General features: G+C 44.6%; 2 protein-coding genes, 2 long non-coding RNA genes and 2 pseudogenes across 5 annotated transcripts; 3 read left to right on the top strand and 3 right to left on the bottom strand.

Moving 5' to 3' along the window:
• Positions 1-20,068: 20,068 nt before the first annotated feature.
• On the bottom strand, positions 20,069-23,803 carry LOC127293087 (uncharacterized). Its single transcript, XM_051322639.2, has 3 exons — positions 23,670-23,803; positions 20,589-20,784; positions 20,069-20,429 (listed from the first exon to the last, which is right to left on the bottom strand). Exons 2-3 carry the CDS (start codon positions 20,775-20,777, stop codon positions 20,325-20,327), a joined length of 294 nt encoding a protein of 97 aa, XP_051178599.1. The 5' UTR covers positions 20,778-20,784; positions 23,670-23,803; the 3' UTR covers positions 20,069-20,324.
• Positions 23,804-27,157: 3,354 nt separating this feature from the next.
• On the top strand, positions 27,158-29,257 carry LOC127293086 (hydroquinone glucosyltransferase-like; annotated as a pseudogene).
• A 657-nt stretch (positions 29,258-29,914) lies between these two features.
• On the bottom strand, positions 29,915-55,345 carry LOC127346941 (chaperone protein ClpB1-like; annotated as a pseudogene).
• A 6,056-nt stretch (positions 55,346-61,401) lies between these two features.
• Positions 61,402-63,508, bottom strand: LOC127293085 (uncharacterized). Its single transcript, XM_051322636.2, has 2 exons — positions 63,119-63,508; positions 61,402-61,786 (listed from the first exon to the last, which is right to left on the bottom strand). Exons 1-2 carry the CDS (start codon positions 63,404-63,406, stop codon positions 61,664-61,666), a joined length of 411 nt encoding a protein of 136 aa, XP_051178596.1. The 5' UTR covers positions 63,407-63,508; the 3' UTR covers positions 61,402-61,663.
• A 2,567-nt stretch (positions 63,509-66,075) lies between these two features.
• Positions 66,076-67,395, top strand: LOC127293083 (uncharacterized). Of its 2 annotated transcripts, XR_007845599.2 has the most exons (4): positions 66,076-66,245; positions 66,623-66,673; positions 66,771-66,837; positions 67,283-67,395. It is a non-coding gene; the product is annotated as an uncharacterized lncRNA (long non-coding RNA). The 2 variants fall into 2 exon arrangements; XR_011744368.1 differs by lacking the exon at positions 66,076-66,245 and having other exon boundaries at positions 66,330-66,673.
• Positions 67,396-68,126: 731 nt separating this feature from the next.
• Positions 68,127-69,372, top strand: LOC127293084 (uncharacterized). Its single transcript, XR_011744367.1, has 3 exons — positions 68,127-68,431; positions 68,527-68,674; positions 68,846-69,372. It is a non-coding gene; the product is annotated as an uncharacterized lncRNA (long non-coding RNA).
• The last annotated feature ends 2,717 nt before the right edge of the window (positions 69,373-72,089 follow it).

Genomic DNA, 72,089 nt, shown 5'->3' with positions numbered 1-72,089 from the left:
CTCTTTATTTTGTTTTTGTCTTGCTTTATTTTTATTTACTACTTTGTTTGCTGCACTAAAACAAAACACAAAAAATTAGTTGCTAGCTTTACTTTATTTACTGTCTTGTTTGCCATATTAAAAACACACAAAAAAATTAGTTACTTGCATTTACTTTATTTAGTTTGCTTTATTTACTATTGCTAAAATGGGTACTCCTGAAAATATTAAGTTGTGTGACTTCACAAACACAAATAATAATGATTTCTTATGCACACCTATTGCTCCACCTGCTACTACAGCAGAATTCTTTGAAATTAAACCTGCTTTACTGAATCTTGTTATGAGAGAGCAATTTTCTGGTGTTAGTTCTGATGATGTTGCTGCCCATCTTAATAATTTTGTTGAACTATGTCCATCACTCTAGGCGCCGCAACAAAGCTTCTTGATAATATGATGATTAATTACTCTGAATGGCACACGGAAAGAGCTCCACAAGGTAAGAAGGTAAATTATATTGAAGAAACCTCTTCCTTGAGTGATAAGATTGATGCTATTATGTCTATGCTTGTGAATGGTAGGACTAATGTTGATCCTAATAATGTTCCGTTAGCTTCATTGGTTGCCCAAGAAGAACATGTTGATGCGAACTTCATTAAAAATAATAATTTCAACAACAATGCTAATAGGAATAATTTGGGTAACAACTATAGGCCATATCCTAATAGTAATGATTATGGTAATTCTTATGGTAGATATGAGGAAAAGATGCTAGAAATTGAAAGATCCACTAAGAGCTTTATGCAATCACAATATGAGAAAAATCAATTGTTTACTAAAACTATGAATGAACAATCTACCTTGTTGAAAAATATAGGAAATCAACTTGAAAATTTGAATATGGAGATTTCGGGTTTGCAAACTAAGATTTCAAATGCTGAAAACCGAATCTCATACATGTCTGTGTCACAATCCTCCTTAATTAATAAAATGGCTGCTAAACCTGAGGATATTGATAATAAAATTGTTACTACAGCAAATGCCATCCAAGTTAGAATTAATGAGAATATAAGATTGATGGCCGAATTGCGTGCTAGGTGGGAAAAAGAAGAAAATGCTAAAGATAACAATGTAGCCAAAGTTTGGACTATTACCACCACTAGCAATGCAAATGCTTCACATGTTGCTACACCTCCTACTATCAATGGTAAAATAATTGGTGTTGGCAATGTTTCTACTCCTAATGCAAAGCTTACAAAACTGCCTAAAATTGCTAAAACTGCTGAAACTGCTTGTGATAAAACTGCTGAAATTTTTTCCAACATTGGGGACAATGATCCCATTGCTTTAGATCATAATGGCTTAGATTTTGATGATTGTCACATCTCTGAAGTTATAAAGTTCTTACAAAAACTTGCTAAAATTCCTAATGCTAGTGCTATAAATTTGGCCTTTACAAAACATATTACAAATGCTCTCATAAATGCTAGAGAAGAGAAATTAAATCGTGAAGCTTCTATTCCTAGGAAGTTAGAGGATGGTTGGGAACCCATCATTAAGATGAAGGTCAATAATTTTGATTGTAATGCTTTATGTGATCTTGGTGCAAATATTTCCGTTAGGCCTAGGAAAATCTATAATATGCTTGACTTGCCACCATTGAAAAATTGTTATTTGGATGTTAATCTTGCTGATAATTCTACAAAGAAACCTTTAAGGAGAGTTGATAATGTTCGCATTACGGTTAACAATAACCTTGTCCCCGTTGATTTTGTTGTCTTGGATATTGAATGCAATGCATCTTGTCCCATTATATTGGGAAGACCTTTTTCTTCGAACTGTTGGTGTTATTATTGATATGAAGGAAGGCAATATTAAATATCAATTTCCTCTCAAGAAAGGTATGGAACACTTCCCTAGAAAGAGAATGAAGTTAACTTTTGATTCTATTATTAGAACAAATTATGAAGTTGATGCTTCATCTCTTGATAATACTTGATACACACTTTCTGCGCCTAGCTGAAAGGCGTTAAAGAAAAGCGCTTATGGGAGACAACCCATGATTTTACTACAGCACTTTTGTTTTATATTTGAGTCTTGGAAGTTGTTACTACTGTAGCAACCTCTCCTTATCTTTATTTTATTGCATTGTTGTGCCAAGTAAAGTCTTTGATAGTAAGGTTCATACTAGATTTGGATTACTGCGCAGAAACAGATTTCTTGCTGTCACGAATTTGAGCATTAGTCTCTGTACGTAACTCAGAAAATTCTACCAATTTACGTGAGTGCTCCTCAGATATGTACGCAACTTTCATTCAATTTGAGCATTTTCATTTGAGCAAGTCTGGTGCACCTAAAAAATTCGTCTTTACGGACTGTTCTATTTTGACAGATTCTGCCTTTTATTTTGCATTGCCTGTTTTGCTATGCTTGATGGATTTCTTTATTACATTAACTTTCAGTAGCTTTGTGCAATGTCCAGAAGTGTTAAGAATGATTATGTCACCTCTGAACATGTGAATTTTGATTATGCACTAACCCTCTAATGAGTTGTTTTGAGTTTGGTGTGGAGGAAGTTTTCAAGGATCAAGAGAGGAGGATGATACAATATGATCAAGGAGAGTGAAAGCTCTAAGCTTGGGGATGCCCCGGTGGTTCATCCCTACATATTTCAAGAAGACTCAAGCATCTAAGCTTGGGGATGCCCAAGGCATCCCCTTCTTCATCGACAACATTATCAGGTTCCTCTAGTGAAACTATATTTTTATTCCATCACATCTTATGTGCTTTGCTTGGAGCGTCTGTATGTTTTTGTTTTTGTTTTGTTTGAATAAAGTTGGATCCTAGCATTCATTGTGTGGGAGAGGGACACGCTCCGCTATTACATATGGACAAATATGTCCTTAGGCTTTACTCATTATGTTCATGGCGAAGGTTGAAACTGCTTCGTTAAATTGTTATATGGTTGGAAACGGGAAATGCTACATGTGGTAAATGGTATAATGTCTTGAATAATTTGATACTTGGCAATTGTTGTGCTCATAAGGATCATGTTTAAGCTCTTTCATCATATACTTTGCACCTATTAGTGAAGAAATACAAAGAGCTTGCTAAAATTTGGTTTGCATGATTGGTCTCTCTAAGGTCTAGATATTTTCTAGTAAGGGTCGAACAACAAGGAAGACGTTGTAGAGTCTTATAATGCTTGCAATATGTCTTTTACGTGAGTTATGCTGTACCGGTTCATACTTGTGTTTGTTTCAAATAACCTTGCTAGCCTAAGCCTTGTATTGAGAGGAAATACTTCTCATGCATCCAAAATCCTTGAGCCAAACACTATGCCACTTGTGTCCACCATACCTACCTACTACATGGTATTTCTCCGCCATTCCAAAGTAAATTGCTTGAGTGCTACCTTTAAATTTCTATCCTTTATCTTTGCAATATATAGCTCATGGGAAAAATAGCCTAAAAACTATTATGGTATTGAATATGTATTTATGTATCTTATTTCTTATTAAGTTGCTTGTTGAGCGATAACCATGTTCCTGGGGACGCCATCAACTACCCTTTGTTGAATATCATGTGAGTTGCTATGCATGTTCGTCTTGTCTGAAGTAAGGGTGATTTATCATGAGTTGAATGGTTTGAGTATGCATATTGTTAGAGAAGAACACTGGGCCGCTAACTAAAGCCATGATCCATGGTGGAAGTTTCAGTTTTGGACAACTATCCTCAATCTCTTATGAGAATATTATTTGTTGTTGAATGCTTATGCATTAAAGAGGAGTCCATTATCTGTTGTCTATGTTGTCCCGGTATGGATGTCTAAGTTGAGAATAATCAAAAGCGAGAAATCCAATGCGAGCTTTCTCCTTAGACCTTTGTACAGGCGGCATAGAGGTACCCCTTTGTGACACTTGGTTAAAACATATGTATTGCGATGATAATCCATGTAAATCCGAGCTAATTAGGACAAGGTGCAGGCACTATTGGTAATCTATGCATGAGGCTTGCAACTTGTAGGATATAATTTACATAATGCATATGCTTTATTACTACCGTTGACAAAATTGTTTCTTGTTTTCAAAATAAAAGCTCTAGCACAAATATAGCAATCGATGCTTCCCTCTGCGAAGGGCCATTCTTTTACTTTTATGTTGAGTCAGTTTACCTACTTCTCTCCATCTTAAGAAGCAAACACTTGTGTTAACTGTGCATTGATTCTTACATACTTGCTTATTGCACTTATTATATTACTTTATGTTGACAATATCCATGAGATATAAATGTTACAAAGTTGAAAGCAACCGCTAAAACTTAATCTTCCTTCCTGTTGCTTTAATGCCTTTACTTTGAATTTATTGCGTTATGAGTTAACTCTTATGCAAGACTTATCGATGCTTGTCTTGAAAATACTATTCATGAAAAGTCTTTGCTATATGATTCAATTGTTTACTCATTGTCTTTACCATTGCTTCGGATCGCTGCATTCATTACATGTGCTTACAATAGTATTGATCAAGATTATGATAGCATGTCACTTCAGAAATTATCTTTGTTATCGTTTACCTACTCGGGACGAGTAGGAACTAAGCTTGGGGATGCTTGATACGTCTCAAACGTATCTATAATTTCTTATGTTCCATGCTACTTTATTGATGATACTCACATGTTTTATACATACTTTATGTCATATTTATGCATTTTCCGGCACTAACCTATTAACAAGATGCCGAAGAGCCAGTTGCTGTTTTCTGCTGTTTTTGGTTTCAGAAATCCTAGTAAGGAAATATTCTCGGAATTGGATGAAATCAACGCCCAGGGGCTTATTTTTCCACGAAGCTTCCAGAAGACCGAAAGGGAACCGAAGTGGGGCGACGAGGCGCCGCCACACTAGGGCAGCGCGGCCCAAGGGGGGCCCGCGCGGCCCTAGCGTGTGCCCCCCTCATCAGCCCTCCGACTCCGCCCTTCCGCCTACTTAAAGTCTTCGTCGCGAATACCCCAGTACCGAGAGCCACGATACGGAAAACCTTCCAGAGATGCCGCCGCCGCCAATCCCATCTCGGGGGATTCAGGAGATCGCCTCCGGCACCCTGCCGGAGAGGGGAATCATCTCCCGGAGGACTCTTCACCGCCATGGTCGCCTCCGGAGTGATGTGTGAGTAGTTCACCCCTGGACTATGGGTCCATAGCAGTAGCTAGATGGTCGTCTTCTCCTAATTGTGCTATCATTGTTGGATCTTGTGAGCTGCCTAACATGATCAAGATCATCTATTTGTAATGCTACATGTTGCGTTTGTTGGGATCCGATGAATAATGAATGCTATGTTATGTTCATTATCAATCTATCATCTATGTGTTGATTATGATCTTGCATTCTCTCCGTTATTAGTAGAGGCTCTGGCCAAGTTGTTACTTGTAACTCCAAGAGGGAGTATTTATGCTCGATAGTGGGTTCATGCCTCCATTAAATCTGGGACAGTGACAGAAAGTTCTAAGGTTGTCGATGTGCTGTTGCCACTAGGGATAAAACATCAATGGTATGTCTAAGGATGTATTTGTTGATTACATTACGCACCATACTTAATGCAATTGTCTGTTGTTTGCAACTTAATACTGGAAGGGGTTCGGATGATAACCTGAAGGTGGACTTTTTAGGCATAGATGCATGCTGGATAGCGGTCTATGTACTTTGCCGTAATGCCCAATTGAATTTCACACTACTCATCATAACATGTATGTGCATTGTCATGCTATCTTTATTTGTCAATTGCCCAACTGTAATTTCTTCACCCAACATGCTATTTATCTTATGGGAGAGACACCACTAGTGAACTGTGGACCCCGGTCCATTCTTTTACATCGAATACAATCTACTGCAATACTCGTTCTACTGTTTTCTGCAAACATCATCATCCACACTATACATCTAATCCTTTGTTACAGCAAGCCGGTGAGATTGACAACCTCACTGTTAAGTTGGGGCAAAGTACTTTGGTTGTGTTGTGCAGGTTCCACGTTGGCGCCGGAATCCCTGGTGTTGCGCCGCACTACACTCCGCCGCCATCAACCTTCAACGTGCTTCTTGGCTCCTACTGGTTCGATAACCTTGGTTTCTTCCTGAGGAAAAAACTTGCCGATGTACGCATCATACCTTCCTCTTGGGGTTCCCAACGGACGTGTGCTTTACCGTCACAAGCAGCAAAGCTTTTTCTGGTGCCGTTGCCGGGGAGATCAAGAGACGCTGCAAGGGGAGTCTCCACTTCCAATCTCTTTATTTTGTTTTTGTCTTGCTTTATTTTTATTTACTACTTTGTTTGCTGCACTAAAACAAAACACAAAAAATTAGTTGCTAGCTTTACTTTATTTACTGTCTTGTTTGCCATATTAAAAACACACAAAAAAATTAGTTACTTGCATTTACTTTATTTAGTTTGCTTTATTTACTATTGCTAAAATGGGTACTCCTGAAAATACTAAGTTGTGTGACTTCACAAACACAAATAATAATGATTTCTTATGCACACCTATTGCTCCACCTGCTACTACAGCAGAATTCTTTGAAATTAAACCTGCTTTACTGAATCTTGTTATGACAGAGCAATTTTCTGGTGTTAGTTCTGATGATGTTGCTGCCCATCTTAATAATTTTGTTGAACTATGTGAAATGCAAAAGTATAAGGATGTAGATGGTGACATTATAAAATTAAAATTGTTTCCTTTCTCATTAAGAGGAAGAGCTAAAGATTGGTTGCTATCTTTGCCTAAGAATAGTATTGATTCATGGACTAAATGTAAGGATGCTTTCATTGGTAGATATTATCCCCCTGCTAAAATTATATCTTTGAGAAGTAGCATAATGAATTTAAGCAATTGGATAATGAGCATGTTGCTCAAGCATGGGAAAGAATGAAATCTTTGGTTAAAAATTGCCCAACCAATGGACTGACTACTTGGATGATCATCCAAACCTTTTATGCAGGACTGAATTTTTCTTCACGAGACTTATTGGATTCAGCTGCTGGAGGTACCTTTATGTCCATCACTCTAGGCGCCGCAACAAAGCTTCTTGATAATATGATGATTAATTACTCTGAATGGCACACGGAAAGAGCTCCACAAGGTAAGAAGGTAAATTCTGTTGAAGAAACCTCCTCCTTGAGTGATAAGATTGATGCTATTATGTCTATGCTTGTGAATGGTAGGACTAATGTTGATCCTAATAATGTTCCGTTAGCTTCATTGGTTGCCCAAGAAGAACATGTTGATGTGAACTTCATTAAAAATAATAATTTCAACAACAATGCTAATAGGAATAATTTGGGTAACAACTATAGGCCATATCCTAATAGTAATGATTATGGTAATTCTTATGGTAGATATGAGGAAAAGATGCTAGAAATTGAAAGATGCACTAAGAGCTTTATGCAATCACAATATGAGCAAAATCAATTGTTTACTAAAACTATGAATGAACAATCTACCTTGTTGAAAAATATAGGAAATCAACTTGAAAATTTGAATATGGAGATTTCGGGTTTGCAAACTAAGCAAATGCTGAAAACCGAATCTCATACATGTCTGCGTCACAATCCTCCTTAATTAATAAAATGGCTGCTAAACCTGAGGATATTGATAATAAAATTGTTACTACAGCAAATGCCATCCAAGTTAGAATTAATGAGAATATAAGATTGATGGCCGAATTGCGTGCTAGGTGGGAAAAAGAAGAAAATGCTAAAGATAACAATGTAGCCAAAGTTTGAACTATTACCACCACTAGCAATGCAAATGCTTCACATGTTGCTACACCTCCTACTATTAATGGTAAAATAATTGGTGTTGGCAATGTTTCTACTCCTAATGCAAAGCTTACAAAACTGCTAAAACTGCTGAAACTGCTTGTGATAAAACTGCTGAAATTTTTTCCAACATTGGGGACAATGATCCCATTGCTTTAGATCATAATGGCTTAGATTTTGATGATTGTCACATCTCTGAAGTTATAAAGTTCTTACAAAAACTTGCTAAAAGTCCTAATGCTAGTGCTATAAATTTGGCCTTTACAAAACATATTACAAATGCTCTCATAAATGCTAGAGAAGAGAAATTAAATCGTCAAGCTTATATTCCTAGGAAGTTAGAGGATGGTTGGGAACCCATCATTAAGATTAAGGTCAATAATTTTGATTGTAATGCTTTATGTGATCTTGGTGCAAGTATTTCCGTTATGCCTAGGAAAATCTATAATATGCTTGACTTGCCACCATTGAAAAATTGTTATTTGGATGTTAATCTTGCTGATAATTCTACAAAGAAACCTTTGGGGAGAGTTGATAATGTTTGCATTACGGTTAACAATAACCTTGTCCCCGTTGATTTTTTTTTTTGGATATTGAATGCAATGCATCTTGTCCCATTATATTGGGAAGACCTTTTCTTCAAACTGTTGGTGCTATTATTGATATGAAGGAAGGCAATATTAAATATCAATTTCCTCTCAAGAAAGGTATGGAACACTTCCCTAGAAAGATAATGAAGTTAACTTTTGATTCTATTATTAGAACAAATTATGATGTTGATGCTTCATCTCTTGATAATACTTGATACACACTTTCTGCGCCTAGCTGAAAGGCGTTAAAGAAAAGCGCTTATGGGAGACAACCCATGATTTTACTACAGCACTTTTGTTTTATATTTGAGTCTTGGAAGTTGTTACTACTGTAGCAACCTCTCCTTATCTTTATTTTATTGCATTGTTGTGCCAAGTAAAGTCTTTGATAGTAAGGTTCATACTAGATTTGGATTACTGCGCAGAAACAGATTTCTTGCTGTCACGAATTTGAGCATTAGTCTCTGTAGGTAACTCAGAAAATTCTGCCAATTTACGTGAGTGCTCCTCAGATATGTACGCAACTTTCATTCAATTTGAGCATTTTCATTTGAGCAAGTCTGGTGCACCTAAAAAATTCGTCTTTACGGACTGTTCTATTTTGACAGATTCTGCCTTTTATTTCGCATTGCCTGTTTTGCTATGCTTGATGGATTTCTTTATTACATTAAATTTCAGTAGCTTTGTGCAATGTCCAGAAGTGTTAAGAATGATTATGTCACCTCTGAACATGTGAATTTTTATTATGCACTAACCCTCTAATGAGTTGTTTTGAGTTTGGTGTGGAGGAAGTTTTCAAGGATCAAGAGAGGAGGATGATACAATATGATCAAGGAGAGTGAAAGCTCTAAGCTTGGGGATGCCCTGGTGGTTCATCCCTGCATATTTCAAGAAGACTCAAGCATCTAAGCTTGGGGATGCCCAAGGCATCCCCTTCTTCATCGACAACATTATCAGGTTCCTCTAGTGAAACTATATTTTTATTCCATCACATCTTATGTGCTTTGCTTGGAGCGTCTGTATGTTTTTGTTTTTGTTTTGTTTGAATAAAGTTGGATCCTAGCATTCATTGTGTGGGAGAGGGACACGCTCCGCTGTTGCATATGGACAAATATGTCCTTAGGCTTTACTCATAATGTTCATGGCGAAGGTTGAAACTGCTTCGTTAAATTGTTATATGGTTGGAAACGGGAAATGATACATGTGGTAAATGGTATAATGTCTTGAATAATTTGATACTTGGCAATTGTTGTGCTCATAAGGATCATGTTTAAGCTCCTTCATCATATACTTTGCACCTATTAGTGAAGAAATACAAAGAGCTTGCTAAAATTTGGTTTGCATGATTGGTCTCTCTAAGGTCTAGATATTTTCTAGTAAGGGTCGAACAACAAGGAAGACGTTGTAGAGTCTTATAATGCTTGCAATATGTCTTTTATGTGAGTTTTGCTGTACCGGTTCATACTTGTGTTTGTTTCAAATAACCTTGCTAGCCTAAGCCTTGTATTGAGAGGAAATACTTCTCATGCATCCAAAATCCTTGAGCCAAACACTATGCCACTTGTGTCCACCATACCTACCTACTACATGGTATTTCTCCGCCATTCCAAAGTAAATTGCTTGAGTGCTAGCTTTAAATTTCTATCCTTTATCTTTGCAATATATAGCTCATGGGAAAAATAGCCTAAAAACTATTATGGTATTGAATATGTATTTATGTATATTATTTCTTATTAAGTTGCTTGTTGAGCGATAACCATGTTCCTGGGGACGCCATCAACTACCCTTTGTTGAATATCATGTGAGTTGCTATGCATGTTCGTCTTGTCTGAAGTAAGGGTGATTTATCATGAGTTGAATGGTTTGAGTATGCATATTGTTAGAGAAGAACATTGGGCCACTAACTAAAGCCATGATCCATGGTGGAAGTTTCAGTTTTGGACAACTATCCTCAATCTCTTATGAGAATATTATTTGTTGTTGAATGCTTATGCATTAAAGAGGAGTCCATTATCTGTTGTCTATGTTGTCCCGGTATGGATGTCTAAGTTGAGAATAATCAAAAGCGAGAAATCCAATGCGAGCTTTCTCCTTAGACCTTTGTACAGGCGGCATAGAGGTAACCCTTTGTGACACTTGGTTAAAACATATGTATTGCGATGATAATCCATGTAAATCCGAGCTAATTAGGACAAGGTGCGGGCACTATTGGTAATCTATGCATGAGGCTTGCAACTTGTAGGATATAATTTACATAATGCATATGCTTTATTACTACCGTTGACAAAATTGTTTCTTGTTTTCAAAATAAAAGCTCTAGCACAAATATAGCAATCGATGCTTCCCTCTGCGAAGGGCCATTCTTTTACTTTTATGTTGAGTCAGTTTACCTACTTCTCTCCATCTTAAGAAGCAAACACTTGTGTTAACTGTGCATTGATTCTTACATACTTGCTTATTGCACTTATTATATTACTTTATGTTGACAATATCCATGAGATATAAATGTTACAAAGTTGAAAGCAACCGCTAAAACTTAATCTTCCTTCCTGTTGCTTTAATGCCTTTACTTTGAATTTATTGCGTTATGAGTTAACTCTTATGCAAGACTTATCGATGCTTGTCTTGAAAATACTATTCATGAAAAGTCTTTGCTATATGATTCAATTGTTTACTCATTGTCTTTACCATTGCATCGGATCGCTGCATTCATTACATGTGCTTACAATAGTATTGATCAACATTATGATAGCATGTCACTTCAGAAATTATCTTTGTTATCGTTTACCTACTCGGGACGAGTAGGAACTAAGCTTGGGGATGCTTGATACGTCTCAAACGTATCTGTAATTTCTTATGTTCCATGCTACTTTATTGATGATACTCACATGTTTTATACATACTTTATGTCATATTTATGCATTTTTCGGCACTAACCTATTAACAAGATGCCGAAGAGCCAGTTGCTGTTTTCTGCTGTTTTTGGTTTCAGAAATCCTAGTAAGGAAATATTCTCGGAATTGGACGAAATCAACGCCCAGGGGCTTATTTTTCCATGAAGCTTCTAGAAGACCGAAAGGGAACCGAAGTGGGGCGACGAGGCGCCGCCACACTAGGGCGGCGCGGCCCAAGGGGGGCCCGCGCGGTCCTAGCGTGTGCCCCCCTCATCAGCCCACCGACTCTGCCCTTCCGCCTACTTAAAGTCTTCGTCGTGAATACCCCAGTACCGAGAGCCACGATACGGAAAACCTTCCAGAGACGCCGCCGCCGCCAATCCCATCTCGGGGGATTCAGGAGATCGGCTCCGGCACCCTGCCGGAGAGGGGAATCATCTCCCGGAGGACTCTTCACCGCCATGGTCGCCTCCGGAGTGATGTGTGAGTAGTTCACCCCTGGACTATGGGTCCATAGCAGTAGCTAGATGGTCGTCTTCTCCTAATTGTGCTATCATTGTTGGATCTTGTGAGCTGCCTAACATGATCAAGATCATCTATTTGTAATGCTACATGTTGCGTTTGTTGGGATCCGATGAATAATGAATGCTATGTTATGTTGATTATCAATCTATCATCTATGTGTTGTTTATGATCTTGCATGCTCTCCGTTATTAGTAGAGGCTCTGGCCAAGTCGTTACTTGTAACTCCAAGAGGGAGTATTTATGCTCGATAGTGGGTTCATGCCTCCATTAAATCTGGGACAGTGACAGAAAGTTCTAAGGTTGTCGATGTGCTGTTGCCACTAGGGATAAAACATCAATGCTATGTCTAAGGATGTATTTGTTGATTACATTACGCACCATACTTAATGCAATTGTCTGTTGTTTGCAACTTAATACTGGAAGGGGTTCGGATGATAACCTGAAGGTGGACTTTTTAGGCATAGATGCATGCTGGATAGCGGTCTATGTACTTTATCGTAATGCCCAATTGAATTTCACACTACTCATCATAACATGTATGTGCATTATCATGCTATCTTTATTTGTCAATTGCCCAACTGTAATTTGTTCACCCAACATGCTATTTATCTTATGGGAGAGACACCACTAGTGAACTGTGGACCCCGGTCCATTCTTTTACATCGAATACAATCTACTGCAATACTCGTTCTACTGTTTTCTGCAAACATCATCATCCACACTATACATCTAATCCTTTGTTAAAGCAAGCCGGTGAGATTGACAACCTCACTGTTAAGTTGGGGCAAAGTACTTTGGTTGTGTTGTGCAGGTTCCACGTTGGCGCCGGAATCCCTGGTGTTGCGCCGCACTACACTCCGCCGCCATCAATCTTCAACGTGCATTTTGGCTCCTACTGGTTCGATAACCTTGGTTTCTTACTGAGGGAAAAACTTGCTGCTGTACGCATCATACCTTCCTCTTGGGGTTCCCAACGGACGTGTGCTTTACCGTCACAAGCAGCAATGCTGCACCTTAAACCTGGAGGCAGAGGCAAACATAATAGTGATGGTTTTCCATGCATCGGCGGTGGAGTTGACATCAAGAACATGAGAGAGTATGTCGGGGGACAACGAATTCAGCAGGAACCGAAGCACCTGCTGATCTCGTGCGAGCCATGCACCATAGACCGGGTTTGGCACCTTAACCTTGTTCTTGTCAGCATCTTCGGAGTCGAGGGTCTTGGGCGGCGCGCAGTCAGTGCCATCGAGCAGCCCCAGCACATTAGCTCCGCGGAAGGCGGGAAACACCAAAGCCTTCCATGGGAGGTAGTTGTTGCGGGTGCGAGGTTGGGCCAGGGGGTGCCGAGGGCAGCGGTCATGGCGACGGCGGTGAAATTGGATGAACTCATGGTGATCTAGGGTTTTGTAGAGGGTGTGAGGATGGCGGCGGCTGAGCAGCAGCGGCGGCGATCTTGTTCGTGGGCGGCGGCAGCGGCTAGAGAAGCGGTGGCAGCGGATATTTTAGGGTTTAGGTCGTGGAGGTTTTTGGGCGGCGGCAGCGGCTTGGGAAAGCGGCGGCGGCGGATGATTTAGAGTTTAGGTCGTGGAGGTTTTTGGGCGGCAACAACGGCTTGGGAAAGCGGCGGCGGCGGTGGATATTTAGGGTTTAGGTCGTGGAGGTTTTTGGGCGGCGGCAGTGGCTTGGGAAGCGGCGGCGGCAGATCTTGTCATGGGTCATGGGCGGCGGCTGTAAAGGCAGCGGCGGCGATGTTTGTCTTGGTCGTAGGCGGTGGCGGATGAGGAGCGGCGGCGGCGGGTCGTGCGGCAGCTAGGTCATGAAGGGAGGTGGCTCTGATACCATGTTAATGTTTAGACTGGAACGATACCCTCGTCCGGTATCGGTTACGTGTTTATATAGCACAGGAAAAGCCCCTGGCGTGGCATGTACAATATGTAGTGGATCGGTGTACTACACCGTATACCAATACATTACAAACTCTAACAGTCCTCGCAGCTTGCTGCGGCGCTCGGAGGGTATCTCTCGAGGACGGCCTCGCTGATTTGGGTCCATGTGGTGAGCGGCCAGCGGGGGAAGCCATGGTTTTGGATGTGTGGTCCCCGATTCACTGACATGCTGATTTATAGCACGACGACCTAGGTGGAAAACTTGATTGCACGGATGTAAAGGATGCGGCGAAACACGGCGACCGAGGAAAAGTGGTGATGTGGGTGGGAAGGACGCGGCGAGAAACGGATGGGCACGGCTGTTTCCCGCGCGTGCCGCCTACCCATTCAAGGCCAATTCAAGTTGCCAACCAGCCTCGGCAGTAGGGAGTTGCACAGTACTTGTACTGGTTAGTACTAACAAGTCAAACATATAATAATTCTTTATTAAGTATGATGTAAATTGTCAAAATTAGTTAGCTATTTAACATCAAAAGCGGAAATGGGGACGTGATCAAGATTGCTACACACCGGCCTCTTGACCTGGTCCATGTTTGTGTAATAGTATCTTGTATCTCCGTTTTGCAGTAATGGCTAGATTTTGTAAGCTGATCCATTCAAGGCCAATCCAAGTTGCCAACCGACCTTGGTACTAGGGAGTTGCACATGAGTACTGGTTAGTACTCCCTATGTTTTTATTTACTTCACGTTCTGAATTTTGTCAAGTTTGAATAAAATATAAAAAAATAATATATATAATAAAATGCATGAGGTATAAAAATTTACTTCTATAATAGATTTTATATTGTAGAAATTTTCTTTAAAATATTTAGTCAAACCTATCAAAGTTTGACTTTGATAAAACCTAGAACGCGAAGCAATTGTGAATGGGGGAATATCAACAAGTCAAAAATATAATACTCACTATGATTGTAGATACTTGCTGTAGATTTAGACAAAATATAGGCTAAAATTGATCTAAAGTTATTAAACCCGAGATAAGTATTTATTACCGGATGGAATATTACTCTATTAAACACTACCACCGTTTCATAATGTAATCCGTTTTGACAAACTAAACGGCTTAGGTCATGGAAGAGAGTGATATAATGCAAATTGTAAAAATTAGTTGGCTATTTAATTAGAGAAGTAGAGATGCGGACGTCATAGAGATTGCTATGGGCCCAGCAGTACATGCATTTTTGTTCTTTAGTACTCTCTCCGATTCATATTACTTATTGATAATATAGATACCTAGACATATTTTAGTTTTAGATACATCTACATTAGCAGCACGTAATATGAATTGGAGGAAGTATTACTTTTTCGATTTTAGATATTTATCGCAGATTTAGGTAAAATCTAGCCTAAAATACGTTTATTAAAGCCTGTGACAATCATGTTTGAAACGGAGGGAGCAATATTTTTTTGTTAATTTGAGTTGAGTTGGTTGAGGTGACGAAGACAGGTTTTCAGTTTGAACTTTACAAACCGTAGTAGTAGTAGTTTATGATCAGCAGCACCACTTGCTTGTTCAATACTATGCACTCTTCTTCTCGTTAGAACATTTCTCCGCACAGCGCATCGGTTGTGGAGCACTCCAAAAGGTCTACGGATGACATGCATCTCAACACACGCATGATCCACGTAAAACTGCCCTCATCAACCGGTGAGCGAGTACTGCTTGACCCAGCCATGTGTTGGCTAAAGCGGGATCTAACTCCTTTGGATAACAAATTAGTTCCGTCACCATCACACATTACTACTAGTAGGCTTTACAAATCATCAGTTGCTCGCAGAGGTCAGGTCGCCTTCAGGGCACCGGGAGCCATGGCCGGTAGAGCTCGATCGCCGCAACTTGACGCCGACGTCTCTTCCTGTTCAAACTTCAAACACCCACCGCGAGCGCGCGCGAGGGAGAGGAAGGAAGGAAATCAAAAATACACAGAAGGGGAAGACATCACATCAGACATCACCATGACGACCGGCACCAGAGCCAAACAGAACCTTTCTGGACGCCGAAAGCCGTCTCGCTCCGACTCCGAAGCCGGCCTATTAAAACGGCGATGGGAGAAACCGCCGTGCGCCGTGATGGCGAGGTGGGAAAAACTGCTGCTCGAGGGTCAAAGGGCGGCGTGGTCGTCGCCGTCGCCGTCGAGTGGTGTGGTGTGATGTGGCGTCGCGGGCCGACCTTGTGTTTGCCGGGGCCCCGCGCGAGTGGACGGACCTGGTGCTTGCCGGGGTAGCCAGGCAACGGGCTCTGCATGGTGGTCAAGTCGTCACCTCCGGTGGCCGACACGCCACACTCCCGGCGACAGAGACATGTAACTGTGTAGTTTCTGGTCCAATAAAACATGTGTACGATGTCCTCTCCGTTCTGGAATTTGCAGGAATTGTAATTTCAAAGATTCGCAAAAGATATTCAATTTGCGTGTGATACAGAGGACATGGCTTATTGGCTCCGTTCTGGAAGAAAGGGAGCAGAGGAGCTTCAGCTCCCTGATAATCAAGAGAAAAAAAAAGACTGATCATGGGACGAGGTTTTTTTTTTCAGCTTGTTTGTTCTTCCTTCTGGGTCAATACCCACGAATCAGCCCAAAACAATCGCAACTTGTTGTTGGTGGCCTATATTGGGCCTCATTGTAGCAACATGAGACGGGCCAAACTTGGATGCTCCAGTCCAGGGTTTGTTACATGCTGGTGCTTTTATTCACAGTTTGTTACAAGATCTAAAAAAATGTTAATTACAGTCTATTTTAAAAATGTTTATTCTGATGAAGGCTCCTTGATGGAATTTATAGTGATGCTCAATTTCTCATACAGCAGGAACTGTCGGAAAAGGCACCATCAGTCAGTAGTGACTAGCTAGGGGCGCGTTTCGTAGCCTGCAGCTCCCTTGGCTCGCATCGGACCAGCTATTTTTGGCTCGTTTGGATGCTTGCAGCCCACTGCATTGTTGAATGAATTGAGTTTTAAAGCACCCCCGGGACAGGCCCTGGAGGAACTCCCGGAATGGCAGTTTCTCCGGGACCATGCCCGTTACGGCCAGAAGCCTGCACGCGTGGAGAAGGGAGGCGGAGACGCCGCGTCCCTTCGGGAACACACGCCATAATTAGGCTCACCGCTCCATCTCCTTCCTCTCACTCACGACCTCCCCCAAACTGTCACATCACCTGGCGGTTCCCCTCCCGCCGACCAATCCGCCGCACCGCCGCACGGAGGACCACCGATACCGGAGGAAGGAGACATCAGCGACCTCGACCTCGACCTCGTCCTCGGCCGCGACCTCAAACTCGTTGTCTTGCCCGCGACCTCGACCTCGTCCTCGGCCGGAAGAATGGCGGTAACGACATCTCCTTCTCACATATGTACTCGTTCTTGCACAACATGCCTTTCTAAGGTATTTCAGTCGACATGCACATTAGATCTGCTAGGGTTTCCGTTAGGATAGCGGTCGGATTGACGTTTTGCAAGGTGTTCGTCCCTATTTCTTGCATTTCTTGCTCAGTTCTTGCATTTCACGGTCTCGATTTGCTTAGATCTGTTACTATAGTGTCGGATTGCGCTAGATCTTTCCTAGATCGTGCTTTTGATTGTTGAAACTGGCAGATCTTACTGTGCATGCAAAGAGGGGAAGGGTTTTTTGTGCTGGGGTTTAGCATGTTGAGATTGCTGTGCGGAATGAGTCGTGGTAGGTTGCTGTAGATTGTGTAGTTTCTGATTGAACTAGGCCGATGATTGTAACCGGTGATCATAGTGTGAGAAGATGATTGATCTGAACCTATGGCATGACTGAACATCACCATGCCATTGGTTCGGATCAAACATTTCCTCCATATGTGCTTATTCTATGAGGCCTATGCCACCTTGCTTTCCATATTTGTACTTCTTCAGTTGTTCAATGGCCAATAATTAAACTATGGCACAACGGAAGGCAGGGTGCTGCCCTCAAACTTAGTCGTGTGTGTCATATTACTTGCACACTAGACTTAGTTTGCGGGCAGTCCCTTTGCCTGTCGTGTGATCCTACATATATGAGGCCTCGTTTTGGTTTGTCTAGTGCGTTGGCCAATGATTGAACAATGACACACTGGAAGGCAAGGTGCTGCCCTCAAACTTAGTCATGTGTGCCATATGACTTGCACACTAGACTTAGTTTAGGGACAGTCCCTTTACCTGCCGTGTGATCCCACATATATGAGGCCTCGTTTTGGTTTGTCTAGTACATTGGCCAATGATTCAACAATGGCACACTGGAAGGCAAGGTGCTGCCCTCAAACATAGTCGTGTGTGCCATATTACTTGCACACTAGACTAATGAGCAGGCACACCTCTAATGGCATGTGTTCTTGTGGCAGACTGAGAAGCTCAAGCTTGGGTCATCTGAGACCCCCGACGAGGGACCGTCCAGGAAGCGAAGGGCGGCTAACGTCGGGCACTTCCAGCCGGACGTGGGGCTGGACCAGTTCTGCGCATCGTCTTCAAGCCAACCTTCGACCGGCTACGGATCCCTCATGATTTCGTTAGGTGGTTCGGACAAATCCCTTCGAACATCATGGTCACCACCAACACAGGCTGCTACTAGAGGATGACTACGGTGATGGAAGGCGATGACGCATACATCGACCAGGGGTGGGCGGCCTTCGCCGTTGCTCATCAGCTGCAGATAGGTCAGTTCCTCGTCTTCCAGAAGGTGTCCACCTTCCAGTACAATGTGGTCATCTTTGACTACACCTGCACTGAGGTGATGACCATGTGCCGTTACCATGGCGACGTCACCAGGTGTGTCGTCTTCCAAAGTCATGTCTGGAGCTCCTGGTGTGTGTACTTGCTGTTCCAGTCGTCCTATGATCATCTATGGTGTGTCCTGAACAATGATCGTTCTGTGTCCTTAACTATGAACGTGTTTCAACTATTATCACTGCTAAGTTTGTCTGAACTATGAACTGTGTTCTTCCTTGTGTTGTTTGATCGCTGGTAACCTCACCACCGAAGGTAAGAGGTTAGTAGAAGCAGTTTCTGGGTTGCAACCAAACAACAACGGCGCCGTTCTGGACTGCTACGAGACCTCAAAACTGGCCTACCAAACAGGCAGAGCCCAAATCTCTACGGGGACGAAAAAACTCTATGCATGCCACCAAACAACGTGATTTTTATGGCCCATAACCCGTCTGCAACGCGCGGGGGACTCCTTCCCACTGCGCCAGTGATGCAGGAAAGTGATGAAGGCTACCAAACACGCTCTAGAGTGGTGATACAGGAACCAAAGCTGCCGCCACCAACGTCTTCTTTCTACTTGGACACGCTGGTCTCAACTCTCAAGTGGTAAATCGCTCTCGACTTCAGCTTCCTTTGCTGCCGCAGCGGAAAGCTCAGCAACAATCTTCGGCATACCGAACATCTGAACAACACAGAGCAAAAGGCTTGATCATCAACACGCGAAGGGGGGAAAAATGGCAGAACAATGTAAACTGCGACATTCAGTTCAGTGTCTTGTTATTGTTTTGTTTAGGTTGCTCGCTGCATATGCCATGCGGTGGTGTCAGCGCAACTACCTTCGAAATGTTCTTGTGATAAACAAAAAGGTCGAAGTGAAATAATGATAAACAAAAAGGTCGAAGTGAAATAATGAAACAAGAAATTGGTGCCATAAGATACCTTCATCGGAATATTTAAGTTTGAAGAACCAAGATAGTGAGTAGAATATAAACATATTATAGATGCCTTCATGTGCTCTATCTAAATTGCCTACATATAGAATGTGTCTTATAGAGCACCTATAACGGTTTATTTGGAGAAACATCGTCTTGCAAATGGCTGTGTTACAACTGATTGTAAAATAACACATTTGCTGGGACAACATAAGTTTCAGTATTAGAATAGTTTTTGCTAATTCAAGCAGAAGTATCCAAACATTAAGAGGTGAGCCTTGTTAAATGTTGGAACAAACCAAAAACCATGTAATGATTCCAGATCGATTATGTAACTAATAATTTGACATCATTTTCCCTTAAATTGCAACAAAAGAGAGAAAACCAGTATGCTTGAGGTTAGAGAACAAATCAAGGCAAATGATCATCATAGAATTTTCTCTCTATCTAACCGACAGTTTATGACCAGGAAAATTCAGATATTCCGCAAAGTCATCAAGCACTGGCAGTGACCTATAGAACCAAGAACTTGACAACAGTCTGATTAAATGCATGTGAAACACCGGAAGGAATCAGAACACAGTCAAGTTTTACAGATTCAGAAATAGAAACTGTAAGCTGATCTCCCGCAAGTTAACTTAACACCACCAACAGAGTATTACTCTTTATATAACTTGAATGCGGACAAAGAACAATACCTTTGGGCCAATACAATCGAGACACAGGATAATTCAGATATTCCTGAAAGTCATCCAGTCCAAGGTTTGATACATACTGCTGCTATTATTCAAGGTTTGTTACAACTTACAAGATCTAAGAAAAAAGGTTCTTTGCTGAAATTTATAGTGGTGCTCAATTGCTCATACAGCAACTGTCGGAAAAAGCACTATCAGCAGCCAGTGACTAGCTAGACTACTGATACATGAACCAAAGCTGCCACCACCAATGCCTTCTTCTACTGGGACACGCTGGTCTGAAGAGGCAAAGCACTCTCGACTTCAGATTCCTTTGCTGCTGCTGCTGCGGACCGCTCCGTAACAATCTTCGACATGCCAAACATCTGACCAACGCAGAGAGAAAAAAAGGCTTGATCAATCCACACATGAAGAAAAGATGGCAGAACAGAAAAAACTGCGAGATTCAGCATCTTGGTATTATTTTGTTCAGGTTGCTCACTGCATGTGTAGTGTGGTGTGAGATTTGGTGTCAGCGCAGCTACCTTCGAAATGGTCTTCTTGAAGCAGGTCTTGTGCTCGTCCATGGAGGCGTTGATGAACTCGTCGATGTGCTCTTTCACATCTTCAAGGAAGGTAGCATCATCAGTTTTCTTCTTCCGGCATGAAGCCATGGCGGGGTTTTGGGGAGCAGATGGCTTTGAACCTTCAGCCTGTGCATTGCTGGAATCCATCTCAAAGCTGAAACACACCAAAGGGGAAAGTGTTGTTATACATATTCCAAAGAAGAGATCAGGGCAATATGGATATGAAAGCGAACTTCTGCATATTCACAGCTGCACTGAACATTAGATCAGGGAACAGACATAAATGTTCATAAGCTAAAGGATGTGTAGCCATCGGGATTCAGAAATATTTAAGTACCACAAGTATAGAACAAAACGAGCATTCATATACTTGATGAACGAAGAGTTCTCTGGAAAAGCTTAAACTGGTACCAAAGAACATGATGCAAGGAATTAAGGAAATCACGCAACAGCTGTTATATACTTTGTGGACTCAGAATGGACAGACATACGTGACGCAAAACATATAGATGAAACAAAATAAAGAATATAGTACCACTTATTTGAGATCATTTGTTCCGTAAGTAGTAAACAAGAAGATTGAAGTGAAATAATGAAACAAACAATTGGCCCTATCTGATTGACATAGAACAAAAGGTTCGTTCATCAGCATATTTAAGTTTGAAGAGCTAAGACAACGAGTAAAAAATAGGCATCTATAGAACTAATGGACAAAAGATACCTTCATCTGCATACTCAAGGTTAAGAAAGAATATGAGTAAAATATGAGCATGTTGTGGATACTTTCATCAGCTCTATATAAAGCATTTACATCTAAGATGCATCTTATAGAGCACCTATTACAGTTAATATGGAGAAAGATCATTTTCAACATGGCCGTGTTACAATGGTTTGTAAAATAACCACATGTGCAGGGGCAACACCACTTTAAGTGTGGTTTTGCTAAATCATGCACAATGAACTCAAACAATAAGCGGTAAGCCTAATTATCACAACAAACGAGAAAACCATGTAGTTATTCCAGTTCATTAAAGAAAATAGTTAACATCCTTGTTATTACTTAAAATGAACCGAAGAAAAAGACAGGGTAAATAAGCATGGCTAAGGTAGGAATACAACAAATCATATATTTATAGGAAAAGGCTGCAGCGGCAATATAACTGTTTCTTTCTGTCTAGCAGGCTACTTCTAACTAAGATAATTCAGGCATTCCTCAAATACAAGAATGCTAGAAAGCAGTAGGACGCACATATATAAACTTCAATCGTCCAATCCTCAAATCCATGAATGGTGAAGAGATAAACCAAGTATTTTATGCAGTGCCTGATTAAATGCATGTTAAACACAGGACTGTACTAGGAAGTACCCCACCATGTAGAAGTTTATAAATTCAGAAATTTCGCCAGTACACTCTGCTATCTGTAAGCTGGCCTCCCATGACAATATGGCATGCACGTTAGCTGAACACCACCGGCAGAGTATTGGTTTTCATTTTTAGCTAACTTGTGAAGAAGTCCAATACCTTCAGGCCAGACAATCGAGACACAGGGAACACATTGACCAAGTAAAAAGAATCCAAAACAAAAAGTTAGGGTTAATTAAATATATGCCACTGCAATTATTGCGTATTCGAGAAATGCCACTACAATTTTCATCTTTCAAAATATGCCACTTGCAGGGGCATTTTTGGAAGGCTGAGAGTAGCATTTTATCGAAGAATATTGAGAATTGCAGTGGCATTTTTCGAAAGATGAAAATTTTAGTGGAATTTCTCGAATACGCAATAATTGCAGTGGCATATATCTAACTAACCCAAAATGTTATGGAACGCGCTATGTACCACAAGGGAATTTCAACGAACACCAAGCGGTCATACTCTTGCGCTTGCTCTTGCAAATACTACCACAAAAACAAAAATAAAATAAAGAAAGAAGCTCTGCCGGTGATGCATTGTGCCTAAACAGATAAAGAACCTAAAGTGCTTCTGCGAAATCATGCAGTGACTTTGGATGAGCAATGGATTTGTAAGAAATAAAAAGGATGTGCAGGACAGCATTAATTCATGTACTAAAGTGCTTCTGCGAAATCATGTAAAAAAAAGTTCAAACATTAAGTGGTGAGACGTCGTGATTCAAGTCTATGAAGAAAATACCTAACAGTTTGAGAACCTTGTCACTTAAATTGCATCAACGATAAAGATACAGTAAACAATAATGGTTGAGGTTGGAGAACAACAAATCATCAACTAAAGGAAAAAAGGCAACATCACCGTTGCACTTTTCTCTCTGTATCTGACCAACTATTTATGACCAAGATAATTCAAACATTCCGGAATCCTCAATCTAGTGATGGTTTTTTTTGTTCTTTGAGAGCACGTATTAGCTCACCTTTGGGCAAAGATGTCGCCCATCTCTTTATTCTTATGAAGCACCATGCTGATACAGTGACTTGTGATGAGCAATAGAATCAAGAATTGGCAACCGCTGTAGCGCAGCAAAGAATATGATAATGCAGGAAGCTAGGAAAGCAGTAGCATGACACATATATAGGTTAATAAAACAAACATTTAAGATGGTCCATGATTAAATGCCTGTTAAACATCCAGATAAATTAGAACGTAGTCAAGTTTGACAGATTCGGAAATTTCGCTTGTACACTGCGCCAACAAAAGCTTGACAACACCGTCCACTGTTAGGTTTCATCAATGGACTATTAAATTAAATCCGTATAAAGTCCAGCACCTGGCCAATACAATCGAGACACAGGTAATGCCATGACCAAGCTATAAGAATCCGAAATAGAAATGCCCTACGCACCACAGGGGAATTTCGACGAACAGCTAGTGGGCATACTCGTGCGCTGGCTTAGTGGCTCGCAGTACTGGGAAATAAAAAAAAACCTGCTCGCGACGCATCGTTCCTACGCAGACTGCTACCTTCGCAGCAAAATCACAGCAATCTGACATCTAGCGTACTGCGAGGAAGGACGTGCAGAGATGGATCGGACTGGTAAGTAGAAGGGTCGATCGATTCTTGGTACCTTGGGGTGACGGGGCTGGGCGCCTGGCTGGGAACGACGAAGGGGAGGAGGAAATCGCAGGGGATTTGGAGAGGGAGAGGAGGAAGGGAGTTTGTTTTGTTTCCTCTCTCTCCAGAAGCTGCTCGCGTTTCTTTCTTGGACAACAGGGAAGGAAAATGTTCAAAAAAAAAAAGGGGGAAGGAAAAGGGCAAGGCAAACAGCGGCGGAAACCGTGGAACAGCGGCGGCCGGAAACGAGGGGTGGCCCCCCATACTTCGCTCGCGTGCGTGCGGGAATAACGCACGCACGCAGCGGCTCGCCTCGCGCCCCACTGTTGGACCAGGCCCAGCCGCCAGGGAGTGGGTTCCTCCAGCAGTTTTTTTTATTAATTTTTTAAAAAATACAGATTTTAAACCTTTCGTTTTTTTAATGAAAAATTTTATACCTGAAAAAAAATTCGGATTAAATTTTTTAAAATTTTAAATGTTCAAAGATAAAAATTATTCAGATTTGAAAATTGTACAAATTTCAAAAATATTCAAATTTGGCAAAAAAAATAAAGTTGATTTTTTTAAAATTTTAAAAAGGTTCACATTTCAAAAAATGTTCAGATTTCAAAATTTGTATAGATTTTAAAATTTTCATAAAACTTGCCACTAAAATCCGTGGAAAATTCATCTATTTGGGGACACCTAAAACCCGCTATCTAAAATGGGGATGGAGAATAAAAGGTCTCCCCATCCCTGTTCCCTACTATTCCCCGCTATAATTGTATATACATATAAGTTGGTATATTTTTAAATGAAATATGTTGTAATATTATGTTTGGCGTAGTATATTTCAATAATATTTAACATACGATATTAACTTATTGCTATTTTACCAACTACATATTACAAAAGTTTCTTAGTTTTGTGTGTCAAAAATAAAAGATCATGCAATTATGAGAATATCATTTAAATTTCGCTTCTTGATGGGGAACCCGCTCCCCGCCACGAACCCGGTGGGGATGGGGATGGGGAAAAGTCTCCTCGATTGTTAAATAGGGATGACGATGAGACGACATTCACCGGTGGAGAGCAAACCCGTTGCCATCCCAGCATGCGAGTAACGGGAAAACGATTGATGGGCTGGCCTAGAAAGCACACGTGCACGGGCGAAGCATAATTGCGCATGCTAATGGGCAGGAAATAAGATTTTCCGTGTACTAGCGATGTCCCTATTCTCCAACTACTTCATGGGCCGCACCAATTCAGCCCAATAACAGGTAAGTTTCTCTCGTTTTTTAAATTTAAACAAGTCTTAAGTTTAAAAAGTATAGATTAAAAACTGTTTAAACTTTAAAAAATGTAAATTATTCAAATCTAAAATAACTTCAAACTTTAAAAAAATTCAAAATTATGAAAGGTTTAGGTTTTAAAATACTTAAAAAATGACTAGGAAACTTCTACTAAAACCCGACCAGAACCCAGCTGAAATCCACTAGAAGCTTCCGAAACCGGCAAGAACCCTATGTGGCAATGGCGACGCTACTAGTGGACCATACTGGGTCGTGGCCCACCCTTTTCTGTAAGCTTTCCTTTATGTTTTGTTATAAATATAGCCCATTGACAATAAATAGCACACAGATTGGCCCATTCTCTACTGACTGGCCCACCCTTAGTTTCTGTCATGCTCGGTCACTGCTATGTGGGCTGGCATATGTAAACCGATTACGAGCAGGGGAGGCGTGAGCTTCAATGGAAAGAGTACACTCCCTCCATCCCAAAAACAATGTTATAGACTTATCTAAATTTACATGTATTTATATACTAAATGGTATCTAGATACATCTAAATTTAAACAAATCTACGATACTTTTTTCTGGAGAGGGAGGAAAACTACAGGTTCAAGTTCACATAGGAACAATGCGAGTAGTTGACTGAGGCTAAAAAATGCTCCCACGCTCAAAAACATTTAATTTTAAGCCACAATGTTTTATTTTTTATTTGAAATCACATATTCCATTAAAACGATAGGAGTGCTACAAGGCACACAAATGTGGAAGCCACATAGTAACATAGTCCAATGCACAAAGGACCCGGTACTAAAGAAAATTATCACCCACCGTCGTCCGCTGCTGACACATCGCACATATGTAGGGGAACACATCCCTTTTGAAAAAAAAAAATCTAGAGGAACACATTCATAGAAAAATATCATTTATCAAATTCGAAGTACCGATCCACCGCACATAGAAAGATCGAGGTTTTCGGGCACGTCGGCGGAGCCGCATGATCCATGTGTTGTCCTTCGTCACCCCGGAAGCGCATAATCCCTACAACAAAACCCTAAACTCGATGGAACATTACGAGGGTACGACCATACAAGGGCACCTGCTCTTAAGCTCCGCTAATTTGAGCTTTGTCAAGGTCGTGGAAGAATAAATGAAATTTACTAGAACGTGGCGCCATCCCTTCCATAGATGCTATGACCTAGGAAAACATAAAGTTTGGACCTATGTAAATGTTGGAGACGAAGCACTGACGGCTCTCCCGCTACCGTCGCCAGAAGTAGGCGGAGCGGTCAGGGACTTGCTACCTCGCTAGCAGAGGCAGGGTGCAAGTTATTGTAACCCTAAAAGACCCCGATAGAGAGGGAAGCGAATATGTGCAGTCGTGCTAAACAGAGCCATTAATATCGAGACAAAACAAGAATAGCACGCAAGGGTTGGCCGCCTTGCTTAAAAAAACATGGAGTAATGACCAAATGATAGGCGGCTCCAAACCTTAGCCGTTCAAGCCTACACTCATAATCTAAAACTTTCGGCCAACTTTTGAGCTAATTTCATAAAATGGTGAATTTCGATATATGTGGCAACTCAGCAAAAAAATATTGGATTTTAAAAACTATATGCTTCGAAACATACTTGTAGTATATAGCTATGTCTCATTTTCGAAAAAAGAAACCTCCAAACAGTTTTTTTTTGTTTTTTTTGCAATTATGGTTGATGAAGTTCAGAAATTTCCATGGATTGTCTGTGGATTCTGTTTGGGGGTCAAGAAGAGATTTGTTGAGTTTCGCGAGAATTCTGAATCCCATCCTGAATGTTAAACACAGCTCACAAAAGTTCTTGAAGACGTTTATCGCTATGTTGAAGACACACACACACGGTCTGAATCAGAGGAAGATCCTGATGCTTTTGACTACTACGGCTAAAAGCTCCCGCCTGATGAAAGCAGCTCTCTTGACGAAACCATCTACGACAAAATGCAAACGGATGTCGTGCGTCTAATGCGACCGGTGTCTTGTGCATATTGGTGCCGGCATTTCTTTCTTTAAGCCATCAGTGTCATTACGTGTAATACACTCACTAGAAGGTATTGACGGAATGGTCAACTTTCTAAATTTTATTTGGCACTACGGAGTAGCATCGAGTGACATGTTTGGACCAGATGCTAACAATTTACTCCTCTATATAACAAGGGTCCGGCCACGTCTTCCCTTGTGGTACCATTGCAGCTACGAAAGTCATGGAGTCGCTGATCAGTGCCGGCTCCGCGCCAGCGCAGTCCACGGCGCGGCCGCACGTCGTGCTGCTGGCGAGCCCCGACGCCGGCCACCTCATACCGCTGTGCGAGCTTGCTCGGCGGCTCGTCGAACACCATGGCTTCGCGGCCACCATAGTCACCTTCCACAGCCTCTCCGACCCGCAAAGCCTCCCCAGCAGCCTCCCCGCCTCCGTCACCATCGCCGCGCTTCCCGCCGTCAAGATCGACGACCTCCCGGCTGACGCCCTCCGACCCGTCGTCCTCGTGGAGATCATCCACCGCTCCCTACCGAGCCTCCGCACCCTGCTCCGCTGCATCAGCTCCGACGCCCTGCTCGCCGCTCTGGTGCCGGACCTCCTCTGCTTCCCGGCGCTGCCCCTCGCCGCCGAGCTAGGAGTCCCGGCCTATATCTTCTTCGCCAGCAACGTGACCCTTCTTTACCTGATGCATGGCCTGGTGGAGCTCCACGACGGCGCTCTCCCTGGCGAATACCGCGACCTCCCGGAGCCTTTCGAGATCCCCGGGGGATTGTCGCTGCCCCGCGCCGACCTTCCGGACGGCTATCGTTCTAGTAAGGATCCGGTTTATGCGGGAGTGGTAGTCTGGTAGAGGCATGCCGGCAATACCTCCTCGCCGACGGCTTCTTGGCGAACACATTTGACGAGATGGAACCTGCCACCGTGGAAGCGTTCAAACAGGTGGTGGACCGAGGAGCGTTCCCGCCGGTGTTCCCTGTGGGGCCGCTGGTCCGGTCAAACTCCGATGAGGAAGCTGCTGGAGGCGCGTCGCCATTGCTAGAGTGGCTAGACCGCCAGCCGGCGAGGTCGGTGGTGTACGTCTCGTTCGGAAGCGGCGGGGCGCTGTCCGTGGAGCAGACGGCCGAGCTCGCCGCGGGGCTAGAGGCGAGCGGGCACAGGTTCCTGTGGGTGGTGCGGATGCCGAGCCTGGATGGCCGCTCTCACGCCTTCGGGGCCGGCGGCGACGACGACGACCCACTGGCGTGGCTCCCCGAGGGCTTCCAGCAAAGGATCGAGGGCAGGGGCCTGGCGGTCGCGACCTGGGCGCCTCAGGTGCGCGTGCTGTCCCACCCGGCGACGGCGGCCTTCGTGTCGCACTGCGGGTGGAACTCCACGCTGGAGGACGCGGTGGCCGGCGTGCCTATGGTTGCGTGGCCGCTGCACACGGAGCAGAGGATGAACGCGCTCCTGCTGGAAGAGAGCCTCGGGGTGGCGCTGCGACCACGCGCGCGGGAGGACGGCGGCGTCGTGGCGCGCGAGGAGGTGGCGGCGGCCGTGAAGGAGCTCATGGAGGGGGAGAAAGGACGCGCCGTGCGGCGCCGCGCTGAGGAACTGCAGCAAGCGGCGGCGCGCGCGCTGTCGCCGGAAGGGTCGTCGCGCCACGCGCTGGAGGATGTCGCCGCCAAGTGGAAAGCCGCGCTTAGCCATGGGCCATGAACGGGAATTGTGATCCCTTTGATCATCTTTTTTCAATAATACACCGTGGAGTCGATCAAATAGAAAGATCCATTTGATCTGAAGCTGTGCCATCGAGACAGTGTCATCGGTCTTGTATGCTTGCAGCAGAACTGAACTGCTCCTCCGATTTCTATCTCCAGTGGAATACAACAATGAGTTGTTGCTAACTTCGTCATCGCCACAGGATAACAGGTTTGATGTATTGCAGTTTGCTCCGTTCGTACAACTATTTATCGACCACTGCTAAGTTTTCAGATTAATCTAAAATGCAGAAAGAAAAACAGGCGCCTCAAAACTATGTAAGAAGTCGTTGCCAAAATTCTTCGAGGCCCTTGGCGTATTTCGTTTAAACCGCCATGATGCCATCATATTGGACAACTTCAGAGTGTGTTTTGAAGATCGTAGACCCCACGTCGCTCCCAGGAGGAGTGGCTCAAGCAGTACCCTAGCCACCGCCTCCCTCTTCCCCTCCAAACCCGTTCCCCCGCCGCCTTTGAAGGATGCCGCGGGTCAGGGCTACACGGTAGATGGAGGTGGCGGGCTCTCATCCCCGAGCACGACTGGAAACGGTGGGGCCTCTTCCTCCTCAGTCTTTTGTATTGTTTTTTTTTTCACAATTGTAGAGTACAACATTATCTACCTCAAGAATTTTTTTTCATATTTTTTGAAACTATAAAATACCATTTTTGAATTTTAGGAAAAAACAGTCTACATATGTAGGAAGATTTTGTGTGACGGTGAACTTTAACCTCCAATGCGCATATTTTCTGCCCATGGTGAATTTTGACTGATCAGTTTTTAGTTGATTGATTTCCCGGTTGAGTAAATAAAAAATATGCACACTCTCGATCAACTGGCCCGTTTTATTGGGTGATTGCGTGCTTTGATCATTATATATGATCAACCCAAGTGTCGGGACAACACCCCTTATGTCCAGGTGTTGATGTATGGGCATCATGCAACTTAATGAAGCAAAGAAGACCAGCAAAGAACGTGCTAACTCCTTCCTAAGCTTTCAAAGGCTTGTCCAATAGAAAATGATCCGACAACTGGATTTAAATTTGGTCCATAATATAATAGTACGTGTTAGGCATACATATATTGTATTCCTTCCTGAAGGAGTATTGATTATAATACGCAAGACACCTGAAGGAAGACTACAATAATCAAAAACGGTTTCGCGCAGTGAAAATGGTATGGTCTCAATATATGCTGCGTGCGAGAGAAAAATAGAAAACAAGTCAAAGCTGCGCCTCCTTTTCCTTATATGTAAACGTGGCCAAGATCAAGCCATCGTTGTCGTTCTCCAGAGTTACGGAGAAGATCTCCTACTTCATGGATTCTTCACATTTTTGTTCTTTTCCAATTGGTATTTTAACCCTTTCTTGTCACAGGTAGAATCAATGGAGATTGTTGATCCTTCACTGGCTTCTCCACTGACTAGCATCTTGCAGATAGTTGTCATTATGTTTTTTTCTATCCACCTTTTTATGGGCCTTGCGCCGTAGAACTGTGAAAGAAATTTTTGGTCAATAAAAACGATGATCACTATTTAAGGTCGATGGCATGATTACGTTCAAAATGAAAAAAAATTACTTACTGGGTTGTGTGATTCTGACAAAATGACATCCAACACGGCATCACTAAGAACCAGAGATATACCCTTGCCAGCTATTGTAGCAAGGACACTCTTCATTTGGATATTGACGATCTCTTTCATTTGATGGTGCGAAAGCGGCTCAAATACTACAATCTCACTTAATCTGTTGAGAAATTCGGGCTTGAAGCATTTTTGAACCTGCACCAACAAATTAATATATATATATGTATTAAAATGAATCAATGGACAGCTACTTCTTAATTAAGACTATCCGTGATTCACAAACCTGTTTCATGAGAAGGTTTCGCGAATCAGCCATTGCCTTTTCTCCAACCATTCCTACATTTAGGTGCTCTGCCCCAACATTTGAAGTCATAATGATAATTGTATTCTTGAAATCAACATTATGCCCTTTACCATCAGTCAACACACCATCGTCAAGGAGCTGTAGAAAAACATCCAAAACCGACGGATATGCCTTCTCCACCTCATCGAAAAGGATAACGCAATATGGGCGTCTCCTAACTTTCTCCGTCAGTTGTCCGCCATCTTCATATCCATGGCAGCTTTATGATGTTACCAAAGAAACATTCATATATAAGTAAAATTAAATATTTCGATATGATAATATAATGCTTGAAATTAAGGTATGCTTATTATAAATGAAACCTTGGGGGTGCTTGAAAGTATAGAGATGGTAAACCTAGAGGGGGGGGGGGGTGAATAGGTTTCTACAAATTTTAATTCTTTCTTTGCAATATTAGGCTTTGCGGAATATAAAGATGAGCCTAATGCAAACTAGGTGAAGCAACCTATATGAGGATACAACTAACTCGAGCACGAAGGCTCTCACAGGCAGTTAAATCACAAGTAAGGAGTTCGGTTAGAGATAACCGATAGCACGCGGAGACGAGGATGTATTCCCGTGTTCCCTTGCTTTGCAACAAGGTACGTCACGTTTGGAGGAGTGGAGGTCCCACGAAGGATTCCCCGCGCCACGAAGGCTCACCCTATTCTCCGGAGCCTATCCCACGAAGGAATAGCTCACTCACTTGTGGTAGACTTTGAGGTAGCCTCCAAACCTTCACAATCTTGCCCGGAGCAAATCCACAGCCCGGATGCTTCCGGACTCCTCTTGCCTACCTAGGGTTTCCAAGGAACCCTAGGAAGCAAGCTTCTCAATGAATACAAGGGGGAATGAGATTTGGCTTGGTAGAACGGTAGATCGGGTCCTCCTCTAATGATTCCCCGGAGGGATTTGAGTTTGGGTGGAGGAGGAGGGAGATCTGAGGCTTTTGGTGTTTCTAGCAATGGAGTATGAGAGAGAGAGCTCAAGAACAGCTTGTAGTGTAGTGCCTAACTGTTCAGAGGTAGGAGAAGACCTATTTATAGTGTTCTTCTAAATACGGCCGTTGGTCACTTGCCACATCAGCAGATTCTTCGAGAAAACCCGGTCAACCGGATTTGGCGCCGGACAGGCCGGTCCACGGCCGGTCGACCGGAGCCACGATCGGGCCGGCCGGTTTCCAACCGGAGCTGGGACCGGGACTTGACCGGGCAGGCTTCTGGGCTTACTGGATGTCGCCCGGATGTCACAGGCGCAGAACCCGGTTGCTGACCGGGCCGCTCGGTCAGGCGCCCGGTCAGACCGGGCCGTGGACCGGAGCAGCCGGTTCGAAACCGGGCTGGTGACCGGACGCACGCCGGATGGCTTCGTTTCTTTACTGGAACTTGCCCGGATGGCACCGGTTCAGGGTCCGGTTGGTGACCGGGCTGCCCGGTTCCAGGGCCGGTCCGACCGGATCTGTGACCGGCCAGGCTCAGAAAAACTAGCTGATTTTTCGTCGAATTGGGGGGGTCTCCCGTTGCCTTTTGTTCCATTGCTACACCATCATACCTCTTTGGCTAATACCTGAAAGTCATCTTGTAGGCATGTATTAGTCCAAATACTCTAGCACGGTGTCATAGATACCAAAATAATGGATAAGGGTAAAATACCCTTACAATCTCCCCCTTTTTGGTATACGATGACAAACCGAGCTAGAGTAACACATAGATATTATGATAAGCTCTAAACCTTGATTCCATATAAGATATTACGACAGCTCCCCCATAATGTGTGCACTTGGAGAGTTTGCGTTTGAATGCAAAGTGCACCATTTGTGGAATATGAGAAGCTCCCCCAATATCTTTAGGAAACAAGCATGGTATGGACAAGTATATCAACATATATAAGCATAAAGCATGATTATCCATAAAGCATGATTATCCTAACATAGAGTAGCACACATAATAGTCGTCCATACATATCCATACATGAATTATTCAAAGTAGCAAATGGTTCTTGAGAAATCAAAGCAAATACGCACAAGCCATATAAAATCCAAATAAAGCAACTCCCATGGCTTGTGATAATCAAAGAACCCCGTGATTATTCTAGACTCTACTCTCTTCTCCCCCTTTGGCATCGGAACACCAAAAAGGCGAAGAAAAGAGGAAGGATGCTAGCGTCCCATCAATAGAACTCGTGCCCCGCGGGTGGAGAGCTGCCATCACCATCCCCATCGTCATCCTCGTCATCATCATCCTCTTCATCATCATCCTCATCACCGTCATCATCCTCTTCATCATCATCATCAGCAGGAGGTGCATGAGCAAATCTAGGAGTAGGACCACCAAAGTACAGAGAAGGATCAAAGTTCTGGAACATCTCATCAGTGAGAGGAGGCATCTCCCAGTCTGGTGCTTGGACAGGCTCCAACTCAGGGCCAGGAGGAGGGATAGGCACATTCCTAGCAGCCATGAACTCATTTTGGCGCCTCCTTGTCTCTTGGTTCAAAGAGAGACTTTGATGTGCAACATCATTTGTATTTTTGCACATCTGCCATAAGCGAGAGAAGAACCGTGCGACACCATGATGGCGTGTATTTCACACGTTCGTTGGGCAACCCCAAGAGGAAGGTATGATGCGCACAGCAGCAAGTTTTCCCTCAGAAAGAAACCAAGGTTTATCGAACCAGGAGGAGCCAAGAAGCACGTTGAAGGTTGATGGCGGCGAGATGTAGTGCGGCGCAACACCAGGGATTCCAGCGCCAACGTGGAACCTGCACAACACAACCAAAGTACTTTGCCCCAACGAAACAGTGAGGTTGTCAATCTCACCGGCTTGCTGTAACAAAGGATTAACCGTATTGTGTGGAAGATGATTGTTTGCAGAAAACAGTAGAACAAGTATTGCGATGGGATTGTATTTCAGTAAAGAGAATTGGACCGGGGTCCACAGTTCACTAGAGGTGTCTCTCCCATAAGACGAACAGCATGTTGGGTGAACAAATTACAGTTAGGCAATTGACAAATAAAGAGAGCATGACAATGCACATACATATCATGATGAGTATAGTGAGATTTAATTGGGCATTACGACAAAGTACATAGACCGCCATCCAACTGCATCTATGCCTAAAAAGTCCACCTTCAGGTTATCATCCGAACCCCTCCAAGATTAAGTTGCAAAGCAACAGACAATTGCATTAAGTATGGTGCGTAATGTAATCAACAACTACATCCTTAGACATAGCATCAATGTTTTATCCCTAGTGGCAACAGCACAACACAACCTTAGAACTTTCATCACATCGTCCTGTGTTAATGCGTGCATGAACCCACTATCGAGCATAAGTACTCCCTCTTGGAGTTACAAGCATCTACTTGGCCAGAGCATCTACTAGTAACGGAAAGCATGCAAGATCATAAACAACACATAAGCATAACTTTGATAATCAACATAACAAGTATTCTCTATTCATCGGATCCCAACAAACGCAACATATAGAATTACAGATAGATGATCTTGATCATGATAGGCAGCTCACAAGATCCGACAATGATAGCACAATGGGGAGAAGACAACCATCTAGCTACTGCTATGGACCCATAGTCCAGGGGTAGACTACTCACACATCACACCGGAGGCGACCATGGCGGCGTAGAGTCCTCCGGGGAGATGATTCCCCTCTCCGGCAGGGTGCCGGAGGCGATCTCTGGATCCCCGAGATGGGATCGGCGGCGGCGGCGTCTCTCCGGAAGGTTTTCCGTATCGTGGTTCTCGGATGCGGGGGTTTCGTCACGGAGGCTATTTGTAGGCGGAAGGGCAGGTCAAGAGGCGGCACGGGGCCCCACACCACGGGCCGCGCGGCCAAGGGGGGCCGCGCCGCCTAGGGTGTGGCCCCTCCGTGGCCCCTCTTCGTCTCTCCTTCGGACTTCTGGAAGCTTCGTGAGAAAATAGGCCCCCTGGGCTTTGATTTCGTCCAATTCCGAGAATATTTCCTTACTAGGATTTCTGAAACCAAAAACAATGCAGAAACAAAGAATCGGCACTTCGGCATCTTGTTAATAGGTTAGTTCCGTAAAAATGCACGAATATGACATAAAGTGTGCATAAAACATGTAGATAACATCAATAATGTGGCATGGAACATAAGAAATTATCGATACGTCGGAGACGTATCAGCATCCCCAAGCTTAGTTCTCTGCTCGTCCCGAGCGGGTAAAACGATAACACGTATAATTTCCGGAGTGACATGCCATCATAATCTTGATCATACTATTTGTAAAGCATATGTAGTGAATGCAGCGATCAAAACAATGTATATGACATGAGTAAACAAGTGAATCATATAGCAAAGACTTTTCATGAATAGCACTTCAAGACAAGCATCAATAAGTCTTGCATAAGAGTTAACTCATAAAGCAATAATTCAAAGTAAAGGTATTGAAGCAACTCAAAAGAAGATTAAGTTTCAGCGGTTGCTTTCAACTTATAACATGTATATCTCATGGATATTGTCAACATAGAGTAATATAATAAGTGCAATAAGCAAGTATGTAGGAATCAATGCACGGTTCACACAAATGTTTGCTTCTTGAGGTGGAGAGAAATAGGTGAACTGACTCAACATTGAAAGTAAAAGAATGGTCCTCATTGAGGAAAAAGCATCGATTGCTATATTTGTGCTAGAGCTTTGATTTTGAAAACATGAAACAATTTTGTCAACGGTAGTAATAAAGCATATGCATCATGTAAATTATATCTTATAAGTTGCAAGCCTCATGCATAGTGTACTAATAGTGCCCGCACCTTGTCCTAATTAGCTTGGACTACTCCGGATTATCACCGCAATACATATGCTTTAACCAAGTATCACAAAGGGGTACCTCTATGCCGCCCGTACAAAGGTCTAAGGAGAAAGCTCGCATTGGATTTCTCGCTATTGATTATTCTCAACTTAGACATCCATACCGGGACAACATAGACAACAGATAATGGACTCCTCTTTTAATGCTTTAAGCATTCAACAACAATTAATTCTTTTCTCATTAGAGATTTGAGGATTGTTGTCCAAAACTGAAACTTCCACCATGGAACATGGCTTCGGTTAAGCGGCCCGATGTTCTTCTCTCACAATATGCATGCTCAAACCATTCAACTCAGTGTAGATCGCCCTTACTTCAGACAAGACGAACATGCATAGCAACTCACATGAAATTCAACAATGAACAGTTGATGGCGTCCCCAGTAAGCATGGTTATCGCACAGCAAGCAACTTAATAAGAGATAAAGTGCATAATTACATATTCAATACCACAATAGGTTTTAAGCTATTTGTCCCATGAGCTATATATTGCAAAGGTGAATGATGGAATTTTAAAGGTAGCACTCAAGCAATTTACTTTGGAATGGCTGGAAAATACCATGTAGTAGGTAGGTATGGTGGACACAAATGGCATAGTGGTTGGCTCAAGTATTTTGGATGCATGAGAAGTATTCCCTCTCGATACAAGGTTTAGGCTAGCAAGGCTTATTTGAAACAAACACAAGGATGAACCGGTGCAGCAAAACTCACATAAAAGACATATTGAAAACATTATAAGACTCTACACCGTCTTCCTTGTTGTTCAAACTCAATACTAGAAATTATCTAGACCTTAGAGAAACCAAATATGCAAACCAAATTTTAGCATGCTCTATGTATTTCTTCATTAATGGGTGCAAAGCATATGATGCAAGAGCTTAAACATGAGCACAACAATTGCCAAGTATCACATTACCCAAGACATTTATAGCAATTACTACATGTATCATTTTCCAATTCCAACCATATAACAATTTAACGAAGGAGAAACTTCGCCATGAATACTATGAGTAGAAACCAAGGACATACTTGTCCATATGCTACAGCGGAGCGTGTCTCTCTCCCATAAAGTGAATGCTAGGATCCATTTTATTCAAACAAAACAAAAACAAAAACAAACCGACGCTCCAAGAAAAAGCACATAAGATGTGATGGAATAAAAATATAGTTTCAGGGGAGGAACCTGATAATGTTGTCGATGAAGAAGGGGATGCCTTGGGCATCCCCAAGCTTAGACGCTTGAGTCTTCTTGATATATGCAGGGGTGAACCACCGGGTGCATCCCCAAGCTTAGAGCTTTCACTCTCCTTGATCATGTTGCATCATACTCCTCTCTTGATCCTTGAAAACTTCCTCCACACCAAACTCGAAACAACTCATTAGAGGGTTAGTGCACATTATAAATTGACATATTCAGAGGTGACACAATCATTCTTAACACTTCTGGACATTGCATAATGCTACTGGACATTAGTGGATCAAAGAAATTCATCCAACATAGCAAAAGAGGCAATGCGAAATAAAAGGCAGAATCTGTCAAAACAGAACAGTTCGTATTGACGAATTTTAAAATGGCACCAGACTTGCTCAAATGAAAATTCTCAAATTGAATGAAAGTTGCGTACATATCTGAGGATCATGCACGTAAATTGGCTTAATTTTCTGAGCTACCTACAGGGAGGTGGACCCAGATTCGTGACAGCAAAGAAATCTGGAACTGCACAGTAATCCAAATCTAGTACTTACTTTTCTATCAACGGCTTTACTTGGCACAACAAAACACAAAACTAAGATAAGGAGAGGTTGCTACAGTAGTAAACAACTTCCAAGACACAAATATAAAACAAAGTACTGTAGCAAAATAACACATGGGTTATCTCCCAAGAAGTTCTTTTCTTTATAGCCATTAAGATGGGCTCAGCAGTTTTAATGATGCACTCGCAAGAAATAGTATTTGAAGCAAAAGAGAGCATCCAGAGGCAAATACAAAACACATTTAAGTCTAACATGCTTCCTATGCATAGGAATCTTGTAAATAAACAAGTTCATGAAGAGCAAAGTAACAAGCATAGGAAGATAAAACAAGTGTAGCTTGAAAAATTTCAGCACATAGAGAGGTATTTTAGTAACATGAAAATTTCTACAACCATATTTTCCTCTCTCATAATAATTTTCAGTAGCAACATGAGCAAACTCAACAATATAACTATCACATAAAGCATTCTTATCATGAGTCTCATGCATAAAATTATTACTCTCCACATAAGCATAATCAATTTTATTAGTTGTAGTGGGAGCAAATTCAACAAAGTAGCTATCATTATTATTCTCATCAAGTGTAGGAGGCATAGTATAATCACAACAAAATTTACTCTCCATAGTAGGCGGCACTAAAAGACCAGTATCATTATCATCATAAATAGGAGGCAAAGTATCATCAAAGAAAATTTTCTCCTCAATGCTTGGGGGACTAAAAATATCATGAAAACCAGCTTCCCCAAGCTTAGAACTTTCTATATTATTGTCAACAATGGTGTTCAAAGCGTTCATACTAATATTACTACCAGCATGCAAAGAAGATTTCATAGGTTTTTTAATTTTCGCATCAAACAATCCATGTTTTAAATCAGGAAATAGAACAAGAAGCTCATTGTTGTCCATTATGCCAAACTAGTGTAAACAAGAAACAAAAAGATGTAATTGCAGGATCTAAAGGAAATAGCTTCGAGCACACACACGACGGTGCCAGAAAAATACTTTACCTGGGACCGTAGTATGAGAGCCTTTTACCTTTCCTCCCCGGCAACGGCGCCAGAAAATATGCTTGATGGCGTGTATTTCACACGTTCGTTGGGCAACCCCAAGAGGAAGGTATGATGCGCACAGCAGCAAGTTTTCCCTCAGAAAGAAACCAAGGTTTATCGAACCAGGAGGAGCCAAGAAGCACGTTGAAGGTTGATGGCGGCGAGATGTAGTGCGGCGCAACACCAGGGATTCCGGCGCCAACGTGGAACCTGCACAACACAACCAAAGTACTTTGCCCCAACGAAACAGTGAGGTTGTCAATCTCACCGGCTTGCTGTAACAAAGGATTAACCGTATTGTGTGGAAGATGATTGTTTGCAGAAAACAGTAGAACAAGTATTGCAGTAGATTGTATTTCAGTAAAGAGAATTGGACCGGGGTCCACAGTTCACTAGAGGTGTCTCTCCCATAAGACGAACAGCATGTTGGGTGAACAAATTACAGTTGGGCAATTGACAAATAAAGAGAGCATGACAATGCACATACATATCATGATGAGTATAGTGAGATTTAATTGGGCATTACGACAAAGTACATAGACCGCCATCCAACTGCATCTATGCCTAAAAAGTCCACCTTCAGGTTATCATCCGAACCCCCTCCAGTATTAAGTTGCAAAGCAACAGACAATTGCATTAAGTATGGTGCGTAATGTAATCAACAACTACATCCTTAGACATAGCATCAATGTTTTATCCCTAGTGGCAACAGCACAACACAACCTTAGAACTTTCTGTCACTGTCCCAGGTGTTAATGCAGGCATGAACCCACTATCGAGCATAAGTACTCCCTCTTGGAGTTACAAGCATCTACTTGGCCAGAGCATCTACTAGTAACGGAAAGCATGCAAGATCATAAACAACACATAAGCATAACTTTGATAATCAACATAACAAGTATTCTCTATTCATCGGATCCCAACAAACGCAACATATAGAATTACAGATAGATGATCTTGATCATGATAGGCAGCTCACAAGATCCGACAATGATAGCACAATGGGGAGAAGACAACCATCTAGCTACTGCTATGGACCCATAGTCCAGGGGTAGACTACTCACACATCACACCGGAGGCGACCATGGCGGCGTAGAGTCCTCCGGGAGATGATTCCCCTCTCCGGCAGGGTGCCGGAGGCGATCTCCTGGATCCCCCGAGATGGGATCGGCGGCGGCGGCGTCTCTGGAAGGTTTTCCGTATCGTGGTTCTCGGTACTGGGGGTTTCGTCACGGAGGCTATTTGTAGGCGGAAGGGCAGGTCAAGAGGCGGCACGGGGGCCCCACACCACAGGGCCGCGCGGCCAAGGGGGGGGCCGCGCCGCCCTAGGGTGTGGCCCCTCCGTGGCCCCTCTTCGTCTCTCCTTCGGACTTCTGGAAGCTTCGTGAGAAAATAGGCCCCTGGGCTTTGATTTCGTCCAATTCCGAGAATATTTCCTTACTAGGATTTCTGAAACCAAAAACAGCAGAAAACAGCAACTGGCACTTCGGCATCTTGTTAATAGGTTAGTTCCAGAAAATGCACGAATATGACATAAAGTGTGCATAAAACATGTAGATAACATCAATAATGTGGCATGGAACATAAGAAATTATCGATACGTCGGAGACGTATCACACCACGCTGTGGGCGACGAGAGGAGCTGGAGCTAGCATGGTCATGGCGTGCCTTGGACCGGCGCTCAGAAGGCATCATTTCAGGAACATCCGGGTTATCACCTTGGGCAGGTATTTTGAACGCTTCCATCCTGACCCGCTCACCTAAAGTATTGAGAGGTGCGGGCACAACCTTGTTGATGAGCAGCTGAACGTACTGGGCAAGATTAGGAGTCAACCTCTCGCGAACACAGCGCCGTAACTCGCAGTAGATGAGATCACAACCATCAATAGGTTGCCGGTGCTCAGGGAGACAGTAGTACATCAAGTTCAGATGATATGCACGGCATTCACTTGTATCGCCGGACTTGCTGATGAGAGTCTCACGGAAGAGCTTGGCAAGTAAGAGGTAGGAGTAGTACATCCCGGAGATGGTGGGAGGTCCAGGTGTGGGTTCCGGCGGATAGCAACCAGCAATGTCCCCACGGTTGAACTTCTGCTGAGAATATATCTTGAAGCCAGAAGTACGCCCTCCACCAAACCCCAAGGCTTCACAGAAATCAAGGTAGTTGCAAGTGTATTTCTGTTTGCCAGTCATCCAAGTCATAGTCCGAGCTGCATCATCATGGAAAAAGACTGTGCAGTGGAACTGTCTCACCAAGGTTGGACAATAGCACCCATCAGTAGGTGTCAAGCACATAAGATCATACAACCCCATCCGCCTCAAGGTCGCAACCACAAAGCGGAACTTGGTGGCTTCATACATTCCAATGACATCCTTGATGGCCTTGGGCATAACAATGGTGCCTTTCTTCATGTACTCGCGGGAGTCATAGAATTCATCCCACATGACTTGCTGTGTGTTGGTCCAGAAAAATTGATCTCCCCCTGTGTAAGTGGGTTCCTCAAAGCGATAGGGGTTGGACTCTCTGAGTCTTCTCCATGCCCCAATATGCACACTACCAACATGGAAATCTGGCAGTACCTCATCACCATCCTGTGCTGCCTCTTTATCTTTCCTCTTATTGGCAGATTTCTTGATGCGGCCTCCAGTTGAGCTGCCACCTCCCATAGTCTGAGGAGCACGACCAGTGGAGCGCCGTGGTGGAACCCCAGAGCGCCTCCCTCTCTTGGCAACATGGCCAGGGTCCGCATCAGTCCATTCATCACCTGTGAATCAGCATAATAGGGAGAGGATAGCAAAGAGGTAAGTGTACATGTCATCAGCATATGTGAGGAAGCCAAAAGCATAGCCTATATTCAAGTGTCTCGACGAGATCATGCGAAAGAGCTGGGCGAGCCGGCGCAGGAGCCGGTCCGACCGGACGACAGACCGGACGAGCCGGTTGGCCATCCGGTTGACCGGGCTGTGCGCCGGACCAGCCGGTCGAGAGGCCGGTCGACCGGGCTGTGGACCGGGTCATGCTGAGTTGTGATGTTGGCCCAGAAATTCGACATAAAATCATGCAAAAACTCACAAACTTGAACATAGATTATACCAGGAGAGTGAACAATGTGCATAGGAGGGGTGTGACACTCTAGGTGGCATGAGGACTTACTAACCCTAACCCTAACCCTAACTTTTCTCAACTTTCCTCAACAATGGGCAATGGGTGAGGGAAAGCAAGAGGGAGAGAGATAGGGAGAAAGATTTACCCGAAGACATTGTCCTCTTGGCCCAAGGGAGCAAGAGGAACTCGTGAAGAAGGCTTGAGGACCAAATCCCCACGATCTCCCAAACGAGCTTGAGAGGGACCAAATCCTTTGGTGAAGATGCTTGAGAGGTCCCGATCTATGGTTGTGTGAAGTTTGGGGAGAATGTAGTGGTGGGAAGTGCCTAGGGTGTGGTGGAGATGGTGGAGGCGGCGGCCATGGAGGTTTGAGAGGTGGGGGATAATGAGGAAGAAGATCCCCAAGGGGTATCCTCTTCAAAACATAACAGCTCGCACGGCCGGTCGGGTGCCCGGTCGACCGGGCCAGTGACCGGACGACCCGGCGCACAGGCCGGTCTGACCGGGCCAGTGACCGGCCAGAGTCAATTTTCCCAAAAATGTGTCATTTTGCCTCGTTTTGCCCCTATTCTTTGTGTAAATGTGTGTGAGTGCTCATATGATGACATGTACATATAGATAGATAGATGATGATGAGATGAGCATAGACATGGGATTGGAAAACACAAAGTTCTCTAGGCATACCCATTGGAGTGAAAAGGCAAACAAGATACAAATAGCTACAATGGGCATGATTCGAAGTATATCAAGAATCATAAGAGCATTTTGAACTAGTTTTTGCAATAAGATCATTTGGCCTTATATAGTCAAATCAAGTTGTAATGAAGGCTCAATGAGGGGCGGGGGATTACTCCCCCTATGTGAAAGCGCAAATGTCATGAGACCTCGAAGAGACATGCTTGGGTCCATATAATGACATTGGGTCTATTTATGTTGCACACATAGGTATGCATCATACCAAGACATGGTTAGATGACTATCCCCATATGTGCTATGCCTCTAAGCTAGATAGCAAGATAAATGCAAGAATATAGTGCAAGAAGTTAATCAATCCAAGTTTTTAGGATCAAGAATACCAAGTTCTCCTCTCAAGTTAACAAAGCGGGCTTCATCCAAAGGCTTAGTGAAAATATCCGCCAATTGGTAGGTTGTTCCCACATGAGTGAGATCAATATCCTTATTGGCAACATGATCACGTAGGAAGTGATGGCGAATGTCAATATGTTTGGTGCGACAATGTTGAACCGGGTTGTTGGCGATCTTTATTGCACTTTCATTGTCACAAAGAAGAGGCACCGTACCAAGAGACACACCATAGTCTTTCAAGGTTTGCTTCATCCATAACAATTGAGTGCAACAAGATGCCGCGGATATGTATTCGGCTTCGGCGGTGGATAGGGCGGTGGAGTTTTGTTTCTTGGATGACCAACTCACCAATGACCGGCCAATAAATTGGCAAGCCCCGGAGGTAGACTTCCGATCAACCTTATCACCGGCCCAATCGGAATCCGAATAGCCAATGAGTTCAAAGGTTGACCCCTTTGGATACCATAGCCCGAGAGTAGGAGTGAGAACAAGGTATCTTAGTATCCGTTTGACCGCCACTAAATGGCTCTCCTTGGGAGCGGATTGAAAACGAGCACACATCCCTACACTTAGCATGATATCCGGCCTAGAGGCACAAAGGTAGAGCAAGGATCCTATCATGGAGCGGTATACCTTTATGTCCACATCCTTCTCACCGTCACATGAACCAAGTTGCCCCTTTACGGGCATGGGTGTCTTCATTGGACTTGCATTGGTCATGTTGAATTTCTTGAGCATGTCCTTCACATACTTTTCTTGAGAGATGAAGGTGCCTTTTGCAAGTTGCCTCACTTGGAAGCCTAGAAAGAACTTCAACTCTCCCATCATGGACATCTCAAATTTCCTAGTCATCAATAGCTCAAAAGCTTTGTTATGATTGGGGTTAGTTCCACCAAAAATAATATCATCAACATATATTTGACATATAAAGAGGCCACCCCTTTAACCCGCTTGGTGAAAAGGGTGGAATCGACCGTACCCATGCAAAACCCATCATGTAGTAAGAAATCCCTAAGGAACTCATACCAAGCACGTGGAGCTTGCTTGAGACCGTAGAGTGCCTTATGGAGTAAATACACGTGGTTGGGTCGGCATGGGTCTTTACCCAGGGGTTGAGCCACATATGCGGTTTCTTTTAGGGGACCATTCAAAAATGCACTTTTCACATCCATTTGATATAATTTGAAATTGTGGAAAGATGCAAATGCAAGCAAAAGACGAATAGCTTCAAGACGGGCTACCGGCGCAAAGGTATCCTCAAAATCCATACCTTCTATTTGGGCAAACCCTTGCGCCACTAACCTTGCTTTGTTTCGTATAACAATGCCATTCTCATCTTGCTTGTTCTTGAATACCCATTTGGTCCCAATGACGTTGATGCGATGATCCTTGGGTCTCTCAACTAGAGACCATACTTCATTACGAGTGAAACACTCCAATTCTTCTTGCATGGCAATTACCCAATCCGGATCGACCAAGGCTTCATGTACCTTAAGTGGTTCAAAACTAGACACGAAAGCATGATGTTGACAATAAGTGATAAGTAATGCATGGTGTCTACGAGTTACCACTCCTCTTGAGATGCTACCAAGGACTTGATCCACTTTCATGTCACTTGCCCTTGTAGCGGCCTTGATCTTCCGAATGGTTCCTTCATGATCAATGAATTCATCTCTTGCTAGTACTTGATCATGAGGGACCACTTGAGCTTGATCATGAGTTGAGGATGTTTCTTGATCGTCATCATGATCTTGCTCCATGGAATGAGGATCTTCTTCTTGTTCTTCGGATTGAGACTCATTTTGAGTGGAGGGTGGTTCTTGAGTTGCACTTGATGGTTCGGCTTGAGTTGAGCTAGGCTCTACTTGTGGCGTGCTTGAGACATCTACTCCATCATCTTGATCATCATTATGAACCTCCATGGGCCGGATGTGTCCAATGCCCATATGCTTGATGGCACTCGATGGATCAACATCATTACCTGCAACACATGGAACAACTTGCTCCACTTGGGAGCCATTATCCTCCAAGAACACCACGTCACAAGATACTTCAATAGTCCCGGAGGACCGGTTGTAGTATCTATAGGCGTGAGAGTTCTCCGCATATCCAACAAATATACCCTCTATGGTTCTAGTTTCAAATTTACCGAGCTTTCCTTTGTTGTTCTTAACAAGGCATTTGCATCCAAAGACACGAATATACATGACATTAGGCTTGTTACCGGTAAGGAGCTCGTATGGGGTTTCGTTGTGGAGGGGACGGAGGAAGAGCCGGTTGGAGTAGTGGACGGCCGTAGAGATGGCTTCTCCCCAAAAGTTGTGGGGTGAGTTGAATTCACTCAACATGGTTCTTGCCATCTCAATGATAGTCCGGTTCTTCCTTTCAACAACACCATTTTGTTGAGGGGTGTATGGCACCGAAAACTCATGCTTGATGCCCTCATCATCCACAAACTCTTGCATAGTGTAGTTCTTGAACTCGGTGCCATTGTCGGTCCTAATTGCCTTGATCTCGGATTCATACATACGTTGAGCTTTCTTGGCGAAGGTGATGAACTCTCTATGGGTCTCGTCCTTAGACTTAAGGAGAAAGACCCAAGAGTATCTTGAGTAATCATCAACAATGACAAGTCCATACTTGCTTCCACCAAGAGTATCATAGTGTGATGGCCCAAAGAGGTCCAAATGAAGGAGCTCCAAAGGCCTAGATGTGGTAACAATACTCTTGATGGGATGCTTCTTCTTGAGTTGCTTTCCGGCTACACATGCACTACAAACACGATCTTTCTCAAAAGAAACACCGGTTAGTCCCACAATATGCTCACCCTTTAGGAGTTGTTTAAGATTCCTCATGTTAACATGACCAAGGCGGCGATGCCACAACCATTCTTCGTCATGCTTGGCCGCCATTAGACATGTGGAGAAGGAGGGGCTCTCTTTCGAGAGGTCAACCACATAAAGGTTGTTCTCCACAAATCCAACAAGGACCAATTTGAGATTGTCACTCCTAAAGACTTGCACATAATATTTAGTGAAATATGAATTGTAACCAGCATCGGCAAGATGATATATAGAAAGTAAGTTATAGCCAAGGTGTTCAACAAGCATAACCGTCTCAAGGCACAAGTCCTTAGAGATTGCTACCTTGCCATACCCAAGTACCTTTCCCTTTGAGTTGTCACCAAAGGTAATGCTTGACTTCTTGTGGATATCTTCAATGAATTGATCAAGCACACCTTTTCCTCCGGTCATATGATTGGTGCATCCACTATCAAACACCCATTTTGGACCACCGGAGGAATACCCCTACAAAATTAAGTAGAGGATTTAGGAACCCATCGATTAATGGGTTCCTTTGCAATGGCAACAATATATTTTGGTACCCAAATTGAGTACTCTCTATAAGCATAGCCATTAGGAGGGCCAACATAGTTAGCATAGACATCACCATAATAATCAACAAATAATGCATAGTGATCGTTTGGCCCCGTGCGGGCACCACTAGTGGCTTTGCCCTTTGAGGCTTTGCCATTGTTAGTGACCTTCTTGTTCTTATCTTGAGCGGGTTTCTCCTTCTTGTAGTTGTTCTTCTTGTGGGACTTGGGAGTATATCCAAGTCCATACTTTTGATTGTTTGACCTTTGCTTACTCAAGAGGTCATCCAATCCCATCTTGTTCTTGGCGGTGGTGAACTTTGCAAGTTCCTTTGTTAGCCTAACATTTTCCTCAAGAATAGATGCTTGCTCACAAGAAGATTCATTAGGATGATAGTCAAGACCATATTTGGTCACCAAGGACTCAAGATATGCATTGGTCTCAACATGCAAAGAAAGTTCCTCTTGTAAACGAACATGTTCCTCAACAAGTTTAGCATGCTCACTAGTAAAGGAAATGGAGGAACAAGCAAGCTTTTCAACATCAATGGGATCCTTCATTGATCCAAGAGCCTTTTTGTAAGATTCTTGAAGTAGATCATGATTCTCTCCAAGTTTCTTGAGCTCATCCTTGACAAGCTTGTTAGCTCTTTCAAGGTGGTCAAGATCCCTAGTGAGTGAAGCATGAGCAACTTCAAGTTCCTCCTTTGAAGCATTGAGCCCTTGGGTCAATAATTGAGCCCTATCAATAGTTTCTAGGTCCTTAACTTTATCAAGTTCATAAGTTTCAATTTGTTGCTTAAGGCCTTGAGATATGCACCTTTCGGTTTTTAGCTCTTGTCTTAGGAGATTGAATCTCCGTTCCTTCTCATTCAATTGATATTCTAATTCCTCAATGGACTCATCCTTTTCTTTGAGTGAGTCCATCAAGAAATCAAACTTGACAAGAGCTTCACCACGAAGGGTGCATCTAACATCATAGAGTTCCTTAAGCATAGTTAATTCTTCTTGATCTTTGTTTTCATCATCAAGAACACTAGATAGGGAAGGTGGAGGTTCCATTACCTTGGTTTCCCTTGCCATAAGACAAGAGCCAATGATTGGAGAGGAGGGAGAGTCATCGGAGTCATCATCTTGAGTTGTTCTTGCCATGAAGGAAGAGCCAACATCATTCTCCGTGGAGTAATCTTTGGAGTAGTCATATGTGAAGAGTGACCCGGGCTTAGAGTATGCTAAACCGGCCACTCCGGCCTCCTTCTCCTCATCTTCCTCTTCTTCATCGGACAAGTACTCGGCCCCAACAAAAGCTCTTCCCTTGTTCTTCTTGTACCGATCGTTGATTGGGTTCGGCTTCAATCTTGGCTTGACCCCTTTGATGAACTTTGGCTTGTCTACCCTTTTCTCATAAGGGCACTCATTTGCAAAGTGGTTATCTTCATCACAATTGTAGCAAGTTCTCTTCTTCTTCTTGTCATTGAGGAGCATAGGGAACTTTGCCTTGTACTTCTTGGCAAAGAAAGCAAAGTCGGTAGCAATGTCACTAGTTGAAGTCATCTCTTCATCTTCTTCAATCTCATAGTCTTCTTTGCTTTCATGGTCGGCTCTAGCTTTGAGAGCAAGGTTGTGTGACGCTTCATGGTTGTGTGAGGCTTCATCAACACGGTTCATCGCCTTGAGCCTCTTTCCGGCTTTGGCCATGCTTTCATTGGCGGCCACATAGGAGACTAGATCATCGGAGTTGAGATCGGCACTCTTGGTCATGATTTGCAAGTTGAGTCCAAGGTTGGTGTCTTCTTGTTTGACGGCAATCATAGCAATGACCTTGGATTTTATGAAGGCTTCGTTCATCTCAAATCCGTCATTGTACTTCTCAACACCAAGTCCCTTGACCCTTACTTTCAGAGCACCAAGCCTAGCATAGGCATCAAATATGGATTCTCCATCTCGAATCATGAATTGGTAGGCCTCTTGCTTTGCGGTCTCATAGAGAGCTGATTGGATCAAATCGGTTCCCTCTTGGAGTACTACGATCCGATCCCACAACTCTTTAGCGGAGACAATGTCATCGACTTGATCAAGAAGCTTGCGGTTGATGCCACTTCTAATCTTGTCACGTGCGGATGCATTGAGTTGACGGTTGTAGAACTCGGTGGAGGTCAACCGAGTAGGATCTTGTGGCTCCCGATGTCCATGAACAATGAGCTCCCATAGCTCCACACTGCATTTGCGAATATGAGATTCCATAGCAGATTTCCAATGTGGAAAGTGAGTTCCATCGTAATGGGGAACGGTCCCACTATGGTTTATATGAGGCATGGGTGAAGTGTTTCTAGGATAGTTATAGTTAACATCATGGTAGGACTCCTTAGAGACCGAAGCTCCACTAGAAGTTCCACCCGCAGTTAGGTTCTTAAGCATGGCAGTCATTTACGCCATTTGGTTTTGTAGCTCATCCTCCTTTTTCTTCTTCTCGGCCTCATATGCCAAGAATCTAGATTTCATCTCTTTAACCGAAAGGTTAGAGTCTTCATCTAGACCCTCGAAGAGTTTATCCATCTCACTCTTAAGGCGGTGAAGCCCTTAATAAGAGTCCTTGCTCTGATACCAATTGAAAGTATAGAGATGGTAAACCTAGAGGGGGGGGTGAATAGGTTTCTACAAATTTTAATTATTTCTTTGCAATAATAGGCTTTGCGGAATATAAAGATGAGCCTAATGCAAAATAGGTGAAGCAACCTATATGAGGATACAACTAACTAGAGCACGAAGGCTCTCACAGTGATTAAATCACAAGTAAGGAGTTCGGTTAGAGATAACCGATAGCACGCGGAGACGAGGATGTATTCCCGTGTTCCCTTGCTTTGCAACAAGGTACGTCACGTTTGGAGGAGTGGAGGTCCCACGAAGGATTCCCCGCGCCACGAAGGCTCACCCTATTCTCCGGAGCCTATCCCACGAAGGAATAGCTCACTCACTTGTGGTAGACTTTGAGGTAGCCTCCAAACCTTCACAATCGTGCCGGAGCAAATCCACAGCCCGGATGCTTCCGGACTCCTCTTGCCTACCTAGGGTTTCCAAGGAACCCTAGGAAGCAAGCTTCTCAATGAATACAAGGGGGAATGAGATTTGGCTTGGTAGAACGGTAGATCGGGTCCTCCTCTAATGATTCCCCGGAGGGATTTGAGTTTGGGTGGAGGAGGAGGGAGATCTGAGGCTTTTGGTGTTTCTAGCAATGGAGTATGAGAGAGAGAGCTCAAGAACAGCTTGTAGTGTAGTGCCTAACTGTTCAGAGGTAGGAGAAGACCTATTTATAGTGTTCTTCTAAATACGGCCGTTGGTCACTTGCCACATCAGCAGATTCTTCGAGAAACCCGGTCAACCGGATTTGGCGCCGGACAGGCCGGTCCACAGCCCGGTCAGACCGGGCCACAGACCGGGCCGGCCGGTTTCCAACCGGAGCTGGGACCGGGACTTGACCGGGCAGGCTTCTGGGCTTACTGGATTTCGCCCGGATGTCACAGGCGCAGAACCCGGTTGCTGACCGGGCCGCTCGGTCAGGCGCCCGGTCAGACCGGGCCGTGGACCGGAGCAGCCGGTTCGAAACCGGGCTGGTGACCGGACGCACGCCGGATGGCTTCGTTTCTTTACTGGAACTTGCCCGGATGGCACCGGTTCAGGGTCCGGTTGGTGACCGGGCTGCCCGGTTCCAGGGCCGGTCCGACCGGATCTGTGACCGGCCAGGCTCAGAAAAACTAGCTGATTTTTCGTCGAATTGGGGGGGTCTCCCGTTGCCTTTTGTTCCATTGCTACACCATCATACCTCTTTGGCTAATACCTGAAAGTCATCTTGTAGGCATGTATTAGTCCAAATACTCTAGCACGGTGTCATAGATACCAAAATAATGGATAAGGGTAAAATACCCTTACAGTGCTCCAACAAGACGTAGCACGGATTCAGGACTAACATACTCGGACATATCAAAGCGAAGCATCATCTTCTCACTGCCAAATAGTTGTTCGGCGAGAGCTTTTGCAAGCTCTGTTTTTCCCACACCGGTGGATCCCAAAAAGAGGAAGGAGCCTATCGGTTGGATAGCCTGGCGAAGGCCAACCCTGGAACGCAACACTGCATCCGCAACTAAGTTGACGGCCTCGTTCTGCCCAACCACTCTCTCGTGCAGTCTGTCGGCTAAGTTGATTAACTTCACATTCTCGTCTTGATCAAGGGTAGTTAAAGGGATTCCGGTCGATGCGCTCACAACCTTCGTCAAATGAAAAAGCTAGTTCAAAAACAAGCACATTCTTTCTGCTGAAATAATAGGGGACACATGCCTACCTGTGCAACATGATCTGGCGCAACAACCGGATTTTCTCCTCCTAGGTGCTCTACTGTGGTGCAAGCCTCATCCATGAGATCAATTGCCTTATCAGGAAACCGACGACCTGCACGAGTGCGGACGAATAGCGCCCGAGCTGGTGTGGTCTCGAAATCATTGTACGCAGCTAGCGGTGATGCGGCCATTGCCAAACATTAAATGATGTGAATGCGCGTACATGGCGGTACGTACATACAGGAGCGACGGAGACGGATCGGGCCCCCTTGAATTTAATGTGTACAGGTGGGAGAGTGGCAGAATTAATTTCGGGGCCAGGTGCGCGCCGTTGTTGGAACAGGTTACAGGATTCGCATGAACATGTTCCGTCTCCTACCCGAGCGGCCGAGCGTGCGGAGGCGGCCCAGACGCTACTTCTCTTGATGGAAAAAGATACACAAAAAATCAGCGCCCACTTATCCAGCACCGGTACCCTAACTCCGCCCCTGCACTAATCCTCGCGCCGCCGCCGCCGCCCCCTCCACCTCCCCCTTCCCCTACCCGTTGATGGGCAGGTGATACTGCATGTGGCGGTGCTTCATCACCGCGCTGGAGCGAGGGAAGAGGGTCCCGGGCAAGTTTTTGTGCGTCCTGTGGGCAGACGATGCGGATGGCCGACGGCTTCTTCGGAGATCTGGAGCCAAGGTGACCCGCGCATCTCCTGCCTCCTCCCCACATCGCGCGATTTGGAAGTTTTCCGGCAACCAGAAATCCATGTCGTGTGGTCTCATTTTCATTTCTTTTTTGTTTGTGATGCTCCTGGATTTAGCTTGCAAGCGCTGCTGTCCCAAGCTGGGAGCGGCGTAGTTGAGGTGGAGGCAGTGATGGGGTGCTCCTCGCTACCGGGTGAGGCCGCGCAGGTGGCGGGCGCTGGCAACAACACAAGTACAGCCTCCGGCAACTCTGTTGCTGCAGCCCTATGCGCTGCGCGCGGCGACGTGGGGGTTGGGGCTGATGTGTCCGTCATCGATGGTGTCCACGGAGGAGAGAGCACCGTCGTCTCGGGCTGGAAGAGGAGGTAATTGGGACTCTTTCTGAAAGCTATTCCGTTCTTACAACCTGATCCCATCCCATGGTGCCGCTAATCAAAAAGTAGGATTCACATGTATTGTATATCATTTTTAATTGTCTTCTGATTGCTGGCGTACTGACCACATGGGATGGGGACGAGGTTTTTATCAGATCGAAAAAACTAGCATAGTTGGAGTTTTAGGCACACCGAAATTAATTTGTGCTGACACGTTCTTCCTCATGAGAAACTGGCAAATGAACAATCCAGCTAAATTTGGTGGGTCTTTTTCATATGGTAGGTTGCACCATGAATGATTAGGTATTGTTAGATGTGGTACAAATGGGATGATTTATTTGCACTGGAGCTCAAAGTTTTGTACAATGCCTTCAATGCGGTCGGATTATTATGACAAAACAGATGCACCGTAAAAATGTGGTACGAGAGAATATATGTACAGAGAAATTCGATTCATATATCAGGTTTTCACTATTGATGGTTTCACGCAGGCCCCGGGTGGTGGAGCCCCCCCCCCCCCCCCCCCCCCCCTCTGCCCCCGAAACGACCACTGAACTCCGCACGGGTCACAGCGCTCGAGTGGACGCTGCGCGAATTCCCGGCCCGCACTAGTGGTGAAGTGATTGTGCCACAGGTTGGGGTTACGTTTGATTCTATTGGCGAGGCTTACGACTTTTACAATATGTACTCATGGGAAAGGTGATTCGGAGTAAGATATGGCAAAAGCCGGCTAAATGTGGACCGAGTGAAGTGCATGCAAGAGATAGTCTGCGGGTGCTCGGTGAGTAATTATTTGACTGGCAATTTCAGCGGATTAAGCCTCAGGCGTAACTCTGACTATTTATCTGATGCCTGTATTTTCAGGGGAGGCCCCGAGGCACAAACTCGCAGTCAACGAGATGCCTATACCCTGCTCTCATCGGCCGGTTGCTGCGGTCAAAGGACAATGGGTGGTACATCTGCGAGCATAGAGATGTACACACCCATGACGGCCATGGCAGCGGCTCAGCTGGGGATCACCATGGAGGCTGTAGCTGCGATTGCGGACAGACTCGTTGGTGTTGTCCAGGTAAACACTTGACTCTATGAAACTTTGTTTTCCCGATGTCTTTTTGCGTCCATGATCAACAGCCTGCTATTTGGCTCCCGTTCGTGTTGGTGCGCGCGCTGGGTGCAGCTCGCACTCAACTTTTGGGACCTGGCTCTGGTTTGCCAAAGCCAAGTCATGCAACTTTTGGGACCTACGTCTAGGTTGATTTTTCATATGCCCCTTTCCCATTGTGATTTATGATTCACCGTTCGAAAAATGCCGCGAAGCAGGGAGGCTGATTTAATTTATTTTTTAGGTGAAAAGCCGCGATGGTTCGGTGATTGCGCTGGACGGCGCGAGTAAGGTGATGCGATTAAAAACTTGTCCACCTGCTTTCATCTACATTACTGACTGATTGACCTAGTAGTAAAAAATTACCTTCGATTATTTTTGTTTGGGATTCAGGCCCCAAATGAAGAGGGAGGCATGCGATTATGAGATTGTAGAGGGTAGCGGGGAGCACACTCCAATCGCGGTGGGTGGATCGAAGAGGGGTCGCCACTTGCCAGCAATTCGAAAAAGTTGGTGACCTGCGTGTAGGCGACTGGGATGTTGAAGTGTTCGATTCTGATGGAGTTGTTGATGCTGACGAGGTGGACAGCCTGATGTGCAAGAGGGCCAGGGCGTTTTAGACGTTATGTTGTTATATGCGACTGATCGCATTAGTCCCAATGATGATGCTCCCGATTTGTACTAATTAAGTAGTCAGACGGTTTGCAATAGTTTGCAAGGGAAAATTGGCCCCAGGGACACTGTTATTTTTAGTCCTTTGCCCAAACACACCATTAAAATATGTCTTTGCCCAGTACCATTATACTTTTGTGGTACATTTGCTAAAATACATCATGTCGCCCAATACGGAAAGTTTCGTATTTTGCTAAATTTTGTTACATTTGCCAAAACACACTATATATCTCTTGTGTCCAATTTAGAACATTATTTTTCTAACTAAATTTTCTATGCTTACCGAGGTTGTACGTATCATTAACCAGATCGTTTTTTTCCTGTAATTCAACTTCTTGTACGTATCAGTGTTGGACACTGATATGTCCAAGAAAAAATCGGACATTAACTATAACCTGTGACCGCCGACGTCCATGGCCGCTTGCAGGAACTTGCTCAAATATGAGGGCGCTGGTTTGTGCGATCGAGAACGCTCAGTGCAGGTCATGCCCAGAACACCTGGTATTAGACTTTGCACTGGGTGGCCCTGCACCTTGCCACACCGGTCAATATTGGGGCCTGGACGACGATGCTTGAGGGGGTGACGCGGAGGTAGGATGGGGCGGACGAGGGAGGCTTCCCTGGCTTTAAGGCGGTGGCAGGACGCCAGTGTGATGGAGCGGTGCTAGGGTTCATTGCTGTTGAGCCTTGTCATCCCCTTCATGTCCAGCAGAAGAGAACGGTTTGGAAAGAAAAAGAACTCTCGGCATATTTTCTACATGGCAAGATAGTAATTTCATCTGAGAAAGTCAAACTTTTCCGTTTTAGATAATACATTATGTTTTGGCAAATGTCCACAAAAGTATAATGATACTAGGCAAAAATGTGTTTTAGTGGTGTGTTTGAGCAAAGGACCCATGGCAAATTTTCCCTTTGCAATATCTAGTTGCAGCCAAGTCTTTAAATTAGCATCATGTGTAAGAAAAAAATCCTGTTTGCCCGTAGGGGATGCCTTAAGCGTGGATTAATATAAATTTCTGTCGTGGGATTTTATTTGGTTTTGCATGTAGTACTACGTATTTTTTAAGCTTCCTCCATCTACGTTTATGACGTGCGGGTTGCACGGCCGAGCGCACGCACGCTCGGGCGTACGCATGCTCCAAAACGTGCACACGTGGTCCATGCAACGTCTTACTCGGATTCACGCCAGGTCCTGTCCCTCCACGGCGGTTCAGCCCAACATGTTCGGTCCTGACCGGCCTCGGTGCAAAAATACGGACCCCACGTCATCTGCCTGCTCGCTTCTCCGTTCGCATCAGCGCGGTGGTTACGCCGCGGGTAGTTGGCTAGTGGCGCAGTACGTATTCCACGACCAGAGACCTGCATCTGCTACACCGCTAGACATGACGTCATTCAAAGGAACGAACGGACAGATGCTATGAGGATTTCGGGATCACTCAAGCTCGAGCGTACTAGCGAGTTTTCGCGACCTGCACAACATATAAACACAACAACAACAATGAAATAAGCTCAGAAGCAAGAAAATTGGTCCGTCTCGAATCAAAACGATGAAGCGTACGAGTACCTGAGATATAGCGGTCGGCGAGATGCACGGCAGCGTCAATTGTAGCATCGAGAATTTCCAAGCCATAATGCTTTTGGTACCGGAGTTTGAGGCCCTGGAGGATGGCAATGGTGGACTGCGTGCTCGGCTCCCCGACGTAAACCTTTTGGAACCGCCGCTCCAGCGCAGGATCCTTCTCGATATACTTGCAGTACTCATCGTGAGTGGTGGCGCCGAGGCATCGGATATGGCCACGAGCCAAAGCTGGCTTCAGCATGTTGGCCACGTCCATGTGGGGGCTGTTTGAGGCGGATCCGGATCCAAGAAGCATGTGCATCTCGTCGACGAACAAGATCACCTTGCCGCGTGAACGCTCGAGGTTGCTGATCAAGTTCCCCATACGCTCCTCGAACATGCCAACATACATCGTACCGGCCACCAGCGCCCCGAGGTTGAGCTCGATGACACGCGCTCCGGCGAGCTTGGGTGGGACCTTTCCGGCGATGATGCGTTGGGCGAGGCCCTCGGCGATGGCCGTCTTGCCAACACCGGCGTCCCCGACGAGCCCGGCGCAGTTCTTGCTCCGGCGACAGAGGATGCGGATGACACGATCGATCTCATCGTCACGCCCAGTCACCGGATCAGCCTTGCTGGCCAAGGCCGTCAGGTCCCGACCGTAGGTGCGGAGGCATGTAGTGTACTTGTAGTACCTCCACGCCGTGTAGCCCAGAGCTGCCAATGCTCCGCCGCAGAGCACTTGACGGACCGACGCCTGGATAGTACAGAAGTTATCAGCACTTTCCCTAGACATGGTTGATTTTAGAGCTCGGCGAGTTTCGTCCGCCTCGATCTAATTTCCAGCGTATGTCCCTCTTCCTCCACCCTGTATATATATGGGGAAGAGCAACATACATACTCCTACAAGAACTCGTCTGAGTCGTCCCTTCATATGGAAAGTATCTTTGTGCGTGCTACGAAACTTTTAGTCATAGTTCAGTTAGAGCTCGGCGAGTTTCGTCCGCCTCAGTCTAATTTTCACCGTCCTTCCCTCTTGAATGATTTGATTTGATGGACGCTCACCCTGTATATATATACCGGGAAGATCAGCCTATATCCAAGAACTCATGTGCATCAAAGGTAACGTCGGCCCTTCATATGGAAAGTATTACTCCATTTTGCTACTCCCTTTCTCACAGTTTATTAGGCGTGTGCATATCTTTAGGTCGCAAATTTGATTAAGTTAGTATTAGCTATATGTTATATAAAATTATATCATTAGGAAGTTTAGATGTTTAATTTTCTAATGATATAATTTTTGCATTATATAATTTAAATTGTATAGGTCAAATTGGTGACCTAGGGATACGGAGAAGACTAGTAAACTAAAACGGAGGGAGTATTCGGAATCCTTGTTTTATTTGAACCTATTCAAGTGCGTGCTGTGCAACTTTTTGTTGTATATTTAGAAGGAGAAAGTAGGAAGGAAATGATTATGTTTTTTCGTACCGTGCTAGGAAACTTTTATACTCTATTAAAAAGGGAAAAGTCTCGTCAATCGGCTGTAACCGAAGCGTGCGTCTCCCGATTTGATGTGTATCACTTGGCTATTATTGCGCCACGTCTCCCTCTAAACTGCCCACCCTCGAAATTTTACATGCGTCATTACAACAGCCCCCCCCCCCCCACGGATCGGCGGTGTTGTCTTCTTCCTCCGACCACTCTTTCCCAGAGAACCCGCATGCGAGCTTGAGGAGGACATCCCGCAGACGAGCTCGAGGAAGAGCGTGCAACCGTCCCGACAGCTGACGGCGAGATCTAGTTCTCAGGTTAGTTACCAGGCACTTCTACAACAAATCGAAACCTATTTTAATAGCCGTAGTGTCCATGGAGTGGTGGATTTACTTTTGGAGCTTCATTTTTGTGGTGATTAGGGTGGGTTAGGGTTTCATGCCTCGTGTGCGTCAACTGATTAGAGGTTTTTTAGGTTTATTTCGAGCAGATTTGTTGCTATGCGTTTGCTTGCTTGAATCACGGAAATTGGTAGGGTTCGGAGCGGTGGAGGAGCCTGGTACTATGTTTTGTTGTATTGGTTGGTACGAAATGATACATGCATGGAATTGTTTTGGTTTGAATGTAATGGTCACTTGTTGTTGATTTCTTTTATTGTATACATGTTGGGGTACATTGTGATGTGAGGAATTATTACATGCCTTATTGTTTATGGGTTTTTATATACATTATTGTTGTTTCACTACTTTGCATTTATCTGTATGCAGACAGTTTGTTTCATGGACTTTATATGTAGTTTGTTTTTTTAATAAAGGGAATATATTAATATCAAGAAGATACCAATTACACCCAGCCTCTGCAACAACGCACCACCCTAATGGCACTACGGATCTACACAACCAAAAAAAGGAAAAGAAAACTAAGAAACAAAAGTCCCGCTACAGTATCTCGGGCCTAACAACAGCAATACATCCACCGCCAAGACAACACATGAATTACAGACTCTCCAAAAAACAACGCCTCCAAGAAGGGAACAGTGCTCAAACACCATCGTCACCCGATCAAAGATCTTAGGTTTTCACCCTGAAGATAGTCCCCGCTCTCAAAACAATACCTCCACCAAGGTCATTGCCAGGCACAACCAGTTAAGGCCAGACCTTGGGTTTTGACCCTGAAAGGTAGGACTCTGCACTTCACCTGTGTTGTCACCCCCACTTTCATACCGCTGCTGTGAAGCCTGAAACACCAAGCAAGTCTCTCAACAGCGCGGAGACTTGAACCTCCCTTAGCTAGTCCTCCCCTCCGGCCTTCATGAAATTCTCTTCTTCCGACTCTCATCATGGATCCATAGTCACTTGATGTCGACACAGAAAAAGAGCTTCACGCCGCTCCCTCCAGAACTAATCGGTTGGAATCAAAGCATGGGTGTGCACGACCGAATACCTCCGATCCAGCAAACTCCAAGCAAAGCACTGTTACATTCGCCGGCGGAGCCTTCCGGAACTCAACCCACCGGCCAGATCACGAGTCCAGGCCCCCGGTAGGTCCTCCTCTTCACGCAAGAGAGGCCCTAGGACCGCCGCCTTTATGCAGGTTGGACCCCACGTCGGCGACCATCCCGGGCTGGCCAATCCAACCCTCCACCGGCGACACCATCGCTGGCTTCCATGCCCCTCCATCTCGCCACCGGATCGCGGTGATAGATCAAAAGATCTCAGGCCGACCCTCTCCGGCGTAGAAAAGAGCCACCTCCTCCATCGAACCCAAGGCTGCTGCCCCGGGCGCCCTCGTGACGCGGAAGAAGCCCGAGATCACCTCCACGCACCGACGAGAGGCGGGGGGAGGGCATGGCGCTGACTAAGGGCCTGGCCGCCGCCCACCACCAGCCCATGCCGGTGTGTTGCGGGTGGAAGCCTACGGGAGGGGAGGGGGGACCGCAGCGCAAGATCCGTCGCCGCCCATCACCATCTATGTTGGCCGCTGCCGCGTGCGTCAAGGAGGGGAGAGCCCGTCCGCCATCCCCCACGTCGGCGAGGAAAGGCCCCTGCCGCCGTCACGCCCCGAGGGTCTTTGCCCCGGCGGCGCTAATGGCGGCGGCGGCGGTTAGGGTTGGGGAGGGGTTCGGGAGAGGAGGGGATTCGGGAGAGGAGGATTGAGTCAGTTAAAATACCCACTCCTACTCAACTGCACCTGGAAACTCATGCGCGAAGAACCATATGTAGTTTGTTAGCTTTTTAGCTTTATTTTTCTTTTGCATTTATCTATCTGGTAGGTTTAATCCTTTTTATTTCTTGATTCTTTGTTTTCTAGTGTTGGTGATTATTGCTACCAGTAGCAAAGCCCCCTTCTTGATCCGCTTTGGAGGCAAGCGTCTAGGAAAATTTGTGGATAAAGAGCTTAGTCCTACGAAGAGGGATGTGATTTCTACCTGCTTTGTTGATCTTGCTAGAATATCTAGGTTGCATGTACCCGAGGAGCTGCTTGAATGGGTTGTGATGAAATCGTCCCAAGGCTTCGTGAGTACCGCCACAATGTCAGTACACCAATTGTGTTCACTAGAGACATGATGCAGAAGGATTTTAATGTGCTCTCTGATGCGATGCTTTCAGATGTGCACTCCGATTTTGTGTTGAGGTCAAACACCCTCTTGATCAATGTCGGAGGTCCTTTGCGTTGGTTGTTCTGTGGTGTTGCTATCTGTGTCCCTAAACCCTTTTTGAATGCATAATCGTTGTAGAACTTTTGCGGTCATCTGGATGGTCAAACTTCATCCCAATAAATGGTACAGATGGTTGTGATGAAACATCATCATCAATGTCATCAAAGTTTTATCTTAGCTTCCTCTTCATGCAACCCATCAAATGCATTTTCTGTATGGTTATCATCCTCTTCAAACTCGGGTGCTATGTAACATTCTTCTTCAGAGTGAACTCCATCATGAGCTCTAGGGCTGTAACCCCCACCACAATTCCCCTCGGACTCAACATTTGCAAAAGATTCTTGCACATGTTGAGAAGTACAACAAGTAATCAGGGAACGTAACAAGTTGTTTTGGTTGATGATGTATGTATGTGATACACGTGAAACATGTACTAATGAATAAAAAGTTATCCAACATTCAACTACTTGTATTTGGAATCCATCACACATTATGCCTACTCTTACATCCACAAGAACAACAATAATATCCTGGGGTGGTTCTTCCTGGTTGAGTCTGTCCCCGATGCACTCACTGTTGAAGCTATCACTTGCCATGAAGGAGTCAAACTCTACCTAGGAGGGACTGACAGGAAGATTATCCTGGAATCTGATTGCATAACTTTGGTGGAGCTTTGGAAGACTAGGAAAAACAATCGTAGTGCGATATGGCCGATCCTGAATCATATTGAGGCTTTGAGCAATGATTTTATCTCTTTTAATTTTCGTTTTGCAAGCCGTAAGGCAAACATGGCAGCTCATCTAACTGCAAAAAACATGTCTAGCGCTATGCCGGAGTGTATCTGGGTCTCCTAGGTGCCGGCCTTCCTAGCTCACTGTATCCAGCATGACTGTTCAAATGCTGATGAATGAATGAAATCCTGATTCGCAAAAAAAAACAACTATCAAAACACTTTGCCAGCTATTTTTTGCACCGAACATTTCTTCATCATCCTTATCGGTGGACAACAAAAAAGCAAAAAAAATATGTGCAAAAGGGAAATCTAGATGATACAACCCCAACAATTTCATGCAACATCGTAAAAACTAGGGTTGATTAGATCTTAGGCTGGTGCCAACGCGGGCGGCAGCGCAGGCGGTACCGCCCGCCGCCGGGCGAGAGAGGGGCGGGAGTGGGGCGGGACGGGAGCGCGGGGCGCTGCGGGCCGGCGCCGGGCGGTACCGCCGCCGCCGCCTCCCGCCCGCATTGGCGGCGACAATGGGCGAAGATAGGCGGGGCGGCGCGGTGGCGGGGCGGGGCGAGAGAGGGGCGAGAGAGAGAGGGGGGGCCGGAATCGCAGCTTGTCTGCGTGCTGGAGGAAGAAGACAAAGGGGGTTTTGCAGAAAACCCCCTGGATTTTAGGATTTGCTTAGGAAAAATAAAAACATGGTAGGATTTAGCATTTTAGGGTATTTTGAGCCAAATTTTGAGGGGCTTTTTGCACACAAATTTAAATAGAGCAAACAACCACATTGGCAACATTGTTGCAAACCTTTTTAGTGCAAATTTTTATGTAATTTTTTTTATGATGTAATCGGTAACAATTTTAGTTCAATAAAATAATTTCCTTGCATTATTTTTAATGTTGTAATCTCAAAAAAAAATGCTGATGTCGAGGAGAGAGAAATGGTGATGTGGAGGAGAGAGAAGTGAGAGTGGGGACTATAGCCCGTGCATTGGTACCGTGGGGTGAGAGTGGGGTGAGAGTGAGGGAAAAAGCTGACGTGGCGGGTGAGAGTGGGGTGATGCATTGGCACCAGCCTTACTAGATCGTGGCTGCTTTCTCTGCCGTCTTCAGGGAACAACGCTACAGCTCTAGAAGCTCCGGGCATGTTGCAGCGGCGGAGGCCGTCTTAGCGGCTGTCGGAGCAGGTCGTCGATGTTCATAGGAGCAGAGCTAGCTCAACTTGGCGCGGCATGGACGATGAAGCTCCGCTGTTGGACACGGTCGGGTTATATGGATGGCTTCTCGTCGGAGGTCCGTGTTTGTTCGATCGGACGGCGAGTGAGGCGGGACTTCCTGGCAGCCAGATGATCCCTAGCGCTTGCCGTGTTTCTAACGAATTTAACATTGCACCGTGGTAAATATGCCATACTGCGGGAAGTAATAAATTCAGATGTGGTTGCTCTCATACCCGTCGGTGCCACTTCGCAGCAAATTTCGTAGTTGGTCGATTGGTGGATACATATTCCTGAAACCTGATACCTCTCCTGATTGGAAAAATCCCAACTTAAGAAGCTGCCACGCGAGAAGCTTAAAAATATAGATCTCGTGATTCGAGAGGGTTCCCAGCAGAAGATCCTACCGAAGCAAATTCATCTGCCATCCCCATTCTAGACAATGAACCGACGAACAATCATAACTCAAGGGTGCACAGCAAAATCCATAGTGAACAGAGGAAACAAACGAGGGTAACCTATTCTAGCAAAAAGAAACCAACGAGGAGAGCCAAAATGCACCACAAGCCAACTATCACAACTCCAGTTCTGTAATCCGACATGCTGAGGACAGTCAGTAGCATGACGATGAAGAGAATATCCTACCAGCCCATTCCAGACAATGAACAGAGGAACCATAACAACTCCACGCCACAGCAAAATTCAGAGTTAACTGAGGAAACAAAATCAAGGGAAACCATCTCCAGCAATAAGGAAACAAATACGAGGAGAACCAACCCAGATATGCAGCATCACCAAAACGCACCACAAACCACCATGTCCAGATAACGCTCTCAACCAGACCAAGATCCACGACTGATTAACAGGTCTTACAGCAGTGCAAAATCGATCGCTACCACCACTAAGCAGGAACTAAAGGACGCAAAGGAACGACTAAGCAGACAATCAAGACCTCCTCACAACTCTCAGGTTTCTCAAAGTCGACTGATCAAGGACGAACGAGTTCAGGGCGACGCCTCCGCTTCAGTGAGACTCGCCTCCCGCCGCAGGTGCTGCTGCTGGCTTCGCCCCCTCTTCCGCCGCCGCTGCCGGAGCTGGAGTCCCATCGACCTTCACCTCGGGCTCCACCTTCTTCTTGCCGAACACCTGCCAACAAACGCACACGGATTAGCCATCAGATAATCCAGCAGCTACACAGATAACTCTGACGGAACAAGAATGTAAGCAGGCATATTATATAGCAAAGAAGGAACAGAACAGCCTGCATTGAATCTGGATTACTACAGCAGTGGCAGTCATGCAAGAACTCATAACTGAAGAATGAACAAGTTCTTATCACAAAGCAGAAGGAATCTGAGAACCTTTCTCCGAACAAGGAATGTGGGTTCTCTAAGTGCAGTAAGATGAAACGGCAGAGACTGGCCACAAAGTGCACAAAGCTTAGTAAGAACAAACAAACACAGATTGCTAGAAGCAACAGGTCCGTATGTCTGAACCGGTTTAACCCATGATGATCTAGCACCAAAACAAAGCAGTGGTAAACACCAAATCCAGCCGATGCTACACAGATAACTCTGACGGAACAGATAATGTAAGTAAGCAGGCATGTAGCAAAGAAGGAACAGAACGACAGCCTGCACTGAATCTGGACTGCTACAACAGATGGCATCAGTGGCAGTCATGCAAGCACCCATAACTGAACTAAGAACCAGTTCTTATCAAAAGAAGATTACTGCAGCAGAAGGAATCAGATAACCTTTCTTAGAACAAGGAATGTAGGCCCTGTAAGTGCAGTACGAAGAAACGGCCACAAAGTGCATACAGCTGAGTAAGAACAAACAAACACAGATTGCTTGCTAGAATCAACTGGCCCGGATGTCTGTACCGGCTAACCCCATGATTATCTACCACCAAAACAAAGCAGTGGTAAAACAACAAATCAAGCCGATGCTTCTCCGTGTAAAGGGAAAAAAAAAAAGCAAGCGCGAAAGGGATCTTGCAGATCGCTTCTAGTACATGGAAACTACGAAACCTTGCCGCTGACATAATTAGAGAAACGCAAACCACATCACAGATGCGCAGGACTTCCTGCCTGCAGATCAGACAGACAGACTCGAACGTGCTACTGCTAGCGAAATACTCCCGAGTTTGCCAAGGAATAAGGAGAACTGAACGAACGATTTCTACAGGGACATGCTTGCCGACTAGCCATGATCCATTCACAAGTTGAAAGCAGATGCGGAAACCAAGAGTACTAGGCTAGCAACGTTGAAATCCATCAAAACATTTCGAACACCCCGAGCGAGGCAGATCTAAAACCGCTACGAACAAGACGTGTACCCAAAATCCACCCTCCTACACTTCATACAGCGCAGGGGAAATTCGGAAGGAAGCAAAAAACTCGCGCATCCATGAGCGAACAGGGGGTATGTATGGAAGCGGGGAGGAGGGGAAGGGAGGAGATGGGATGGTTCTCACCGAGCCGGTCTTGTCGGCGACGTACTCCCTGGCGAGGCGGACCCTGTTCTTGATGCAGCCCCAGTGCGTGTCGGCGTCGGTGACCTTGAGCTGCTTGAAGTAGTCCTTGGTGGCGTCGATGAGCGTGGCGTCGTCGCCCACCGTCTTCTTGAAGCACACGGGCGCCTCCGCCTCCGCCGCGGGCTTGCTCTTGTCGCCGCCGTCCGCCACCGCCACCTTCTTAGCGCCGCCGTCCTCCGCCGCCACGACCACCGCCGGCTTCTTCTCGCCGCCGTTCCCCTTCTCCATCGCGCTCGCCTTGGTTGGTGGTGGGAGGAGGCCTCGAGAGGAGAGAGAGAGGGCGGAGGAGAGGGGGTTCTGGAACCAGCCGGAAGGGGAGAGAACTTTTGCTGCGCTCTGGGAATGGAGGCGCTCGCTTTAATAGCCGGAGGCGGGACGCTGGCTTGCAATCCACGAAAGCTGCGGAGAGGACGGGGGAGCCTCGCTGACATGCGGGTCCGTCCTCTGCACGTCTCACTGACGAATGGGACCCACGGGCTCCGGATTCTGCGGGGTAAAGCTGCCGCGCGCTCACGAGTGGGACGCTGACCGGTGGGCCAACGCCTGCGGCTCCTGCGGGGTTTTGTCAGGGTTCTTCCGTTGCGCAAGCAGCTGCTCTCTTGCGCGAGAAGATGAACTTTTTTGAATTTTTTCTTTTCCTACAGGTTCTATTTTCTTGGGCGAGAGAATCTCGGAAAGGTCTCGCTGACCTGTGGGGCCCCCGAGGCTTCCGCCGTGCTGTCCTTGGCGAGCTCCTGCTGTGGCGGGGCCGGGCTCGTGAAGGAGGATCAGAGCATGTGACACGGGACGTGAGAGATGGTGTTGGTACTGGCTAATGAGCCGATGACAAGGCGAGACCAGCCTCATTCATGACCAGGAGTCGATCAGGTGCGGGGGTATGTAGCAGAGATGGTGGATGGAATCGAGGGCGACGTGAGTCGTGAGAGCATCTCTAATAAACCGAAAAATAACCGTCACTTTACGGGTTCGGACCGGAAAAGGACGCCCATCAGTGATCGTAAACAAGCAAAAACTAAAAAAAAAATACGGGCTGCGTTTGGTTCGCTCCGTCGGCCTGTATTTGTAGGGCCGACGGAGCGAACCGAACGTAGCCCGAACACAATACCTAGTTTGCGCGCGAGTGAACTTTCAGCTCATCCCAACCGCCACCGCCGATCTGTGCGCTCTCACCTTCCTCTGCGCCGCCACTCTCCGATTTCGGTCCGATGAGTCTCGAATCGACCCCACCGGCCACCGTTGGTACCTCGCAGGCGTCGCCACACTACACCACCTTCTCCCGTGGTCGTCGCAGCTTCCGCCGCTCCTCCATCCACCCCGGTGATCCCTGCCATCCCTGCGACCCCAGCGGAGGAAGCAACGCCAGTGTCGGCGACGAGCGGGGTGAAGCGGCGACGAGCGGGAACGCATGTGGTCCCGCAATCCGCTACGGCCACCGGTGATGTCTCGGCGGTGGCAACGAAGCCGAAGGCGCCCCGCGCGAGACCGAAGAGCACGGGCCCCAAAACGACGAAATTGAAGGCGGCGACGAGTCGTGGCGTCCCGCTGCCGGTTCCCTCCACGCCCACGGCAACACCGACGGCGACGCCGACGACGGAGGAAGCAAGCGCGACCGTCGCCCAGGACGTGCTCGACGAGGGGTCAACAAGGTACACATGAACTCTTCCTCCGTTTATTTGTTTGCGAGTAGATACTGAGGGCTCGTCCGATTAGGAAGGAGAACGCCTTGTACATTGAGATGTTGGACGAGGTGCAGATTAACCCACTCCCTCCGTTCGGCAATGGCATGGACGGAGCTGAGAACGACTGCGGGGACGAGGGGGAAGAAGGGGAAGAATATAATGTTTTACAATTTTGGTTTACGGGCTCTGTTTTGCGCTAGCCAATTGACGACCGAATACGCGAGTTTGGTGAACTGAACTGGCCTTTTTCGGTTCGACTTTTTACGGGCTCTGCTAGAGATGCTCTGACCAAGGTCTCATCAAGAATTCAAGATGTGGTGGGGCAGCCAAAAGCTGACGTCGTGTAACTGACGGTCAGTGCCGCAGCGCAGGCTTGTAGGAGTACCGCCGATCATGCCAACAGATCACGTTGAATGGACGGAGTGCCAATATTCTGCAAATGACGGAGTGCTCTGCCACCAATATTGATGAAAAGAGACTAGATCGTGTATTTGTATCTCTACTACTTAAAAAGATTAAACTGGTTCCTTATTCTGCCAATACGTCAACCCTCTCGTCGTCTGGCTTCCTTCGCCGCGCGAGCGCGCACATGGGCCAAAGCCCAACGAAATCCACATCCCCTCTCGTTCAACCGTCTCTCTCGCTTGGTTCCCAAACCCCATCCCCTGCCTGTGCCCCTTCATCGCCGCCACCCCTCCTGTGCCCCTTCACCGCCGCCGCCTCTCCCATGGATTGAGCAGAACGGGGCCGGCCGAGATGGTAGGCCGGGAGACGCGATGCAGCAGACCGCGCGGAGGCGGGCGGTGGTGCCTTGAGAAGCCCTCCACAGCCGGCGGGGCTCGAGATCCCGGCGATGCAGGAGCGCGCACGGAGGCAGGAGGAGCCGCACCGCCTTAAGAATCTCGTCCACATCCGGCAGGGCTGGAGATCTCCGGTCAAGGGTCGCTGGACGAGGAGGGGAGGAGCACCGCCTCCTCGCGCTGCTCGTCGGCTCGTCCGCACTGGATGACCTCGTGCACTCGCTTGAGGTGTCTATGACGCCAAGGTGAGCATCTCCTCATCTCTCTATTAGGTTTTGCCATCTCTTCTACGTTGTTTGATGTCTGTGTGCAGATAGCCGTGCGGAATCGAGCGATGCGGGATGACGCCGCGACGGAGTGGTGGTCAGGTCGACGGCAGTCATCCTGACCACCACTCTGCCTCGGATGTGTGTTTGGCTGTTGCCGCTGATTACTAAGCTGTGTGTGCGTGTGTTTTTGGCTGCTGATTACTAACCGTGTGTCTGTGCTTTGGGTGTAGTTCGCTCTTGCTGAAATTGCTGTAGCTGGCTGCTAAGATGAGTTGGTCCTGGATCTGGATCCACCGCTTCCTTCCTCTGAATTTTTGTTGTAGGTCATTTATTCTTCATCTCATCTGAAAGCTGATTGTTACATTGACCTTGTAACATATATAATATCGGTGTGCAAAATGTTGTAAATTACTGTAGGATTATAGTTCATTGAATAAGCATCTTTATATTCAGTATATATGCTCATTTGCACATCAAAGATATCATCCAGAGTAATATGTTTTTGGTTTTAAAGTATTCCTTCTGATTTCTGAAATATTGAAATTTCACACAACACAAATTTGTCTTACAGATGTATAAGATATGAGATATCTATACTGTGTCTTTCTGGTTGTGCATCTGTTAGTAGCATTTGTGTTGGATCTCCTGAATGAGCTGCCATTATGTGGAGTTGACTTGTATGCTCTTTTATTTCAGCAAATGGAGGAGCAGCTCAAGACATTGATAGTCCTTTCTCACTACCTAGAGGTACATACTTCGTCTAATGAATTGACCAATATATGGATGTCTAAGAGCTAGCGTGTATTGAGTATTTATTGCTAAACCTCATTTCATCTGCTTACAGACTGGTAGGTTCCGCCAGTTTTGGGATGAGGCATCAAAGAGCCGTAACATATTGGAAGTTGTTCCAGGTATATACTTCTTGACACATTGAAGCTTAGTTGGCTCTATCTTAAGTGAACTTGTTGCTAGCAATTATAGTAGAGTTCTTGTGCATGTTAATTCCCACAGAGGATTTCTTGAAAAGTTTTGAACCATATCAGTATGTGCCTTCCGATTTCTGTCAGCAGACTTTACTGTGAGTTGCAGTACAGATTTTCTGCTTTACTGTATATGCCAAATAAACTTAGTTTTTGCACAACCTTTTTTTCATTAGCGTTTTTGTTTTCAGTGTGCATATGCATGGCAAGTTCATCTCAAACAAATTAAATGTTTCTAGATACTATGATGCGCATGAACAAAAGCTGTAGTTTTTGCAGTTCTGTGGTGTTGTACATGTTTTTCTCTTTCTTGCAGTGGCGGAGCTGGCATAGAGATTAGGAGAATTTGATTGCAAGTATATGCCAATTCGTGCAGGTTCAAAGAACTTGAAGAAATCAATATGACAATAGGACAAGCTTCACCAGTAGAGCAACAAGGAGGCGTCAGCAAAGTAAGTTGTTATGTAAATACTCTTTTTGAATGAGATAAGAAGCACTACCGAGGTAGATTACAACATGAAGAGTATCTTTTTATTTTGTTCCTAGAACAGATCTTACCATAGATTCTACTTGGAACTTACATGATTGTGTTTGTATATTGTAGGTTTGAGAAGTTTCAGGCTACGTCAATTTCAGACCTGGTGTTGGGTTACTTACGTGTGTGTTTCTCCTTTCTGTGCAAGTATTAATAGATTGAGATGCAATACCACAGTATTTGCAAATGTTGTAAGATTATGTCTGTCCTGCATGATATGTAGGGTTACATTTCTAAACAGTCTATTAAATAAGTTGTGGTTATCAAACAAATTCATGAAAAGGGGCATTTCAGGTTCTAAATAAATGATTTATGCAATATTCAAAGTGCTTCACTAAATGTAAGTACCTTAGTGGTTTTATATTTTTGAACGTTATAGCTTAGTAATTAAGCGTTGAACATATTTTTAGAAGCATTTTCTTCACTCGGATGGTAGTTATGAGTAATATGATTTTGAGATCTTTTATGTGGTTTCATTTGTATTTGATGCGAACGGCAACAAATGGCAAGACCTTATAGATTTTGAAACATTTTATGGGCTTTCATTTGTATTTGTTGAAAATGAGAGAAGCTTTATAACCACTAACAGATGGAATCTGCTCCTATTGTCCTTGCATGAGTGTTAAGACAAGTGTAACAATAACTGCCTTAACAAATCCACCTGGAAGTGTTTGTTGAGATAATCATTGTTGAGATAATCATTGTTTTCGTACTGGTTTGGATTTTGAAGCCAATATGCAATAGCATCTTTCACAGAATAAAATTAATCAATGCTTATATATTATAAAAGCTTGTAGAGCTTGAGGGAGGCCCTGTCGTGACTGGTCGGATGAATATTGGGCATCGTGTTGAAAATTCTTCCAAGGTATATATCCCTTCTTTCATTCCTACAATCTCCATTCTTGCTGGTTTTACAAACTTTGATTCAGAGATTGGTTGTCGCATTAAATCGTGACTGGTCGGATGACTATTGGGCATCGTGTTGAAAATGTACTATGCAGAACATGAGTCATCTAAAATAATCATATGGTAGAGATATTTTAAAGAAGTGGATCTTATTCTATCCATTATGTTTTCTCTTTCAGGAATTAATATACATGGGATTATCAGCACAAAGCCAGAGGCTAATAGTCTGCGAAGCTAAGAAGGTACTTGGCTACGCGGAGGGTGGAAAATGAAATAAAATAGGGAAACTATAGTCGGAGACTCGGAGTGGTGCACAACAGAAAATAGGTATTTCACGCCGTGGTGTTTTGACATATGTTGAAATAAATAAAGGATTTCACTAATTCTATTGTACGAAGTTTAGGTTGCAACTTGAACCAGATGATTTCCATTGTCTGCAATCGTGAACTATTCATTTTGGTTCACTGATTTTCCTAAAATGTTATCACTATTTGCCAGAGCATTAGAACAATTACTTTGAAGACATATTTAAGAACATCAGGACTCAACCTCTCCTCAAGCTTATTAGTACATATACAAATACTAAGGATTCTATTCATTTCATATGTGAGTATTGACTTGTGCAAATCCACACTTTTTTGCTAGCCAACTTTGCTATTTCACTTGGAATCATGTCATTTTTGTTGTCAGTCCCATAATTGTTATATGTATCGGCATCAAGTTTAGCCCATTGTACCTACATGACGCTATGAGCTTGCAAATATAGATATGGATTGTTTTGCCTCTTCTTACTTCCTAAAATGAATTGTACATAAGTTTGACTCTAAGCACTTGTAACAAAATTCCTATCTCATATGATTCTGCTTATACTTGTACAAAAGTCCAGTACCCATCCAGAATCTTACGTCAATCGGTACTCAGTTCAATTTTTCTCTTTTTTGCTAATTATGATGTAAGTTTCTGAGAGTGTTGTTTGTGATGCACCGATTTCAAATCAATAAAAGGAGGTAATCTATAATAACCTTGTGAGCAGAGGTAATTTTAAGTTGAAGATATTTTCATTAGTCAAGTTTGACTTCGCAGGGGCATATTTTAATTTCACTCATCATGTTTTTTTGTAGTTCAAATCAAGAATGGAGATGCTAGAGTTTCCATAGCTTGCTAAGTTATGATGATAGGTCAAGGGGGCACGTTTGATGAAATGCCAAGAATGTTATTCATCAACTGATCTACAACAAACTTTTATCAGGCTTTGATAAACAATGTTTTCTCTTTAGTTCCTTTAGTTTCTGAACAACAAAACTGAACCCACTTGAAAGTTGAAACTAATGTTTCTTAGCTATACCTGTTTGAAACTGAAAAAGTTCTGCAAGAGATTAATATATGATTGTTACAGTACCAACACAGGTTTCAGGCTATTCTGGTGTTGTCATTGAAGCTAGGGACATAATCTATAGCAAGTTTTCCTCTCTACCACGAAATTGGTTATGAGCACCGGTTAATTTTGCAACACAACAACTATGTTCAGGAGATATAATTGAGTATCTTTGTTATCTTTCTAGGTTTATGGCCTAAGCATATGTTTGGAGTTCTAGATGTACCTCTGTATGTTCAGGTAAACCGAGGCTCTTGTTTAAATGATCATTTTATCATTGAGTTCATGATGAAGCAGTTGTGAAGTATGAAATGATTTTATTGTGGGAGTTTGTTATGAAGTCACACTTACTGTTTTTCTTTGATGAAAGTATTCTTGATATTGGCACTTAATATAAGTATGTCTGTGATGCTGCAATCAACATGTTCAAAGAAAATTCTAATGACACACACCAATCAATGAATACTCCCTTTAGTTCCGGTTTACTAATGTGAAACTAGACTTAATGGTCGGCTTGGACTTAAACAATGGGAAACATTCTGAAGTTCACTACCAGTACAATTGTCTAGGTGCATCAACAATGGCTATTTGAACCGAGTGAGATGCTAAATGATAACTACCAGTACAAGTACCAGACATGGCTTGTTAGCTCTCATGCCTCACTAAAGACCTTCGACATTCACGAATTCTTAGTCACTGAGTTGTGAGCCTATGCAACCCGAAGGTTTCATGGAACCAACTTCTATTGTCGATAACTGAATATACGCTACAGTAGTTTTCTACAACTCTCGAATATTCTGTTGTTGATAACTGAATATATGCTAAAGTAGTGAGCTATAGTAGTGGTTGACCTTGTACTTTGTGTTCAACAAGAGATGGAGAAAGATGAATCTCTGTAGGTTGTTGCAGGCTAACCTTTTGAAACATTGATTATTTGGCATCAGGTGTCAATGTATTGTCTGAAATTTTATTATCCTGGATCCAAACAGAACTACACCTGGTTCCAGTAGCTCAGGTTTCTTTGCATTATCTTTTTGTTCCATTAAGATGTGTCTTTTTTGGCTATCACTTCTGCTTGGGTCGCAATTATTTGCTTTGCAAGATACAACAAAGAAACTGTTTTTGTTGAGTTTCCGTTGATATAGATTTGACTATCCAGGAGATCCGAAGACACAAGCTGGTGCCTTGATGAAATATCAAAGCTTCACTTGTTTTCTCTTGAAACCTTTGGGCACTAACCAATTAGATATGTCAGCACTGGGTATTTAAATCACAACACTTAAAATATACTTATTTCCACATCGCAAAAGCCTCCTTTTCAGCTTATTTCTTCTATGCACTGCCAGTTGTGTTTATACTTGGTCTACCTATTGCAACCTTTTGTGATATAGGAAGCACCAATGCTCGATGCTCGTCAATGTTGCCAGGTTCGTGGCATGGATGTGATTTAGGGACGGCATTTTATTTTTTCTTACTCACGATCATCAGAATTCGAGTTTAGGTGGATTTGTTTGCTGCGGTTTTGCATGGGGATGTTGCATCAGGGATCCGGTGCTTTTTGTTGACCTACTATATTGAGGCGAGGGGTTGGGTGTTTACCCTGCCTTTAGCCTTTTGTCCAGATGTTCGTCGCTGGCACCGATCTCTTCGTCCCTCATGAACCCTCTACCTTAGAGCTTCGATCATACATAATACTCCTCTCTGAACTTCCGAAGTCTAAACATTGTTATTACTCCACTTGCCATAATGTTTTTTGTAAATTGCAGCAGGTAGTGTTGATTTTTGTGTTGACTTGTCGACGACTTGATCTTGCAGCTTGCCGGGTCAGTTCTCATGATCATGGAGATCTATCTTGTACTGCGGTGCAGGAGGGAGGAAGCAGCAGATCCTGCCGCCTCGACACTGCATCTTGGCATATGAACTACTGTGCGGCTTCCTGGTATACATGCTCCTCCACTTTCTGTGAGGTGGAACGATCTCTCCATTTGTTTGATGTACCACCCCTTGCTACTTTTTTGTTCTTCACAATCTCTCTTTCCGTGTCAGTTTCTTCGGAGCGGTCATCGTGATTCGATTACCGGACATGCGAAGAGCTCTTTGAGATACAGGGTGTAGGCACATCACTAGCGATGTTGGCAGGCAATGTATTCCTCTCCACCTGTGATATCTATTGCAAAGTATTTACATTCGTAGCATTTCTTGGGACTGTAATACTCTTTTTTATTTCGAAATGATTTTTTTATAGAGACGGGGAAAGAGTTATGTGTTAGAACAATCTTTGAGATGATCATAGTAATTACCACTCGTGATCTTTGATAGTTTGGTTAATACAGAGAGTTCATGTAGTGCTCAAGCTTTTGAGCTTTT

The sequence above is a fragment of the Lolium perenne genome, chromosome 4, assembly GCF_019359855.2.
Source record: "Lolium perenne isolate Kyuss_39 chromosome 4, Kyuss_2.0, whole genome shotgun sequence".
NCBI classification, from domain to species: domain Eukaryota; kingdom Viridiplantae; phylum Streptophyta; class Magnoliopsida; order Poales; family Poaceae; genus Lolium; species Lolium perenne.
The sequence above is the reverse complement of the archived record's forward strand: the minus strand, read 5'-3'. Positions and strand labels throughout refer to the sequence as shown.

Bases quoted from the DNA above. Each gene is read 5' to 3' on its own strand.
- LOC127293087 (XM_051322639.2), bottom strand. From the start codon at position 20,777: ATGGATTCCAGCAATGCACAGGCTGAAGGTTCAAAGCCATCTGCTCCC. The intron at 20,430-20,588 runs GTAGCTGCGCTG...TGCGTTGGTCAG, and splicing joins TCAAGAAGACCATTTCGAAG to ATGTTTGGCATGTCGAAGAT.
- LOC127293085 (XM_051322636.2), bottom strand. From the start codon at position 63,406: ATGGAGAAGGGGAACGGCGGCGAGAAGAAGCCGGCGGTGGTCGTGGCG. The intron at 61,787-63,118 runs GTGAGAACCATC...GTTTGTTGGCAG, and splicing joins TCGCCGACAAGACCGGCTCG to GTGTTCGGCAAGAAGAAGGT.